The following is a 60,948-nucleotide window of genomic DNA, read 5'->3' as shown; positions in this document are numbered from 1 at the left end:
CCCCTCGGTCCTGGATTCCCGGAGGCTGGGGCCGGGAAGGCCGGCCGAGACGCCCCACTTAAAAAATCTAGAGGAAAAGCTCCTTTCTTTTTAAATCGTATGCTCGCGCGACCCCCTCCAGAAGACCCCAGAGTCCTCAGCTTCCCTTTGTCTGTCTCGGCCGTCCCCCGCCTGTCAGTAGCTCGCAATTAACCAGGGTGGGGTGGGCACACTCCCCCCACGCCTGAGTAAAATATAACCGTACGTTTTACCCAGAAAGAGGTGGGAGATTCTGGGCCCGACCACCCTCCCCCGAGCTAGGGCCGGGGTTGGGGGATGGGTGGGGGCGGGGCGCCTCCCTAGGGGTCAGATTCTTGCAATGGGGGAGGGGGCAAGCAGGCTTCGGGACCCCCCACCATCCACCCAGTTTACCCCCCGGGTGGGTTGGTGTGCCCCCCACCCCCAGCGGGAGGTCGGTGGGATGGGCCCGGCCGGAGGGCCTAAGGGCCTAGAGGCGTCGGGGGGTCTTCCCTCGTTCGGTGGGTGGGGGCTTTCACCACGTGGCTTCGCCTTTTTTTTTTTCCGCTCCATTTTTTTTTCAAGTCGATTTTATTTAGAGGCGGCGCCAGGGCGGTCGCGGAGAAACGTGACACACCAGCCCGCTCGAAGGGGATTCGGACTTAAGGGAAGGAGCCGCGCTGCGTCGTCCGCCTCCCAGCGCGCCGCGGGCACTTTTCCCGGGCCTCGCCGAACTCTGCCGCGACCTCCGCGTGCCCTCCCCGCCCCGGGCTGCGGACAACTTCTGGGTGGGGTGCAAAGAAAGTTTGCGGCTGCCGCCGCCCTCCTCCCGCCTCTCGGCCTAGGAGGCTCGCCGCCTGCGCCCGCTCGCTCGGCCTTGCCAGGGATCGCGTCCTGCCCGGAGACCGCCACCATGAACAAGCTTTACATCGGCAACCTCAACGAGAGCGTGACCCCCGCGGACTTGGAGAAAGTGTTTGCGGAGCACAAGATCTCTTACAGCGGCCAGTTCTTGGTCAAGTCCGGCTATGCCTTCGTGGACTGCCCCGACGAGCACTGGGCGATGAAGGCCATCGAAACTTTCTCTGGTAAGAATGCACCCAGCTCCCCGGAAAACCACAACGAAACCCCTGAACAACGGAGACGTGCTCCTCCTCTTTTCCTCGCCCGCCAACTCTCTCCCCGCGGCCTGCGGGGCTCGGCCTCAGTGCCGACCCTCCACCCACCTCCTTCGAGGCCCCCTCCACCCCCCCCCACTCCCCCTTCGCACGGAAATATTCGGCATTGCCTCGCCCCTTCCTTCCAGCCCGAGAAGAGGCTGGGGGCATTCGTGAGGTGACCCCCCCCAAGCCCCACGCCGACGGGGCGGGCGGTCCCCACCGAGGCGACCCCCGTCTGGGCGTTAGTTCCACGTCTGCCGCTCCCTCTCCGAGGCTGGACCCCCGCCCCAGCGCCAACACCCCCAGCCTCCCTTCCTCCGCCCTAGGCCTTTCCAGGCGGGGAAGGGGGTCCCAGCTCCGTTTCCCAGCTCTCGGGTTTCCGCCGGCACTGCCGCCTTCGGGCAGACCTGAGAGGAAGCCTCCCGCCCAGGGCCCGGGGCTTGAGCCATTTTGATTTGAAAGTGGGGCGTGAGCGGGGTGGCGCGGCGGCGGCGCCGGGTCGCCATGCTGCTTCCCGAGACGCCGAGGCTGGGCCGAGAGGCGCGCGCCGCGGCTGCCGGGGACCCTCCCTGCGGGGCCTCTCCTCCCGACCGGCCCCGACAGGTGACCGCCCCGCTGCCCGAAGCGCTTCTCCTCGGCTGGACGGAAAAATAAAGTTTCATTCCACACCTCCCCCCCGCCCCGACACTTTGGGAGAACCGGGGAGTCCATTCTCTCGGCGCATTCTCCTCGCTGCTGGGAGGGGTAGGGGCAGGCCGCCCACATAAACGCCCTCGGACCTCTCCCAAATTGGGGTCCCAGAGCGATCCGCTGCCCTACTAGCTTCTGTGCTAACGAAACAAAAATTAAGAAAACAGTAATAATTTTATAGATTCCACCATTCCTTAAGCGACCTTTTCGCTTCCGGCTGCGGAACCCACTGCCTGGATTCCTAGGAAGATCTAAAATCCCAGTAACTCTTGAATTGCTCTAATGTGTCCTCCTTTTCCCGCCCCCCACCCCTTAACTCTTACTGTTAAAGCTTTCATACTGCCTTTTTTTTTTTTTTTAATCTTTAGGGAAAGTAGAATTGCAAGGAAAACGCCTAGAGATTGAACACTCGGTCCCCAAAAAACAAAGGTAGGAAAGAGCTCATCTGTGGATGTGGGGTGGGGGGAAGCCTGGGGTCGCTAAGAGACTGTGTTCAGGGGTCTATGGTGTCTCCAGTGGAAGAAACCCATTACTGGCCTTCCACCCCCAACTCCGGATGTTGGGGGCAGGGAGGGAAGATTGGCTAAGATCTTGTAATGGGTAGTTTACAGCTTGTAAAAAAAAAAATGCTGAGGCTGGGGTGGGCTTAGAGATGTTACTTGGAGAAGTAAAAGGAAAAAAATCAATAGGGGGGAAACCCTGCAGAGTTTGTTTCAGGTGTGTGGGGAAGCTAACAAATCTTTGGAGTTCTGAGGCATGGACATTTCTGCAACTTCCTAGCAGGCCTCATTTTCTCTTTCCCACTCTTCCCTCACCATAACTCATTAGTGGAATTGGGGAGAAGGGGATCCTGCCCACTCTCTAAGGAGTGGAATGAGTTTCTGCCTCCAAAGTAATTTTTTTGTGCTTTATATTTCTGCAACAGGCAAGGACGTTGTTTTTTTTCACCGACCTCTACCCCTAGTCCCTCACATCACACGTCCTCTGCTCTTAACTGGCTTTTGCTAAGAATATGCTTTGGTTGTACTGTCCTTTCTGAGCCCCCCCACCCCCTTCAACCCATTGTTGCAAGGGGACCATCTGGGGTGAGATCTTTGTGTTCAGACTGAACTGGGACTCTTTGGAGGGTCTAGAACTCCCTGGATGAATGGTGTGTGTGTATGTGTGAGAGAGACACAGTCTGTTTCAATACCTTTCTATCCTCACTTCAGCAAAGTGGATTTATCTCTATCATGTTATCCCCAAATCTATGGTGGATTTCAAATCTTTCATTGAACTCTGGCTGGGAAGTTAAGGACAGAGTCTTCAGCTTTTTGTGACTTTTAAAAACATGTTGGCAGTGCAGAGTTTTTTCATATTGCAGCCCCCAGTAGATCTTTGATCCTCTTGCTTCCCTCCCTTCACTTCACATGGAAACTTGCTACATTTCAGAATAGTCTCTGGCTTTCTGGGTGGGAAGGTGGAGGTGGGTGGGTATACTTTGGAGGCTTTGAAGAGAGAGGTTCTGGAAAGTTTAACCTCAGATAACTGTTGAGAGAGGTTTATTTCGTTTGAGGTATTTTAAGTAACTTGGAACTATTGTATCCATAGATGATCAATATGGCTTGTAACTATGTTTATAGAGCTTGTGATTTAACCTCCAGTGCTTGAAATACTCTTATTGGAAAGGCAATTAGAGTTAGGAGTAGAGGTAATCGGAAGTAGAGGGTCTTATCATTTTGAAACATTTCCTGGAGATGGGAATAAGAAAAAAATGCACACTGACACGAATGGATTTATTGAGAAGATATTTGAACTGAAAGCTGAGTATATGAAACATGTTGATGAGAAATACCTGGAATAGTTGGAATTCTGAAATAAATGGAAATTTTTCTTTTGCCTTCAAGAAGGTTTAAATTTTAAAGGGTAAGAAATGAAAAGCAAAAAACAGCAAAATGTGATGAAATGGAATCCCAAACATTTGTATTTAAATTTTCATGGTCCTCATATTTATGGATCTTTTTCCCTAAGCCATCTGCTTGCTTTCAAGCCATTTTTAGGCTCCTCCTTTTTTCCTTGCAAATGTGTAACTGAGGGCTTTCTTGAGTTGGGAAGGGGTGGGGTTTGTGAGAAGAGTGGGTATAAAATCTTCCACACCCATATTAAATTTGATTTTGTGTGCATTCTCCCCCTTCCTGAAACAATTTTTGAGGACAAACATTGAGTCAGTTATGTGTTTGTGTGGGGTGGCGGTGGTAAGAAGGCACTTACTTTTTCTAGAATGAATCAATTTTTGAAGTTTTAGGATTGAAAAAATTTGTTTTCATGAGGTCAGTTTGCTCTATCATTTTGTGTTCTTTGAAGGGAGCATTTTGTGGTATGTGTTTTTAATCTGAAAAGTATTTCTTTAGTTGGTTTGTTACTGGCTTTTCAGTCTTCTGAATGTATAGAACAGGAACTAGTTAAGTAACTGTGACTAATACATAAGGAAAATGAACAACTGTGCATATATGCTTTGTGTTTTCAGTGGTTAGAAAATAGAACTCTTATTAATTTACACAGTTCCAAATGAATTATGACTTGAAGTGTTTCTAAAAGATTCATAAAAACCTAACCTAAATGGTCCTGTTTTTTTTGGTTTGGTTTTTTTAGAGGGGGAATCAAATAAAAGAGAGCAATTACCTCTGAGCAACCCTGATTTTGAAATATTAATACATTCTATTCTAACTTTGTAACTATTTGATAAATACAATTTGTACCTTTTTAAGAACCCCAGAGACTGAACACTATGCATTTAAACTGGAATCATACTAACCTGAATTTTTAAAATGGATAACATTAAATTTCCTTGCGAGTACCTTCACATACCTACCTCCTCTTAGTGTTGGAATTTTGGTCAACAATTACATCTTTTTGCTGAGAATTTGTAATATATTCACTGTGAAATACTAAAACGAAGGAGAAAAACCAAAAGCATTTTTAAAACAGTTGTGGAAAGGGATTTGTAATTGTTTTATTTTGAGAGACTTAAGAATAGTTAAGGTAAAGAGGTACCATTTTAGTGAGACTTGTTTATTTCGGGAGATGACTTGCTTTTTAATGGAATTAAACTTTGGTTCATTTACCCACTGTGTGCCTTTTTCTAGAGGAATGTGACCTAAAGATTGCATGCCTACTGTCAACTGGTATCATCAAAATAAAAGGTGTTGCTGTTAAGAAAGAAATGAAAGAGATGTCTTGCATTTCTCTGTATGAAATGTGTTCAAGACTTTGATTTCCTTAGGTTAATGGTTTTTCTTTTCTCTAAGCTGACATTAAATGAAGTAGGCTTATATTTACAGTTTCCCTTATATTTCCAACTGTTAAACAACAAATAAAAATTGGTCTCAGTCGTGTGTGAGAACTCTCAAAGAAGGAAGTGTTCAAACTTTTTTCTGATTTTACAGTTTAATTTCCTAAAGTTAGCTTTAAAAATCTCTGAGGAGTATCCTGTAAATGGCAAAAATGTTATTATTTTTAAGAGACTTGCAGAGGCTCTAAAGAAATAATTGGATCACTAAATGTTTTCAAAACAAGCAAGAAAAAAGTTGCCTTCAGATATGGATTTGCCTTTAATGAAAATTGTTCTTAGGAACTAAAAATGAATTAGGGGGGTTAAGGAACCAGGGAAGTCTTTTTAAAAAACAAAAGGTGTAAAAAGTACTGGAGGGGGGAGGATTTTCAAGTGCTTTTACTTGAGTGGTTGCAGTTGAAAGGTACATTAGATAGATCTGTGTTCAACAAGTAATTTTAAAGTAGAAATAGTTTGACACTTTCAATAAAGTTTTCTTATTAATATTAGGTTAGGCTTTTTTTGCCTTTAAGTACATTTAGAAAAATGATTGATAAAATTTTCTGCACTGTTTGGAAGAAAGGTGGAAATCAGTTTACTCTCCCCATTTTGATTTCTACCTAGAAAGTAAATTTTACAAATTCATAAATTTTGTATTCTTCACTGCTAGAGAAATCCTTAACTCGTTATCACTTAGTGCTCAGTATTTCAAGATGACTTTTGTAAGGGCAGTGTATTGGCTATCCTGTGGAAGAGCTGTAGAATTCCAGAAGCCTTTAATTTCTGACCTAAAGTACAAAGATGAAAATTTACTCTAATGATTTCCCAGATGGGGAACTCTTGAATAAAGAATTGTAATTCTTATCACTAATTTATTCAAAGTATAGTTAACTTCCAAATGTAAAGTTTTAATGGCACAGCTTATGGTGGAAAAAGCAAAATATTCTTATAATTATATTTCAGAGATGGAAGTGCATGACATTAGCAATTGGAAGATTCTTGATTTAAAGGTTCTGAGCTTCTGATCTTTTTAAAAAAAAATTACAGATCTGGTTTAGTTGAGTGAAAAGGGGGAAACCAGCAAGTGTTATTTGTTGAAGTTAGGGATTTTGTGTTGAAGAGATATGTATAGGTTATACCTGTGTTGGTTTTTGGGTGAGGGGTAGTAGTGGTGGTGATGTCGTTAGGATAAATGTATGAACCAAAGGCGTCTGAAGAACAGACATTTTGCCAGCTGTTAGAATTTAAATTCAGTCGTGTTCGGCCCCCACTCTCTTAAAAGATTCTTAAAATGTGGCTAATGCTTTCCAGAAAGTGCAGCTTAGATTTTGGGATGGGAGTGTTAGGGTAAGAGAAAAGGGAAGGAAAAAAAAACAGCAGGGGAGACTGGAGAAATCAGAGGAGTTAGTCTTGTGCTGGAAATTCCAGACAGGGAAAAAAAGAGAGGTGGGGGTTGGGTGAGTTTCCCGCTTCCCTTTTAAAGAGAAGCGGCCGGAGGCGCACTGCGACCCGCGCGCGCGAGGGGGGCGATGCAGACACCGGGTTGGGAAGACGGGTGTGGTAGATTCGGCGAAGGGCAAGGCAGTTTTTACTTTCGGAGTTGCCTGCCTTCCCTTCCCTTTTTCAAAAAGCAGAGAAAGTCACGGCGGCGCTGGAGGCGCTTCCTGGAGAGTCCGCGCCGGCCCGGCTGCCCTAACGCTTCCCCGCCCAGCACCATCCTCAGCCCCGCATCCCTGCCCTCCCGGCTTGGGCCCCCGCCTTCTCCTTAGAAAGAGCCCCAGCCAAGGAGCATCCGCAGGCCCGGGCTCCGAGAAGGGCTTCCTTCCCTAGGGTCCCTGAGACCCTTAGTTCGAAGAGCCTCCAGGTCCCAAACATCGCCCACGTGGAGAGTTTCTCCTGCTGCACGGGGCAGACCTTCCCATTGGAAGGCAAAAACAGAACCAGTGGGTAAATCTGAAGATGAGAGAGAGGAGTGTGGGTGGCGAGAAAATGGAGGTGCATGTAGTTATTGCCCTCTCCAAGTAGCTGAGGCCCCTTGGCTATGGAGCGTAGAACTTGAGAGTGAGCAGTGTCAAATAATCTGTGATCCTTAGAAAAATGGACTGTCTCCATGTCCCAAAAGCTGAAACAATAACAAAGGTAGTAATAGTAACCATAGAGTCTGTGATAGATTTTATTCATGTTGTGAAGTAAAGACAGCAGGTCCAACAGTTGACCACTGGATAGCCTTTGAAGATTCTTCTCAGGGTCTCAGCCAGTGTTTGACTCCACATCAGTATAAAACTTGCACACCATTTCCACCTGTGCCCAGCACATTTCTTCTCCTTGCCTACTCCATTTTAATTGCCTGTCGAAAGAAAAGCAAGGTAAAGGTCTTTCAAAAGACATTTCACTCAAGAAAGTGTGTGCTCATCTGTTTATTGATCAAAGTTTGATTTGGCTAGAAAACGTGATAATCTAGGGGGAGCACCTGTTGTAACACAAACCCCTGCGAGGAGGCACTGCCAGCAGTGAGACTGGGAATGCCAGCAGCATTCCCCCTAATTTATTCTAGTAGCAGAACTTGGATATCCCCTCAGATTTTGTTCCAAGGAGGCTGTATAGCATTCAGTGGGTAGAAGGGGTTGTCCTAGTGTTGAACAAGCTGTTGTGAGACCTGCTTCTTACCTTGCAGTGAAATAGCTGAGGAATGAAGGAACAACAGGCTTGAATAAGCTTTCACCCTAAACACAGACACCTGAAATAAAACATGTGTTGATTATGTGTAAATTACAGGAGAAAAGTAGGTCGAGACCTCATTTTAATAATAGTTGGAGAAAACCTTATAGCAAAACACTGAAATGTGACTGTATACAGAGCAAACACCTCCGGAAATGCTGTCCTGTTGCCGAAGTCCACACGTCCAGGATTTGATGTTCTGGTATTGTGATAGAGTGTAGAGCATGACTAACTATCAGTACACTTGTGAATGAAAGAGCAAAAGGCTGGATGATTTTTAAAATGTTTGACCGGGTTGAGCAGGTATTTTCAAGACACCTGACAACACGTTTGGTTATTTACGCAAGTGGCATTTTGGTAGCCAAGGGCATTTAAGAGACCTGTCTGGATGGGTAGGAATTTTGCTCCTAGTTTAGGGGAAGAAAAAATCTAGAGAGGAGATAGCAGAAGTGGAGGTCCTCTCTTCATTTTCTCTTTTCCTCTCATGTCTGTTTCGTGGAGTCTAGTTGAAACTCTCAACATTTCTTTAGGAAAACAGGGTTAAGGGAAACTTCATTTTTGGTTCACTTTTAGTTAGTTTAAGTTAAACTAGACCTTCATCCAGATGTATTATTTATTATTGGCCATAGAAAATGGAAAATGTTAAGTTTGAGTGAAATTTGATAGGATAGTTTAGTTGATTGGATCAAATTAGAATCCTTAATAAAATAAGAGAAGTCAGAAATTAAAAAAAAACCCTTTTGTGTAAAGGCTGTCGGTGGGGTCTCAGTTCTTTCGCGGCAGCTAAGGGAGAACAGGACTCAGTCAGATTTCTTGAAGCTCAAGAAGAGGGAGGAATCTCTATTGGGCCAGAATCTCCTGACCCACCTTAGAATCCCCCTCAGCCCTCCATCCCAGTGTGGAGGAAAGGTGTCCGCAGGACAGCGCAGGGTTTAAAACCAACAGCTTGGGAGTGAGGCATCGACTGGGAAACTGGAAAGGTTATTTAACCCCCTGAAGCATCCATTTCTGTAACTAAACTGGTACTATTCCACATTCGCCATTGTTATTAATACTATTTGTTTCAGGAATACACCTCTCTGCCTTCTGTCTTTGGACAGTATGAGGTGGCTTGGGGCATGTCTAAGGCAGTAGGTAGGTAGGGTGTCTTAGTACATCTGTGAATATGGCATGTAGTTTATGTGGAACAGTGATGAATATTGAAGAGGATTATGTGTAGGGTGTCTGATAACCTGTATGCTGAAAGGAATAGTCACCTTTGGGAGAAGGAGGTGAAGCTCACCAAGGCAGGCCTCCAGATGGGTTAGATTTTGGACTCTACAACTATGTCTCCTGCCCAACCTCTCAGACAAAAGGCTTGGAGAGGTGTTGGAAGCACAGTGGAGAATGCTACTTGTCATTACCTCTTAGCGGGGAGTGTGCATGTATCTTATTATTGTTGATGCCCTGAACCTGGGCCAGGTTCCTAGCTGAAATTTCACTTTGGTGCTGCCATCAAAGGGGCATGTAGGGTTAGGGGCATTGGTGAGAGGGGAACCAGTCTAATTCTGCAAATGGGATAGGTGTAAAGGAATCAGGGTGAGTCCTTCCTCTCGGGAGTCTGAGGACGGTAGAGAGCTGCTTCTCCCATCTGGTGGGAGGGAGATAGGTATGTTTTTTGTCTTAATATTCTGCTCTAGGTTAAGCTAACAAAGTAGGCATTCAGGAACTGGGGATCCCCAGGTGCCCAGGAAGTGGCTGCATACATTGTTCTTCCTGTGCCCTTGAAGAGGGCAAAGCCACAGTGGCCTCACTCCTCCCCTGGACTGGAAACAGTTCCCAAAGATGGGCTCACAACTCCTGTCATGTCCACCCCTCTCTTCATCTCTTTTTGCTCAAAGGGTGCATACACATGCACACACCTACAGCCCCCTTTTGACTTCTTAGTCCAGGCAATGAGGCTTGAACCTTTTCTTAGTGGGGTTGGCTGGGCGTGAGGGGAAGCAGGGGGAAGGGCTTCCATCCTGATGTGGTTTTTGGCCATTTAATAGGCTTGTGACTTTAATAAGTTACTATAAAGGGTTTTACAATTAGTTTATGCAGAATAATGTGTGTGGTGTCTTTTCTGGAGTGGCATCTGGGATTGCTTGGGGCTTGTCAACTTTCCATTAGGTAGTCTGAGGAGGAGAAAATGAGGAGAGACGTCTGTTGGGTGGAGTAAACTTTTCGAGGATATCCAGTGTTAGAAATATTTACTCTGCTTCCTTCTCCAGGTCTGTAAGTTGCTTGGGAGGAGAAGTCCACCTGTAATAGAGATCAGTTGCTTTGGCAGGGTTTGGAGACAGAACCCAAAATTAAAGGGCAAAAATGATCCTTCATAGAGGCTGTTGGTGGCTGTGGCCAGTGTGCTCTGAGCAAGGGTGAGACGAAGGAAGAGATAGCAGGGTTCAGAATATTTTCTGCACTCTTTGAGACAGGGTCCACTCCGGCAACTTTATTCAGTGTAAAAGAAGGGGAAATGTAGCTGACTGAAGTTTTTACCTAGAGGGTTTTCCTCCCCATGTTAATACCATAGGATTCAGAGCTGCCCCCTCCACCTTTTTAGAATAGGGAATAGTGATACCTGTCCAGAATAAGCTGGGGGTAGGCAGGGGTGGAATACTATGATCTTCACAAACCTCATGTATCTCTTGAGATAATCTTTCTTTTACTTTCCTACCCTCACCATTCGCTGAATGAGTAGTTTCCTTTATGAACTTCTAACCTGAGGACGAATGCCGCCTTCTAGCTCAGGCTCCTTTGCTCTCTTCAAACATCTCTGGTCAGCAACTTTAGCCTGGGTGTGTGTGTGTGTCTGTGTTTTTCTGTGTCTTTGCCACTCATTCATTCATCATTTCTTTTGTGGGTAAAAGGAAATTTAAAAAATTTACAACTCATTCCATGTAAGAAAATACTTTAACAATACGGGGTGGATTTTTGTGCATACTCCTGTATTGCTGCAGAGATTGGTACCTCGAATAGTGTATTCATTCCTTCTTGCACATGTGTGCATGCATGCACTTAAATTTATGCAGAGTCTGCTATTGCATGGCTTACTGTCTGTCAGGTACTAGAAATAGAATGAACAAATGAAAGACTGGTTTTAGAGTGGAGGTGGAATGAAATATAATTCATCAAATAATTTTTCTCCAGGAGCGTTTAGATTTTTCACTTTACCCTTGGTATTAAAAAAAATGAAATAAGGAACTTAAATTCTAATTAAAAATTAAAATAATTTAAAACTAACACTTTAAAATTTATGTGGTAAAGTACACATAAAATTTGCCATCACAGCCATTTTTAAGTGCGTTTCAGTGGCGTTCAGAATATTCACATTGTTGTGCAACCTTCCATTCATCTCTAGAACTCTTTTACTCTTGCAGGACTGAAACTGTACCCGGTAAATAACCCTGATCCCCCATTTCCATTCCGTCCAGTCATATTTAAACCATTGTCAGGATTGCTTTTCTCTTCATAGTGGTCACCTCGTCATCCTATGTAACATGGGAGTCTTTGCCTGATTCCACTCCTGAATTAAATATGTACTTATTGGGTTTTTATCATTATGGGGTCTGGGTCAGGGTGGGGAAGGGAGACAGGTTGAGAAAGGGAGCCACCCACACAAAGGAGGTACAAACCTGTGTCCTCCAGCATTTTCACTTTAGATCCAGAGAAAGCTGTGGGATGGCAGAGGCTGAGATTGTACTCAAATGGGAGGCACATGGCCTTAATAACTAAAATAGAAGAGGGAGGCTTTGAGTGAGCTAAACTGTGTTTTGGAGGATAGGCAGAAAAAATGGGAGTGGATTAAGGAGAGTGACAGGAAGAGGTTTGGACACTTCATGCAGACATGGCGGATGGCATTCCAGTGGGGAGAGGCCCTCAGGTAGGTAGGGCAGATAACCCTTATTTCCCTTTTTGGGCATCTTTACCTCACAGCTCTGTGCAAAGAGTTGTGGGACAAAAGATGAGTTCCATCTACAATTACAGGGAGCATTTATTGAGTGTCTGCTAAGCTAGGCATTGTTTTTTTTTATTTTTAACTTTTTTTTATTAAAGTAACATTGATATACAATCTTACAAAGGTTTCATATGAACAATATTGTGGTTTCAACATTCACCCATATTATCAAGTCCTCACCCCCCCTCCCCACTGCAGTCACTATCAGAGTAGTAAGACGCTATAGTCATTACTTCTCAGTTAAGCTAGGCATTATTACTTCACCAAATCCTTCTGAAAACCCTGCAGGTAGTATTATTTCCATTCTACAGAAGCTGAAGCACTGAGCCAGGGTCACATCTTGAATTAAGTAGTAGTTGGGGATTCAAACCTCTTCCTACTTCCCAGGCTTAGCTCTCTTTAAAGGTGGGAACAGGTGATCCTTTAACACTCAGGGAAGTTGAGTCTTGAGCTTTTCTAGGGGGAAAAGCATAGGGATAACAAAAACATGCCCAACATGAATTCCTCCCTGCTCTGAGCCACCTCCTCCCCTAGGCGTCATGCACTGAGCTGCGCTCTTATCCTTGGGATCTTCAGGCAATCCTGAGTGGTTGAGAAAAGTGAGGAAATTCTCCCCTTGCCTAGGGACCTAAGACAGGAAATGGGAATGCTGCTCCTGTGCTGAAAAACCCATGGAGAGAAGGAACTGAACCAAGTGGAGAATTTGAGTGGGATTAGAAATATCAGTTTCAGTTTGCCCTTTGCCTCAGAAGTCTCGCCTGTGGGACCAGAGGTCAGTATATTTTCTTGGGGCTCGTTTCCTCATCTAAAACCTCTCCATCTCCAGAAACTCCATGAAATAAGCTGGGGGTTAGGTATTTTGAGTTCCTAAGAGCCTACATCTGGCATTCTGGTAACACTAGGGCAGGAGGAGCCTTTGGTTGATTCTGCCTCCCCACTCCCTTCCTTTTGTTGGGTTCAACCCTGGGGGAAAATAGAGGGGGAAGGGCAGGGATTGAGATGCTTCCCCTCCCACTCCCCTCCTCCTAGCAGGAAGGGACAAAGAGTTGACCTTTGTTACATGCCTACTGAATCACAATTCATAGTTCATATCTGTTTTTGAGCAAGAACCCAGTTCCCTTTTCTTCCCTGACAAGCAGGAGCAGGTTTCGTAGTGTAGTGACACTTGCTGGCCAGTGTCACCTTGGGCTAGTCACTTAACCTCTGAGCCTGTTTTTGTGAACTGCAGAATGGAAATAAAGACGTTCTCAATCTCCTGTGGTTGCTTGGAGGCTCAAATCAATGTCTTGCCCCAGTGTTCTAGGTTCATAGCAGAGTGTGGGTGTAAAGTACCTTCTAAAGTGCCATGCAAATATGAGTTATTAAGTTTATCATTAATTAACACCCCAAGAGAGCAGACTAAGAAGGCCGTTCTCACCCACTGACAAACGCCCTGCTCTGTATGGGGCGGGGAGTGGTGACTCCTCTAACTTTTATGTAGTGGCTCCCAGAACGCCCTGGGAAGAAGGTCTTTTCTCCCCCGCCCGGAAGGCCCCTTCCCACCGGGTCCCCATCCCGGCCCATCCCACCCCACTTCAGGCCTCAGTTCCTGCCTTCTCAGTGGGAGGCCTCCCTGCCGGTCCTGCCTCCTCCCGCAGCCCAGCCGAGGTCTCTAAGGAATGCCGCCTCCCGGGCCATTTTCTCCCCTCCAGCTTCTGCGGCCCCACTTCCAGCCCCTTCCCCCAGCCGCTTCCCACTTAAATGCTTGCAGGCGGGAAGCCCCTCCCCCACAGGACCACCTCAGTCACAGCCCTGACCACAGGGAGGTCGGGTCTGGACTTAGTAAAGGACTCCAGAGGGGGAGCCTGCCCCTCGCTGGCTGCCTGGCTCGCTGATGGGGTCGGGTTTCGGCCGGTCGCTCTGGAGAGAGAGAGAGACAAAGGGCAAAGTCCCGTCCCCACCCCCACCCGACAGTCCCCGGCGCGTGTCCCCTCCCCCTCCGGGCCCTGCGCTGGTAGCCGAGGGCCGCCTGGGTCGGACCGGCGTGGAGCGAGTCGGGGTCCCTAGGGGGTTCTGGCGGCCGCGCGTGCTAGACTGCCTAGATCCGCTAGAGAGGGAGCCCCGCCCCGGGGGACATCCTGTCCCCCTCCTCGTGCTCTGCTCGGCCCACCCAGCGACCGGGGTGGGACGGTGAGTGCCCAGCTTTCCCTGGGTTAGGTGAGAGCGGCTGGGGGAAGGGGCCGGCTCACGTGGGGCACAGGCGTTGGCCTCTCAGCTGCTCAGACCTCCTCAGTTGCCGGTTCATCAGGACTCCCCGCCTCCCCCCCAGCTGCTGCCAGCCCTCTCCCCACCCTCAGCTGCTGCCGCCCTTCCCAAGCACCTCTTTCTCCTCAGTTGCCCTGCTTGCTCCGGCTTTCCACGTCCTCCGCAGTGAAAAGCTGTGCACGACACCCTTGGTCTCCTCAGCCAATAGTAGAGACCTTGCCCCGTGCAGAATTCTGGCCAAGGGTGGCTGAGAATCGAGGCTGAGCTCCAGGGCAGAATACCTGCACTGGGGAGAAAGACCTGTACAGAGAGGGCATTTTGCTACCCGCCCAAGCCAGGGCAGAACTCAAGCTGTATATCCCTGTCAGAGGAGAGTTGTTCTGGTTAAGAACCACCCGCTAGGAAGAAACAAACAGCAGTTTCCTGAACTTTCTGACCACCAACAGGTTCTTTGTTGGCAAGGTGGGAGAGAGTGCATCTCTAGAGTTTATTACTTTCATGTTGGAGGGACACAATTAGAGCTCCTTTCTACTAAGAGAATAAATTATTTAAAAAATGTATACTGGGGTACATTCTTAACCCTCGCTGGGGGGACACTAACAATTCCAAGCAGTAGTCTAATTCCTGTAGGGTCTTTTTTATCAGTGTGGCATTGTGAATGGCAGGAGACTGATTTCTCTTGAGCCTGGTCTAGATTCCTTTTCCTTTATCGTGAGTGTTCCCGCTCAAAGTCCCAGTCTTGATCTGGTCTTTCCAAGCTCATCATTCCTTCCTGAGGGACTCAGCTTTGTGTTTCTGAGGCATGTCCCCTGATACTTTCACTGAGCAACAGGTCCATCCTCAGCCAGTTTTCTGGGCCCCAGAGGACCAGACCTTTTGGCTCTGAGCATCAGTCTTCTGCAGCTCACAACTTCCTGGAGAGATGCTAACATCTCCACTGTGGGGGGTAAGGGCTAAACTAGCATCTCTGGTGAGGGTGGAGCAGGAAAAGGTTTTTCTAGCCTTCCTCCCCCTCTTCTTCTGTCAGAGCATGTGAGCCTTCCCCACACCTAGACAAGATCCTGAAAGCACTTCTTACTGCCAGCCGGAGAAGGATGGTGAGCAACATGCCCCATGGTTAACTGCTTACCCACCCCATCACTGCTGCCACCAGGAAGGACACACCGCGCACACTGGGTCACCTCTTTATCATTTGTCCCTGCACGTGAGCTTTATTCTCATGGTTTCTTCTCCACTACACCCTATACCCACATTCTCCTCCCACTTCCCATTGTGGGAACTCCTGCTCCAGGAACCACCCAGGTAAAAGCAGGTTTCTAGGCAGAGAGCAAGGTGAGGGGGAGAGGCAGTTGGCCCAGGCTGACTTGGAATGTGTATGGGAAGAGCTCTGCTGTCTCAGCTTCTGTTTTGGCTTCATCTAGCACTGTCCAAATGGGCAAGAAAAAAATGTGGGCTCTCTTGTCAAACCGTTTATTTCAAATATGAGGGAATTGAATGAAATATTCCTCCTAAGGCTTGCTTGCTAACATCAGTTAGCACCTTCCCACTCCTGCCACACCTTTGCTTCTTGCATACCCCTGGACCTCAGTGGAATTTTGTGAGAGGAGGATTCCTGGTGACTATCCTTTTACCCTGTTAACAAATTCTGACAGTCATCCAGCCATATTGTAGTTAGCTCTCCTGCAAGTTAATTCCTGTGCCCAAATTAGAGCTGCATTCAGTAAAAGCCAGTTGGCACTCACTTAGCCATACAGAATATGGGCATTTTTCCTGCTGCTGACATCAGGGCTATACAAGCTTCTGCTGTGTTAACACTTGTCAGAAAGAAAGCATCTAGGGAGGAGAGCTGAGTTCTAGTCTTACCTCAAAGTTGCTAACTCCTTTTAAGGAGCTTCAATTTCTCCATCCATAAAATAAGGGTAACTCTTCAAGCACCCTGTCAGGCTTTTGAGAGGCCTACTTACCCCTTTTCCACCTCATTGTGTGAATCTGATTTCGTTAATGTGTGAATTTCCTTCAGCTGGAACTTTGTGTATGTGTGTTTGGTATGTGTGTGTCTGTCTGTCCTTGATCACGTAAGAAACCTAGTGAACCCTCCTTCCCTGACATCATGTAGGTCAGGAGCATAATAAACCCAGGGTATAAGTGTCTTTCAAAGAAGGGATAGGGTTCATTCCAAGTCTATCCTGGAGACTGGCTTTTCCTTTCTGTTTGTCTCCAACATTAGCATAGGAGTCAGAGCACATGTGGCACAGTGCATGTGTGCCACCTACGTTTAAAATTTTGACCATGTAGGGGAGTACAGATAAACTCCAGTGGTGTCTCTGCCTTCCAGGCCCTCCATACAACCTGGCATTCTTTATGTTGTGGTCACTGCTCTGTCTGGTCCTGCACCTTGCAGTAGGTCAGTGTTTTCCTTTCCAGCTTCTGCCCTGCCCATCAGCCTGCCTGCCCGCCTGCCCTGCCTCTGAATCGGCCTGGCACAGAGCCCTGGGCATTGGGCCAGCTTCTCCTCCCCTCTCCAGCCCCACCTCCTTTCTCAGCTACTGCCATGCCTGGAGCGTGCCGGGTCCGCCCCTTTTCAGAAGAGTTCCTGGACAATTTTTTTATTGTCCACCCTGTAGGGATAAGGAGGCAGGGTGGGGAGGAAGGACTAGGTCAGTGGTGATCTTACGGGAAAGGAAGAGGTTGACACTTGAGGACGTCTTTATGCGTGCCTTCCAGCTGGGCAAGACAACTGGGAGGAGAGCCAGCTTTGGCAGGGCACTGCTCCTATGTCAGCTGCATGGGATTCTCTTGTTGAGGAGTCAGCAGGACCACCCACTCCTGAAGGGATCCAGTGGACAGCCCTCTTCTACCTTCAGTTACTCATTTGTTCTCTTCTCCCATCCCAAACCAAAACTAGAGTCCCCACTGGACTATTAACTCCATGAGCGCAAACCTCCTGTCTTTACTCCTTGCCCTGTGCTCTCACAGCGCTATCTGATAGAAATGCAGTGGCAGCCACGTATGTAAGTGTAAAGTTTTACACTTAGAGCCCATCTCAATTCAGATGCAGAATTTTTATTGGAAACATTTGTCTGTTTATACTTCGTAAAATCTGCAGAAGAAAAAGTTTATATAATAAACACTTCAGTAAAAAATTGAGTTCCTCAGTAGCATTTCAAGTGTTCGATAGCTGCACATGAAGTGGCTATTGTAGTGTGGGGAGCACATGCCAGTGCAGAGCGGGTACCAAGACACTGAAACGAATGGCCCCAGCTGGACCACAGGAACCTTGAGGAGAGATGGGGTGGTGAGCTTCTTGATCGCTATTAACATTTTAAGTGAGCTCGGTGTCTGCAGGTTTGAACATCTTTGCTTACCCCTTTCCAACATCTGATAACTTGAATGCCATCCCCAGTCAAGCTTAGCTTCTGATTTCTTTGCCCTAGTTTCTTCCCAGCTTTTTGAGGAGATGCCTGCAGACTTGAGTCAAGACCTGCATATCACTGGGGGGTAGTTAAATGTGTGGATTTGTGGAGAGGTGTTAACTTTGGGTATGGATGGATTCCAGATTTGGAGTTGTGGACGGATTCCAAAGTCTAACTCCTGAAATCTTGAAATTGTGTGCAAAGTATTTATATTTGTTGTCTCCATTCTTAATGGGAACCAAGTCTCCAAAAAAAGGTTAAGATCATTTAGACCATGAGGGCACATAAAATCCCTCAAATTAAAGTGTTTCCCTATAGGTAGACAGGACTGATGCCTGTCCAGGGACACCTGACCCTGTAAAATAACTAATCCTAGTCCTTGTTTCCCAGATGAGAGAAACTGAGGTCCGACGAGCCTAAGGCCAGATTGCCCAAGACCACATGGCCCCCTAGTCAGAGAAGCACAGCCTGGGGGGGAGGGGAGGGGAAGAGGGGAAGGATCCTAGTAAGGTCAGGCTTTAATCAGAGTTGTCTGTGCAGATGAAAGTTCAGGTTTGATACATGGTAGGGGCCTCTGGGGATTGGGGTTCCAAACTTGAAGATTGCCCTAACCTGGCTGTTTCCCTCCTCACTTCCTCCCTCCCTACCTTCCACTGGCTTGCCCCACCCTGGTGTAAAGGAACTCCTCCCTCTAGCAGTGGTGAAGTCATCTACCTGGTGGAAGATGGGACCTTCCCCTCTGGGCATGGGGGTGAAAGGGAAGGAGCACGTTTGCAGAGGATTAGAGGCACTCCCTGGACTGGGCAGTTTCTGTCCCCCTCCAGGGAAGCCCCATTCTGAGAAAAGGGTCCCATTTATGCACCTCTCCACTGGACCCCAGACGTATACTCCCTGCCCTCCAGCAGGGTCCTCACCAAGGCCTGCATTTTTGCCTTTAAAACATTTGGAAAGCATTATTAGTTTAGACCGATTAATTTGGAAGTTGCAGTGACTTCAAAACTGGATGAGCTAGAATAACATTTTTTTTTTCTTTTTTGAAAAAGAACCTTTTTGTTACAGGAAAAAAAAGAGAATTGTGTAATAAATCCATGTACCCATCACCTCCTAGTTTTAAAAATTACCAACTCATCATTACTCTGTTTTCTCAACCCTGATTATTTTGAAAGAAAGCTTACATACATCATTTATCTGTAGTTATTTCAGTATCTACTTCTAAAATATAAGAACTTAAAAAATGACTTCTTAAAAATTAACATTTATTTTACCGAATATCTAGTCAATGTTCAATATGCCATAGATTCGCTTTGCAACTAGGTTTGGAAATCTGTGCTGGAGAGAGAAGTTACTAGCCTAAGGAATTACAGGTGGGGTGTTTTGAATTACTGATGAGCAGCGCCCACTCATCAGGCCCACTGTTCGCTATGTCGTATAAAGTGAATGTATTTGTCCTCTAGCCTAAATGGACTGTACTTTGGCAAAGGCTGTTTGTCACCTTTCTGCCATCAAAAGGCAGCCTGTGGGACAGTGCAAAGAGGCTGGAGTCACGGGCTTTACATTGAACTCCTGGCTCTGGCCCATAGTCGCCAGTTGTCGTGTGACTTGGCAGGGATACTTAATCTCCCAAACTCAGGGCCCTGGTATGTAACACAGAGCCTTCGATATCCTCGTGTGTAGTGGGAGACATATAGGAGGTCCTGATCTCAGAGCCTGGCATCTGGTATGCATACCTCAAATGTCATTCCCTTTCCTAATTGACCTCTTTTCCTTCTCATGAGGTCTAAGTCAGTGATGCTCTTCTGAAAAGGTGAAATTAGGATGAGTACTTACTGCCCAGGGAGAACTCCCAACTATGTCCCCTTCCTGTACTTCCTTCTCTTTGTTTCCTACCTAACTCCTTGTGCTGTAGTATTGACCTCTCCACCGGAATCTCCCAGGGGTTTGAGAAGAGTAGTCATTGTGGTTTTGTGGCCTGCATGACCCCTATGTGTCCCTTGCAGCTTTGGAGAGATAGGTGGTTGCTCTGTATTTGGGGAGCTTCCCCAGGGCCTGGTTACTGCCCTGCAGGCTGGGGCAGGCAGAGGTCAGAAGCCACAGGATGTTGGCACCCAGGGAAATAAGTAGGCTGGGGTCATCATTGCCTTTGTTGCCAGAGGCTAGTGGCTTCCTTCTTTCACTCAACAGGTGTATCAGCTGTGGGGTAAGTAGGTGATTGTTTATGAACCTCTGGGAGTTCTCTTGCCTTTGGGAACAAAGGATGTTGAGGTTTAGGCATGGCAGGCTCTGCTCAGACTATAGTGCCCTATTACCTGTATGGTAAAGGAACTACTCAACCCTAGAGGAGGCTGATCCGCTGGAGTGCTGGAGTGGGTTCCTGGGCCAGACCAGGACCCTTTATTTGTCATGGGAAGGTTGGGGGGGAAGGGAGTGGACCTCTAATCAGTGCTATTTCCTACTGTTTTCCCTGGCAGTGCAAGAGTAAGCGTTTTCAAGACTGTTACCATCTTATGGAGTGCTCCTTGTCAGTGCTGCTGCCTGGTTCTTCCTGTGCTTGTCTGCACACCTGCAGGCTCCTAAGGACTGGGGCAGGGATTGAGTGCTTACTGCTTACTCCAAGGCAGGCACCCTGACTCACGTGCCTTACCTGTTGAGCGCCTCACAAAAGCCATATCAATTTTCCACAGGAGGAAACTAAGGCACAGAGCAAGTAACCAGCCAGGGTGCTCTTAGCTTCCATCTGGACTTCCCAAGCCCTCAGCACACTGCCCTAGGCCAGCCTGTGCTGGCCTTCCATAGTGCGTGGCATGAGTGAGTTCCCCAGGGGTTTCTGGGGAAGGGAGTACTGTGTATAGTTTCCAGCATTGCCCCTTGTGCTTTGACTTGACAGACATTAGCACCGTATTTAATAAAAACCCAGCCAAGGGCTTAAAAGAGAAAGGTTCTTCGAGGCCCAATGTGTCTTTTTTACGTGGTTTTGGGGCTTTGCTGAAAGGTTTAGAGGGGCCTGAAGTGGGCTGGCCTGGGTTCCCAAGGTTGGGTGTGCCCTAGAGGGGTGAGTGTCTCTGCCTGTTGGGGGTTGGGGAGATCTGCCAGGATGTCTTTTATTTCATTGGTTTTGTGGCCCTGCCTTCCTCCCCCCCCCTCCTCCTGAAACATTCCAGACATTCCAGACGGTCATTGCTTTCAGGATATGGATTAACCTCCCAAACTGAGATTTGATTTCACCACCCCATCTCCTTCCCAACTCCTCCTTGCCCTAAAAAAAAGCCTCTAAAACAGAGTTGGAAGAAGGAGGGTATTTTTGATCTTTGACCTGAGATTATACCAAGGGACCACCTTGAAAGATCAAGGGCTTTTCAAACTGACCACCTGCACAGAAATTGCTGTAGGTCTTTCTTGTCTGAACTCCAAGGCAGCAGCAGCCCCCAGCATTCTCCACCTGCCCTCCATCCGGGAGAGCTGGATTGAGGGAGCCCCACCCTCAGCTTGGGTGACCGAGTTACTGGCTTCTAGCTAGTGTTCTCAACTTTCCAGTGCTGTGATAGTCTTGTTTCTCCAACAGTTACTCTGATTGTGAGGGTTCCTGCATTTTCTCTGCTTATTTGTCATAAAGTGAGCTGTGTGGGAAATCCCTCCCAAAGGCAGATGACATGGGGCTCCCTTTTGGCCAGTGATTTCACCACAAGGTGGCGCCTGGTATCGGATCCATGGCTCCTGGAACGAGACTCGTTTCTGATCCTTTAGTCTTTTGTCCTGTAATAATATGACATCCTTAGTTCAGGTTCATGAACCAGTCGGAGTAGAAAGCCATACACTGGTTCTTTAACACTCCTTTCCCCCTCAGTTATTTCATCCCAGGAGGAGATTTCCTTAATGTATATCACTGATGAAGACTCAAAGTCCCAGACCTAGAAGGGGGATCATGGAGTTCATTTTACAGCCGAAGACATTTGAGGTCACGGGATGAAGTGAGTGAGCTGGCTCAGGGCAGAGCCAGGATGGATGTGTTTGCACTTAGAACTCAGTTACCATCCCTTCTCATGCTCCCATGTGTATTCAGCACCCCTTCCCCTCTAGCTTGGCAAGAGCTGTCATGGGGCTCATTGTATAACATAAAGCAATAGAGGCCTGAAACTTTAAGTGTTTTAGTAAGACAGAACACCCAACCAGGGGCAGTTTAAGAGCTAGAATTTAATTTTCTTGCTTCTTAGCTCAGTTTTCCCTCTTGCCAGTAGAAATACCACATCCCTAAACTAAGAGTTTGTGATCAAGGGTATGCAAAAACATAAATGACAATTGACCAACATGGATCAAGTCAGTTGCAGTGTTTTAAGCCTAGGGATTGGGGTATTGATTGGGGTGGTGAGCAGTTAATTGCCTTGGGAGCCTTGCTTAGGGAAAATTACATTTTTAAGAGGCATTTGAAGCATGGTAGGAGAGGGTGTAGTAAACTGGGAGGAGGGAAGGTGGCAGCCCTGATGCTGGTTTGTGTGTGTGAAGTACTTCCACCTTATTCACATAGGCGTCTATTATTACACTTTAAGTACTTACTCCAAAGCCTTTTGCTAAGCTCTTTATATTATTATCTAACACACCTTATACCACCGTTGAGTAGGTATTATCCCTGATTTACAAAGGAGGAAACTGAACCTCAAAGAAGTTAAATAACCTTTGTAAGATCAGTGTTATTAAGTGGAGCACAGATTTAAATCCATATCTGTACAAAGCACTTAACTGCTGTGCCATTATCCTGCTGTAAATTGTTTGCACATATGTCCTCCTGTAATAAATTGTGAGCACCTTGAGGCCAGGTACTTTGTTTTGTTTATTGCTGTGTGACCCCAGCGTGTAGAATAAAGTTCAGTATGAAGTAGGCACCAATTCAGTAGGTATTAGGTTAATGAAACAAAGTATGTAGCTTTGTTTCCTAGTGTATGAAACACAGTGAGTGGTAATTAAGATAGTTACTGAATAAAAGAACTAGCGAAAAGAAACCCCAGTAGGGAGATGTGATTTTTAGGGAATTATGTTACCCTTGGGCTCAGGGCATCTAAGGTTCAGATATTTTTTGCTCTCTAAAGTGAGGCATACTTACACTAGACCTCCATACCCAGTAGATATCATTCTTAGACTCCAAGACTTTGCTGTTGAGCAAAAGGTGGGAAGATCAAGACTGGGACAAGAATTAAAAACTGCAAGGTCATAGGCCCCTAAGATATCCAGAGCTGCCACTAATCCTGTTCCCTTTCATTTCAGGAGTCGGAAAATTCAGATCCGAAATATTCCACCTCAGCTTCGATGGGAAGTAAGTGACTGGGGGAAACTCAGTGGTACAGGGTAGTGGAGACTGCAAAGGAAGTCTGGATCACTTGAGTTGGCAGAAATGACTAGGAAGGTCCCCTGGTGGTTAGGGTCGGCCAGTGCTGAGGGGAGGCTGGTGGGTCCTCATTCTTAACCCATGACAACTAGTGTTAGGCTTTTGGACTCCTCCTCTGGTGAGAGGCAATAGGGAGGTGGGAAGGGTGTTCCCTGAGCCTCAAGTGATGGCAGAAGTTGATTTAGTGACCCAGGTGGTCCAGTTCTACTTGCAAAAAGGCCCTTAAATAAATGTCTTTTTGAGCTCAAGTACATTTCTGCAAAGATACCCTAACATTTTACCACTAGCATTTGCCCTTTCTGGGTCACTAACTAAACCACGAATAATGCTCAGTCCCCACCAAAGGCTCTACCTGTGGCTCTGTGCCTTGGGGTGAGGGGAGTCCAGTGGCTGGCTGGCTTTGTGACAGTTTCTGGGGTGCTCAGAGTAGCCTTCCTCCCTTCTCCCTGCTCCTAGGTACTAGACAGCCTACTTGCTCAGTACGGTACAGTGGAGAACTGCGAGCAAGGTAAGTGGGCAGAGACGGTGGGGTGGGAGTTGGGGAGGGGGTTGTAGGGGATCTGTTTTGGCTCGCTTTCTATTACCAAATCTCTCTGGCATAGCAAGAGAAGACAATGTGGTCTGACGGAAGAAACACTGGTCTGGGGACCTGGACGTGTGCTACCAGCTTTGGCTGTGCTGCCCATCTCTGGAAAAGGTTTCTCCTATTTAATGAGAGACTCAAAGTCACTCATTCCTAACCTGGGGAGCCCAGGCTCCTAGGTGTTCAGCCAAGGTAGAGGTAAAGGTTCCAAGATTTTAGAAATAGTTTAAAATTGGAAATTGAGTATTCAGCCTGAGTAACTCTGTAGCCCTTTTACTTTAAAAAGCTTCATGATTCTTTGTTATTGGATGGAATAATCAACTGGTTGCCTCGTTTTTTGTTAGAAGATCTGATTGTCAGTTACATGACTTTGTTTTGTTCTTTTAATTGAAGAATAGTTGACATACAATATTATTTGGTTTAAAGTGTACTGTATAGTGATTCAACAATTATCTGTCTACATTATTAAATGCTTATCACAGTAAGTAAGTTACCATCTCAGCTACATATCTTTGGTCAGTTAAAAAGCAGCGGATTTATTATTTCGTACATATTGATGGGCAGGTAAAACTTTTCAAGAGTGGGGTCCGCAGGAGGAGAAATAATAAATTTCTAGATTAGAAAACATTTGCTGTTATTTTTGAGGTTTCTCTACTGCTTATGATTATAAATTATTTTTCAGAGGAAATGAGCTGAAATGAAATAGAGAGCCTTTGGTTGGACATTAGGTAGACAAAATACAATTTGAGTTTGTAGATTTTTAGGAATACTCGATAATTACTTGGTCAAGATCTGAAATACTTATCTCCATGGTCTTTGTGGAAAGGGGCAATGTGTAACTCATTATAAATGATTAAAGTTTGCACAAAAGTAAAGTGCTGAATTAAACAGGTTCTTTCCTGCTCTAATCTGGTAGCTTGCCTTTTACCATAAGTTCAGGATATAGCTGGACGCACTGATAACCATTGCTCAGTACTGCTCACAGCTCAAACTAATGACTGAGGGTACTTCAGGACAAACAGCAAGAGTGAGCAGTGGCTTTGGGAGAACATGGTGAGCCTCATTAGGAGGCTCAGCAGGAGTCAACAGCAGTTGAAATCTATGCAGGGCTTACCAGGGAGCTGTAACATACCATATCAGGAGGGGGATACCTGTTACCCAGAGAGAACAGAATGGGAAACGTTTGATTTTGCTGGACAACAACAATCTTTAGTCTGCTCAAATGTCCCTTTCTAAGTGAGGTCCTTTTCTGTCTACCTATTTAAAGTTGCATCCCTTAGCACCAGTGATTCACCCAATTCATATTTCTCCACAGCATTCATCACCTAATTCTATAGAATTTGTATTTATAGTATCTATTGTGTCCTTCTAGAATGTAAGCTTCACAGAGGCAGAGGTTTTGTTGTTTTCGTTCACTACTGTATTTCCATTTAACTGGAAGATGATTCCTGCAGAATCTTCCTTGCCAGTGGAGTTCTCCTGCTGAAGACCAGAAGGGTGAAGAGTGGCCAGCCTTGAGGTTTTATGGCCAAGTGCCTTATCCTCAGTGTGGTGGGGGTAGAGACTTGATTCCTGCACTCGAGGGCTGAGTGGGCCAAGGGGACCCCAGATCACAAGATGATGCATAAGACAGAGGCTAATTGCATTAATTTGGAATGAGAAGTAAATGCCCAGATGGCCTGGAATTTTAATAGCCGGCCCAGTCTCCTCCCATAGGAAAGAGTATGTATGTATGATAATCAAAACAGAAAAGGTTGCTCATGATTAGAGCCAAGGACGTTGATGAGAATTAATGGCTGGTGTCATGAATCTGGGATGGCCTGAATGTGTGCATTTCCACTGCCAGATTGTTTAGAATACTCAGTCAGGAAATATTTTCCCCCTGGACTCCACAGCAGCCACTTCTGTCAGCCCATTGAGCTAAGTCACAATACACTTAACATTTGATGAGTGTATCCTTGTGGATTCTGTGTCCCCAAGTCATTTGGCCATATCCTAACAGACCATTTCTTGGGGTGTGTACTTCTAGAAATTGCTAATCTTACTCAGTGTGTGTTGATTTTTAACTAGTTTAACTTCCCAAGAGTAAATTTACCTCTCAGGGCAGTGTGTGTGCACTGCCTGTGTGTGTTCTCCTTGCTGCGTAACTCCTGAAGGTGACTACACCCTTTTGCTGCCCAGCTTGCTTGGAGGCTGCTTAGGGAAAATCTAAGGAAGACAGAAAAATGCAAGGAAGAGTGGTGGAATTTTCTAGTTCTGGTGAAAGGGTCCTAAAGGAGCATAAGGGGGAATATTTTGTCTGTCATTCAAGTATTTCCTAAGTTCATTTAAGTATTTCCCCCATCCTCATAAGCTGGAAGGACGAGCTTTTAGCACTGGGATTCATCCATGGCATCTCGAGATGTCTGCTCTAACTGTGGCCTCTGTTTTGCTTCCCCAGTGAACACTGAGAGTGAAACTGCCGTGGTGAACGTCACCTATTCCAACCGGGAACAGACCAGGCAGTGAGTGGGTTGGAATGTGGGGTAGGGAGGGTCTTTTTGGGGTATTGGGATGCTGAACCCCCTGCTTCTAAAGGGTTGAGGTCCAGGCAGGCAGGAGTTCCCACCTGGGCTGATACTGTGTAAGACAATCTCAGGTCAACTTGTGCTTTGGTTCAGGGATCTCAAAGGATAGCAAATTAGGGGGAGGGTCCCTAAGACTTCCCGGGAAACATGGGAAGTCCTTTAGGAGCAAAAGGTCGGTTTATGATAGGTCTCTAGTTGCGTTAGAATTGCAAGGTCTTTTGCTGTGTTGATGGCGCCATCTAGTGATAGTGAGGGGAACTGTGAGACCTGAGTGGGTATTAACATTAGGATGTGGCTGGGGCAGACATTTTACTGCGGGATTGCCATGAGCCCAGTTTATGCTTTCATAGTGTCCTCTTAGCCCCACTGCAGCCACATGTTCTACCTCCGTAGCCCTTTGGTTGAGCAGTTACACTTCTCACCCACTGGTACTGGCAGACCTGTGCAATTTATGCATTTCCTTGTTTACATCCACATCCTGCACTATTAGAACTTTTGCCACAGTTTGCTGTTAATGGCTGGCTGTCTTGTTTTTTCAGTGTGCTGCCTCTATCTCTTGTTGCCTCCAACGTAGTGACAACGTTGTAAAATCCCACCACGTTCACTAATACCGTTTTCTTTTAGGTGCCTCCTGGGTTCAGAAAATTCTGGAGGTCCTTGCTGTCCCCTGTGACCAATCTTTTGTCCTTAGCCTGGCTTTAAACATCATATCCACACCTGCTTAATCCCCACTGCCTGTTGTTGCCTTGTTGACATTTCTAGTGAGTGTCAGCCTCGGGGTCAGCCTTGAGAATGGACCATGCTTACCCCGTCCCTTCACTGCCAGTCAGTCATGTTTTGCAGACACCACAGATGTAAGCTCATGCTTTCAAGTAGTAAGCCCACTGTTTTGTCTCCAACTCTTAACTTCTTTTTCCATGGAGTTTCCTTAAACATGGAGGGCACTAGACTGAATAGGTGCAGAACCAACCAGTCTCTTTTCTTATCATGTTCTGTTTATTGTATTTACTCATTTATCATGAATCACATGGGATTCTTACATGAATAGTGATAGGTAGTTCTGGCTAAACTTAACAAGCAAATCCCAAAATTCAGTGGAAATAACTTAATGTTTCCCTTCTATGGCTTATGCCATTTAGAGTGGAACCTTCTGTAAGGCAGAGGGCGGGACAGGTTGCAGGGGATCATCTCCTTTTCTCTTAGTGTGTTCACATTGCAATGCAGTAGAATGCTTTCACATGGAAGGCATTTGGTGTGGTTGTCCTGGAATGACCAGTAGGTTCTTCTTCTGTCCTCAGAGCTATCATGAAGCTAAACGGCCACCAGCTGGAGAACCACGCCTTGAAGGTCTCCTACATTCCTGACGAGCAGATAGCACAGGGTCCTGAGAATGGGCGCCGAGGAGGCTTTGGCTCTCGGGGTCAGCCCCGCCAGGGTTCCCCTGTGGCAGCGGGAGCCCCAGCCAAGCAGCAACAAGTGGACATTCCCCTGCGGCTCCTGGTCCCCACCCAGTATGTGGGCGCCATCATTGGCAAAGAGGGTGCCACCATCCGCAACATCACAAAACAGACCCAGTCCAAGTGAGTCTTGGCTGCTGGGGGATGGGGGCAGGTGCCATGAAACACAGGCTGGTACCTGGGGAGGCCAGTACCTCCTGGAACACACTAAAGAGCTTCAACATTTACTTTGAGAAATGCTGCCTGGAATGTGTTCCCTTCTCTTCATTCAGGGGTCACTGCTTCCAGCTGCAGCCTCCTAGGAAGGTGGAATGAGCCTGAGGTGCACCATTTGGTCGTAGTGACTGGGCTGTGCACCTTGATTAGTAAGAAGGATTCTGTGATTTCTTGTAGAAAGTTTTATCAAGCAAACCTATCTTGGTGAGTCAGCCACTCTTTAGTGCTCTTTGAATTCAGCACCACTTACTGGTAACAACAGCGCTGTCCAGCCTGACCAAAGTCAGGTCCTTAGTGAGAGGTCAGGATTTCTCCCATTCATCACAACAGGCTTCTTTGCTAATCTTTACAGCTGATCAGGGTATTCTGTGGGAAAGAACTGGTCACATTATGTCCTTGTTCATAATACATCCTTATATTATTTCAATTTGGGCTAATGTGCCTTTCTTTTATAGTTGTTTCAAGGGTGAGATCCAGAATTCCTGGGGAAATGAAGCTGTAGAGCTGTGTGGGCTGTTCCCAACCCTACAGTCTTGTGATAGACACCATCATTCTCAACCACCACTTCCTGATTGAGACAGTTCAGTATAACAGGCTGGCCATATTTCCCTGTCCTTTCTCTGCCCTTCCCAATTCGATACTCGGCCTTGCTCCAAGAAGAGTAGGTTCTATGTCTGGCTGAGGAGTCGAGTTGTGCGGGCAGTGTGAAGTAGAGCATCCTGGTCTCATCAGGGACAGCTCACCTTCCTCGTCCTGTGGTCCCCAGGATAGACGTGCACAGGAAGGAGAATGCAGGCGCTGCAGAGAAGGCCATCAGCGTCCACTCAACCCCCGAGGGCTGCTCCTCTGCTTGTAAGATGATCTTGGAGATCATGCATAAGGAGGCAAAGGACACCAAAACGTAAGACTTCGGTTTTTCTTGGGACTTGGGGACTGCCGCCTTCCTCACCCTAACACAAACTTTTATTAGCAAGAAAACAAGATTAATAGGAGACATAGTTAAAAATTGTACAAAAGGATATAAACTGAGAAACAAAGTCCTCCTTCCTCCAAGTAGCACCTTGTATGTCCTGGCAATTCTGTGCACTCCCGGTGTGTGTATATATGTACACTGTGTATGTTTTAGCACAAGCAGGATCATGAACCTGCTGCCAGGACATACTGAGCTGACTTGTTTTTAGAGCTGAATCAAATAATATAGTATGTCCATTTTAAAGTATTCAAGTGGGATGAGTTTTACTATGCATATACCTTTAAAATAATCACAGTTAAGATAAGAACATACCCATCATCATTGTTCTTCGGTCCCTAAGCAGCCACTGAGCTGCTGATTTTTGCAATCTTGTAAAATGTAATGTTTTCCTGTGCTTTGTCCTGGGAGCCCCATGTCTGCGGTGGCATGAGGACCGAGTTGCAATGTGGTCCACTGTTTAAGGAGCTCTTGTTCCCGCTTCTTTCTAAGGGCTGACGAAGTTCCCCTGAAGATCCTGGCCCATAATAACTTTGTGGGGCGTCTCATTGGCAAGGAAGGGCGCAACCTGAAGAAAGTGGAGCAGGACACAGAGACCAAAATCACCATCTCCTCGTAAGACTCGCTCACACTTCCCTCTTGATGTGTGGGCCTTCTGGGGGGTCCAGGTTGGCAGTATTTCATTATTAAGCCTTAGTACTTGCCCCTTAAATTGGATGCAGTTTCTGTCTGAGAAGAAAAATCACAGAAGCTGCAGAGCATTTATCTCTTTAAGGGCTAGAGAGCTGCTGTTGAGGGTGCTGCCCTGAGCATCCTTCCCTGCTGGGCATCTACAGGAGAGGGTCTGCAGCAAGGAGCTGGGGTTTCGGGGCTTCAGGCATATGTACCAGGCTGTGAGAAGTGGACCAACCTAAGTCCTTACTGAGGGTAGAGCAAATATGCCTGATGTGGTAGCCTTGCTTCTCTGGGAGGGACTGAAGCTAAGGAGGTGGATTAACTCTTCTGCAGTTGCCATGCCTCCTCGTTTCATCAGAGATGGGCCTGTGAGCTAAGTAGCTGCTCTGTTCCAAAGAGGCGCAGAAAGTGCATTGCCTAGACCACTGGGGAAACTTCTGGTCCTGAGTGTCCTTGCTTCACCCCGTTGATGAAAACCAGTCTTGATTAGTTGCATTACAAATAGAGGGGTTTTGGTTGCATATTCTCATCTCCCTGCACCTTGTTCCCTGCCCTGGTCACAAACAAAAAGCCAGAGACCAAGAGCTATTGGCCAAAAGTTAAATAATTTGGAGAAAAGGTGTTGGTTCATCCTGGTGCTCCTCTGTCAGTGAAAGGTTGACTGCTTTTCTCCCCCAGGCTGCAGGACCTTACCCTCTACAACCCCGAGAGGACCATCACTGTGAAGGGGGCCATTGAGAACTGCTGCAGGGCTGAGCAGGAGATCATGAAGAAAGTTCGGGAGGCCTATGAGAATGATGTGGCTGCCATGAGTGTGAGTGCACAGCCTTCTCTGAGTCGGAGCCACAGCAGAAGTGGGTCTCCATGAGGGGCGGGCAAGCCACATCCTCTGTGGTCTGGTAGCACTTAACTTTGTTGTTGGATTTCTAGTCATCAAAATTTCTAAAATTTAACTAATGGGAGACTTCATCTGATTCTTGGGATGGGGATGGGGGTTTAATCTGGGGCTTCAGGGTCTGTGGTCTTCCTGTAAAATTTGTGTTTGTGTGCACGTTAGTGGAAAGGGAGGGGGTCTGCAATTTTCATCTGATTTTTAAACAGGAGTGAGGATGTGGGGTGTGAAACCAAAAAGGCGAGTCCAAGAAGTCAAACAGATCTGTCTCTGCCACTTCTCATAGCAATGTTCCAGTTCAGGGCCATGAGTCTGTCACCTCCTGTCTCTTACCAGTGGATAAACAACCAGACAGGAAGGACATTTGAGGCATAAAACTGTTGGCTTTTCTGGTTCGAGTTAGTTGCTAGTTCTTGGTCCAGTGAGAGTATAACATCACAACTCCACACCTGGAGCGTGTGTATGTGTGTGAGCGTGTGTATGTGTATGAGCGTGTTTGAAGACCAGAGGGCAGGTGGGTTTTACATAAAAGCATGTATTTCTGTCTTTGGCCCATCTCCCTGGGGGCGCTTGCCCTCTGGGTTTTTGCCTGGGGCCGCCCCAGGTCCCATCAGGATGAGCCAACCTCCCTCTTTCCTTTCTTCCCCAGCTGCAGTCTCATCTCATCCCTGGCCTAAACTTGGCAGCTGTAGGGCTTTTCCCAGCCTCATCTAGTGCAGTTCCGCCACCTCCCAGCAGCGTCACTGGAGCTGCTCCCTACAGCTCCTTTATGGTAGGTGCAAGGTCTCCCTACAGTGGACCCAGCCCGACAGTGCCGCCTTTTGCATCCAACTTCCTGTGGGAGCCTGATGCTGGGGAATTTGCAGGGAAAGGGAAGGGAGGGCTGGGGATGGCCCTTCAGTGCTCCCAGCCCCCGGCACCCACCCTTCAGAACGTTAGCCCCTGGATGGCAGCCTGTGCTGTCCAGTTTCTTTGCTTTATTCCTGCCGGGAACAGGGAGAGCTGGAGAGGTGTAGTCCAGGTCGGCTGCTGGCTGCCACACCTCTTTGTCCTGGAGGGGTTTGGGGCATGCCCGTTGGTAACACACCTGTCTTGGCAGCAGGCTCCAGAGCAGGAGATGGTGCAGGTGTTCATCCCCGCTCAGGCAGTGGGCGCCATCATCGGCAAGAAGGGACAGCACATCAAACAGCTTTCCCGCTTCGCCAGTGCCTCCATCAAGGTGACTTGCTCTGCCTTCTTCCAGTTTCTGGGGGAGGAAGGGTGCTCTGCTTCCATCACCCTCTGCATTTGTTCCCAGATGCTCCATCTGCAGGTGTTGGGACCTTTCCCCTGTGGGATGACAGTCTCTTAGTTTCTGGCCCCGTGTGGCCCTCTGTGGAATGCCTCCTGAATTCCTGGGCTGTCAGGCTAGGGAAGAGGTAGTGTTGTAGCATACAGACCATAGGTGCAGGCATAAACTCAACCTGGGGCCAGTCCCAGCCCCTCAGCTATAGGACCCAGGCCTCAGTTTCCTCCTTAGTACAATAGTCATCACAGTGCTATGAAGCCATGCAGCCAGAGCCCCTGCCCTGCCAATGCTTGGTGCATAGTGACTTTCACCTTTGCTGGCCAGGGTCCGGAGTGGGGAGAGAGGAGAGTCTGTTGTAGGGAACAAAGGTGCTACATTTCCCAGTGCTAAGTCTGTTTTTGTGCTCGTGAAGGGGCAGCGAGTGCTCTTTGGTGTGCTCACTGCCCCAGCCCCACGCCCCTCCCATAGCATGGCTTACCTGAGACCCCAGGAGATTGGGCAGGGAGATGGGCGGGGAGGCCCTCCTGAGAAAATGGCACTGGAACAAACCTGCAGGTGCCCTCATAGCCGTGTTGGTGCAGGAGCAGTGACCTGGGGTGTTCAGGGCGTCTGTTCTCCCTTCCCTAGCCCTCAGACGCGGTAGTGCAAGTAGGGGCGTGTGTGAGGGGTCTGGAGGGGGTGGAAGTAAAGGGCATCCCTTTGACCAGCTATTTGCTTTGTAGATTGCTCCTCCTGAAACTCCTGACTCCAAAGTTCGTATGGTCATCATCACTGGACCCCCAGAGGCCCAATTCAAGGTTCTGATTTTTATTTTCCCAGGCTGCAGAGGGGAATTGAGGTTGGGTGGGATCGCAAATCTCCATCACATTTTTAAGCTTCCCTGCAAGATACAGGGCTGCAAGGTTGCTTTCAAATTGGCATCAAAGTTAATTTCTGTTGACTGAGACTTACTCCTTCTTTCCTGGCAGTGAGCAGGAATATGGTGGAGAAGCAAGTCTGAGGGCTTCTTCCTTCCTCTATTATGAGTTACTAATGAAGGCCTTTGCCAAATTCCCTTCTCTCCTTTATGCTCCCACTACATCCTTAGGTTCTTAAACTTGTAGTCAGAAAGCCACAGGGGTAACAGTTTATCTGACAGAAGCAGGGATGGAGAACGGACAGCTCCCTAGGCTCTGCAGTGTCCAACAGCCTGCCTCTGAGTGACTCAGTCAGCTGCCTGCTCCTTAGCTTTATTGCTTGAATTGCTAGTCACTTCTGTGTCTGAATAAACGCAATCATCCCAGTCCCATAGGTCAGGTTTGTAGCTTATGAATTATGTTCCTCTGGAAAGTAGTGTTCAGTTAGCCCACCCAGGTTCTTTAGTTATTATACGTAAGCAGACTGAGCACTGACAGGGCAACACTGTTGACCTAGTCATACCCCCCGGTGTAGATGATTGATCCACCCTGGGGTGGGCCTGTGAGCTAGATGAGGACGGGGTGGAGCTTGGGGGCCATGTTCCCCCTTTGGCAGACATGCCTGGCCTGCCGATTAACAATGACCTTTTCTTCTCAGGCTCAGGGAAGAATTTATGGAAAACTCAAGGAGGAGAACTTCTTTGGTCCCAAGGAGGAAGTAAAGCTGGAGACCCATATCCGGGTCCCAGCATCAGCAGCTGGCCGGGTCATTGGCAAGGGCGGCAAAACGGTGAGCTGTGAGGGCCAGACTGGGAGCTCTGGACGTTAGTCCCAAGGCCAGCAGCTTTGACCTGACCTTCCGCTCTCCCACCGTGCTCACTCTTAGGGCTGAACCTTAGGACTCCTAATTTGCCCATTTACTTTATTCTACTCCTGATCTAGTGACCCACCTCTTTTCCCTCCTTCCAATCCCATCCATGCTTTCTTGATGGCACAGTGAGCTCCTCTTTGCCCCATCTCCCACCTCCCCAGGTGAATGAGTTGCAGAATTTAACAGCAGCTGAGGTGGTGGTGCCAAGAGACCAGACACCAGATGAGAATGACCAGGTCATCGTCAAGATCATCGGGCATTTTTATGCCAGCCAGGTACATACGGTGCTCCCCAGTCCTGGGAGGGCAATAGGAGCCCAGGGTCAGAGAAGCAAGCCTCCCGAGGTTGTCCCACCTGACCACGACAAGGCACTCTTCTTGAGGGTGTTAGGAGCATGGTGTGTACATGTTCAGTTGTCTTCTGAGACTGTAGGAATGGTTTGATAACTTTGATGCATAGTATATTTTACATATAGTAACTGATTTATTATATATTAATAGTGTTATCTATTGTCTACCCGTAGTCTTTCCGTAACACCTTTTGCACTGAATAAGAAAGGAAATTGGTATTATTCACCACCCAAGCCAGTCATGTTCATGGAATAATTATAACAGTAATAATTTTTTATAATCTTTTTCCAAAGCCAGAATGACTGCTCTGTCCCGGCTCCAGCTCTTCTCTCTGCCCCCACCCCCTTCTCATTCCAGAACCCACCTTCCATGCACTGCTTCCAGCAAGCCTGGCAGCACTGCCTTGCTTTGGGACTGACCCCAGAGTCTGGTAGGAAAGGCAGATGCCAGGTCAAATGTCTGAGCCTCAAGAAGTTTAAGAAAGTATTATGATTGAAAGCTATTCTTAAAACACCCTAGTGTTGGAATTAGAAGGGATGTGAGACATAACCTCTTCCATTCACAGAGGATAAGAATGTCACAGCTCACCTGTGGCCCACCTGATGCTGCTCAAGCAGTCAAGGGCAAAGCAGGACCCCAGAACCTGGGCTGTTGGCTTTCAGTGGACTGTGACTGTGTAGTGCCAGGAACATGGGTTTTAGAGTCCAAGGGCTCCCCGGGTGGCCTTTCTGCTGCATGACCTTGGATATAAAGCAACTTTCCTTACAACCCTTTGAGAAGCATTAATAAGAGGCACAGTAACAGCTAAGATTTATGGATGCTGCTTCTGATACACACCAAGCACTGTTCTATGTAGTTTACCTATATTTAACCGTCTGATCCCACAACGACCTCATTTTACAAATGAGAAGTATGAGATTTAAGAGGGTAGATGATACATCCAAGGAGGCACAGAGCCAGGATGTGTTAAATACTGAAGTGGGAACATTGTTAGAATGAAAATTAAGTGAAAACAGAACATGTAGTGGAGTTGTGATTTGTGATGATGCCCCTTCATTTATGGCCCCCTGGTGGCACTGTCTCTGGAAACTCTAGTAGGAGGTCCATTTTGGGACCTCAAATCAGTGATAGGTGTGCCAACTTTGTCAGGTTTTAAATTATGATGAAGGAGTTTATATAATTTCTCCTTCCTTCCCAACTCCCCTACTTCTATTGTCCATTAGGTGCTCAGACTCCGGAGGCAGACAAACAAGATCAGGCTAACCCACAGTCTTACTCTTTCTTCTCAATCAATCCCTTCTGACCTACTGTGTTTGTTGCTGTGTCGAGATCTCGATGGCCTCTTCCCACGTAAGGCTGTCTCCTCACCTTTGGAGGTCCTCATTCTTGCCTCTTAATTCTGCAGATGGCTCAGCGGAAGATTCGAGACATCCTGGCCCAAGTTAAACAGCTGCACCAAAAGGGACAGAGTAACCAAGCCCAGGCTCGGAGGAAGTGACCAACCCCTTCCTCCTATGTCAATGCAAGGGCAACGGGCTGAAATTGAGAGCGCGTTCTCCCCAGCAGGCCTGAGAATGTGGGAATCAGGGACACTTGGGCTGGGATATAGATCAGGTTTTCCCACTTGCTTGAGAAAGATGCTCCAGTGAGGAACCCTGATCTCTTGGCCCCAAACACCCAACCAATTGGCCAAACACTGCCCAGTCCTCAGGGTGTCACCATGGAAATTCTAGCTCAGGGTGCTTTTAAATGTGGATTGTGTAGTTCTCCAGGTCCCACTGAGAAGGGTGGGTCAGGTCCCAGTGAGAAGAGGAATTTCCTTCAGGTTTTTAAAACATGCAGAGGGGTGTTTTAATCATCCTCAAAGGATGAATGGTTTACTACTTGAGCCTAAAGTCCTAGCCTTTTCCTGCTTGGTTTATTGATTAAAACACCTACCTCCGTTCTCGTGTCCTGATACAGCCTCTTCCTATATTCACACTAACTGCTTTATCTTTACTGCTACCAGAAAAAGTGGGGACCAGTGCATTCCTCTGCTTACATTGATTTAAAGGGAGAAGACAAGTCAACCTCTGAGTTTTATTCTAATCCCTCCCTAACCAGACAGTAGGAATAGCAAGGAGTAAAGAATGAGGGAGAAATATTAAAATACATAGTAATCCACGTTTAAAAGGAGTGCCCTTGTGGCTGATCTATTCCACCATCTTGAAAAATTGGCAAAATTAAAAATTTCCCCAGTCTGTTGGGGCTTCCCCACCATGATTCTGAGCTCCATTCATGTCCCTCTAACCATATGGGTCCCACGTCATATCCAGGTGTACATGAGGGGCTGACCACTGTACTGTCCCTGATTCCCATCATTCTCAGGCAGATTTTATATTTTTTTAAAGTCTATTTTAATGATTGGATATGAGCACTGGGAAGGGGACACTAACTCCCCTTGATAAAGTCTCAGTTCCATGGAGGACTTGAGTGGCCCCAAAGGCTGCCACTGTGCCCTCCCCCCAGCCCATGTGCTCCTGTCAGGGCTGGTTCCCAGAGGCGGGTTGCGGGGCACTCCCCCCCCACGGCACTGTTCCCTTGGTGGTGGTGGGATGTGGAACCCAACCCTGAGCTCCCGATAAAGCTTAAGTCCATCATCTGGCATATATTAATGAGTATTCAGTAAATTGGAGAGTATCTTCTTCTGTTTTATTCTAGTGTCATATATAACTGATGGCTTCTGCCTCCACGAATCATTGGCATGATGAAAGGTGTGCCTAGAAAACAATTCAAAATGTCAGCAACATTATGCACAAAGGGTAAATAAGCTTAATTTATTAATTCACCAGGCTCATGGAGATTCTGTTTGAAGTGCAGCAGCCATCAGTTAAATGAGGTTAGGCCTCCCCTCCTAATCTCCTGATTGTCAGTACATATTGGCCAGGCGGTGCACTTTAGCTACCGTGGACAATGCTTTCAAGTGTGCTGGGAAGGGAGGAAGGCCTCTCTGCATGTGGAGAAGCCCATGCATGGGGTCCCCTCCTTCAGACATTGCAACAGTAAGGACTAGACAACAGTGACCCGTGGGCGGAGTCAGTCAGGTGATGCTGTGCGCCAAACAAACTACCTCAAGGTATGAAGTTACCTCAGCAATTACTTTCCTTTTTGTTCCCCCAACCTCATATTTTTTTTAATCTTTTTTTTTCTTTGCGGCTTGCTGATATTTTATATAAAAAGAAAAGCAAAGCTAAAGAGAAGCTGATAGTCTTGAATATTTTATTTTTTTAATGAAAAGTAAAAAAATGAGAAAGTTATGTTTCATAATTTCTTACAACGTGAGCCAGCATAACCCTTGAGGAACTCTCTATGGAGAACAGGCCCTGTGTGTGGGAAAGGCAGCGGGGGCCGGCTCCTTGGGAGGAGGCTGGGCTGGGAGGGAAGGCCGCGGCCCGGGAGAGCTCAGTGGGGCCCTCATCTCTGACTTGCAGGTTCCCAAGCTGCCGGCCTCCTTCTGGAAATCCTGCCTGATGGGATTAAGAGGCCTAGCAAAGCAGAGGGCCCCGTGGTTAAAGACAGTCTGAACAACGGGCCCGTGGGCTTCCCTCTCCCTTTGGTTAAAAGGGCATCCCGGCTGGTTTTTTCCACCAGTGGTGCTGTTGAGTATTTTAATCTATTGCCTCCGTTTTATCGAGGAGAGAAATGATAACTAAAGAACATATCCCTTTAAAAAGCTCTATTTCTCTGTCAAAAAAAATGGGAGTCAAGATACCCTTGGTGGGAGAGACAGCCACCCTGTCACCTTTAGAGAGGCCCACCTGGTTTGTCATTGCAATGCCTTTTTTTGTGTTGCTTCATTTCAACCCCAGCTTGCTATTCTCAGTCTGTATCATAGACCAAGGAACAGACAGATAACTGTCCCCTCTGTCTCCCATGTTCTGGAGGTTGAGCTGATTGATTGTAAGGGAGGACCCATGGTAAAGGAATTCTTGACTTAAAAGTGGTGGGTGGCAAGGAGGGAGAAGTAGGGAATGTGGGGGTGTGACCGGGGACAGGTTCCTGTCTTACTCCTCCCTCCCTATGACAGTCCTCTCTAGGCCCCAGAGCTGTCTTATACCCAGAGAGAGGTGGAAGCAGGAAATCTTTGAGGGACAATAGCAGGCCAGTATAATTGAGCTTCCCATCTGTTCTAACCACAAAAAAGGGTAGGCTCTCTCAACTTCCAACTCTGGCTCTATATGCTTTATCCCAAAACAAAGCAGATAATGTTCAGACATCGGCCATTTAGTGATTTAAAGCAAATTTCCAGCAGCAAGCATGCTTTGATATCTGGTTGAAACTCTACCATCAAAGGAAAAATACCCACACAGTACCTGAAATGTGATTGTTGCAGTGTCCGCTTTCCTTGGGGTCCTGCTCCCTTCACACTGTCAGCCCACATCCTTTTCTTTGGCTGATTGAGCTCCCCAAAGAGACCAGGAAGTGTGGCAGAGAGGTGGTCACACACAACATGGATTAGGCACGGCTGCCTTCCCTGCTCACATTAGCCCGGCAGGAAAATTGTGAAAGTTAAAACTAGCAGAAAGCAAAAGGAATATGGTTTGGTGGTTAAGGGTTAGCAGGATAAAGGGCCAGTTCTGGTGGGTTCACCTTTGACCCGTAGGCTAGGTCTAGGCAGCGTTTCCTTGCTCTCCTGCATATCACCTCCACTTCCCATCCTCGGTGAGATAACAAGCTAACGTGAAAGGCACTTGGGAGATTCGGATAATCTGAGAAAAGCGACTTTTAAAAGACTGCTTCTGTACTCTAAGATATATATGTGTGTGTGTGTGCTACATATATATTTTTAAGAAAGGACCATCTTTAGGATATATTTTTTAACTCTGTGGAACACAAAAACCAAAATGGTTTGATCCACTGACTTTGAAGCTGCATCTGACAGTTACACCCCGATGGCTTTAATCCCTTCTAGGGGCGTTTCCGTTTGCAGTTTGGGTTGTGGACTGGGCTCCTGGGAGGGGTGTGGGTGGGAGAGAGCCACGTGTAGGGACAGGGAGTCTGTCACCTTCTACCCTTTCTTCCCCTCCTCACGGTCCTTCTCAGTCTTTTTTCCTTTCCCCTGAGCTCTCCACTTCTGGGGGCAGTTGGGAGCTATGCTATTAGTTATGCCTCCCTATTGGCAGTAAAGACCCCATGTAAAACCCAGAGAACACTGGAGGGGAATACTCCAGGAGGTTCTACGTGTCCGTTTTCCTCTGTGCCAAAGACAGACAGAGGCTGAGAGAGGCCATTTCTGAATCAAAGCAGCAGCCATCTTCTGACACACACCTGGGCTGTCTGAGAGGAGGAGGGCTCCCGGAAACCGTGCGAGCCGAGGACAAGGTCCTTCCCTTCTGAGGCTCCTGGGGGATGTGGGGGCAGTACTTGCCAGGGGGTCAGGAGCTGAGAAAAGGGGTCTGTTGGCTCCTGGTTGCACTTTGGGGAAGGAGGGGAAGTTGGGGCTTCTCCGTGTGGGACCGCTCTCTGTCCCCTGCCCCCACTGCAGAGATAGCACGCAAGTTCCCTTCAGGCCTGGCAGACTGGCAGTGAGGAGGGGCCTCAGTTAGCTCTCAAGGGTGCCTTCCCCTCCTCCCACCCCAGACATACTCTGCCAAACTGGGAACCAGCAGTGCTGTAACTACCTCAGAGCCCCGAGGCACCGCCTGAGCTTTCCAAGCCAGCGCCCCTCCCGGTCCCCCTCCTCCCACCCCTCCTCCAGGGGTGGGGGGTCTCCTCCTCCTCTCATTCTCCTGAAGTGTTTGCGGGGAGATCCAAGTGGCTCTAACATTCAAACTATTCAACTGTTTTGCCTGTTTGTTGAAAACTGGTGGAAGGAAAACAGCACAGCCTGACAACAGTGATGGCAGGAAAATGGAAGAAAAATCCTCAGTGCCTGGGGACAGAAAGCCGTTTCCCTTCCAAACAGTTGATGACTTAGATGCAGAACATTTCTCCTGTATTCAGACTTAGAGTAACACCAGCTGAAAACTTCAGTTCCCTTCCTTTGAGTACATAAGGCTTCTGTATGGGGGTACAGGATGGGGACGAGGCCTCATGACCGAAGGTGGGTTTAAAGGGCCCTGTGCACCTCCTGGGGGCACAGCCTGATGGCACCGCTATGGGTGCCTTAGTGTGGTTGAATCTGGACTGACAAGACAAAAGAAATTGTTTTTCTTAAATGGAATAGCAGGAAGCTCCTTGGGAGCACGAGTTTGGAGTAACTACAGGTAATACATGTTACGAGTGTAAATGGAGTAACTACCTCAATCCTTACAGTAAGATTGGACGCAAGGGCAGGGACTCGCACGAGGGTGAGAATCCCAGCCAGGAGACGTGCGTGGAGGCTTGTGCCACAGCAGGCCATTCTTGAGGAACAGGCCTGCCAGAGCCCCGGCCGAGAGGGCTGGCCCTTAGGTCCCTCTTTCTGCCTTCCTTGCCCTGGAGTTCCATGCTTCACCCCTTTTCCCCTCCAGCTTGTCCCCCGTCTCGCCAGCTATATCTTGTTGGACCAGAGGGTAAGGAGAGGAATTGCCTCCTTTTCCTCCCAGAGGGGACTGGCTGGAGGTGGTGTCCTGGGGCTTGGCCATGACCCGTCACTCAGCCCCTAAGTTAGGAAGCCTGGGGAAGCCAGAGCCCAGACCTCTTCAACAGGGTTTCTTTGAGATGCTCCACCTCCACTCTGCCCCCCTGTCAGCCTTCATGGGGACAGCTGGCTCCAGGAGAAGAGGTGGTGCCGACTCCTTTGTCCTGAGAGTCTGAGGCCCAGGCTGCTCAGGCGTCTTTGTAGTCGGGAGCTCCACCGAGCATCCCGGCCCCTCCCCGCCCTCTAAAGGACCTCCTCATAGAAGCCCCATTTCACTTTTGTTTTATCTACCTCTTAGCAAGACAATAGAGATAAATTAGGTAGTGGCAGCTCCACTTGTTTAGGTTAGGGGGGGGAAAAGATTTCTTTTTCCAAAGGAAAAAAAAAATATTACCTTAAAAATGCTTTCCAAAAAATTTAAAAAACCAAAAAAAATTTTTAAAAAAAGGCATTTTCCAGTGATCACTGGATTGTTTTAATTCCCCAGACTTTTCTCTTTTTTTTCCCCCGTAAATAAGTTTCACTCTTTGGTGAGTCCACTAAGAGACAGTGCTGTTCTGACAGGTACAGCTTGCAAGCCCCCCCCCTGCTCACCCTTCCCCCGCACCTCCTGCCAGTGTCCTGCCTGTGCATCCTTCCCTGTTCCCCCGTCAGCCAGGTGACCGGCTGCCACCCCAACCAAGAACAAAGGCTTTGTGTGGGTTGGGTGCTTAAGTCTTGACTCACCATTTTACCCTGGGGAATGGGGCTTGGGAGGGGGGGCGCTTTTCACACTTGATGTAAATTTTATGGAATCCCCTGCAATGTTGTGAAAGTGTTCAAAATGAATTTCAGCAGATACAAGTGAGTTAGCATAAGGAAGAAACATCCTCTACCACCATTTGGATTCTCCCCATTCTCCAGCATCTTGAACTTGGTCTCAAGAACCAGAGTAAGAAGAGCCCCTCGCCTGAGGCAAAATGAAGCGGTATTCTGAGATACAATGAGACGTGTATTGTTATGAGTGTGAATCCTGGTGGGGTCTGGAGCTCCTGCTTGTGAATGCGCTACCCTATTCTGTAATTGCAGCCACTTTGAAAATTGTACTTTGCTGGAAATCTGCCAGCCATCATCACCCAGATTTCGATTGTACCCTCTCTCCCACCTTTAATCTGTTCTTTCCTTTGCCTGGGTGGGTGAGCCAGCTGGCTCAGACTTTTGGAGTTTGCTCTTCTGGTGGGTGAGCACTCTAGTTTTCCTTCCCATGAAGGCTTTTTCAGCCACAAACCACTTCATTTCGTTCGCTGTTTGATTTTCAAAATAAAAGGAAACTTATATTGAAAGCTGAGTGTGTCTGTGTCTCAGGGTTTCTGGGGGTCTGGTAGCTGAGATACTCAGACCTTCAGGGGTTAACCTCCCATGTGACAGCCCTCGTTACCAGGGGCCAGTCACTCAAGTGCAAAGGGAGGCATTTTTCTTATATTTACAGGACAGCTAACGGAGTGCTTTTAAATGGTGCCTTGGTCTTAATTTCCTCTGCATATTGGAATAAGGCCTCCACCACTAAAGATGTTGCAAATCACTGCAGCAGTCACAATTGCCCTGGAAGTTGCTCTTCCTGACACCTACCCTGAGAAACGCTACACAAACATCTTTTTCTTTCTGGGTTTCCTAGAAAGGTAGCTTAGGTCACCAGCTACTGTGGCCCTGTTGTGTCCTATTTTTTTCCTTTTTGAAGGCCAGATTGGTGGAGCAACAGCCTCAGGACATCCTGGACTTCTAGCCTGGCTCTCCTGATTCTTGGTCCAGCCCTTGGCACTGTATCAGATATCTGTCTTTCAAAGATGATATGATAGTACTGGGCAACATCATGTGTAAAAGAATGTTCCAGGTTATCTTTCAAGTGAATAGATGTACCTAGCATCAGTTGTCATGTTCTGAAGTCTGGTGTAAAAGGAACTGAGAATGGGCTCTCCCTCCATTTTCTGGTTGCCCTGAGTATCGAGCAGATCAGTGAAATCTTAACTTCCACAGGGGACAGTGGGGAATATTTGCCAAGTATGGTTACACTAGTCTCTCTTCCCTTCCTACCCTTTCCCTCTGCATCACTTTTTTTCCCTGTTTAACCCAGTCTTGTTTGAAAAAGTTTTGAAGTGAATCTGGGTAGGTTGAGGTCATTAGGCTAGATTTAGTATTGCTGTTAATTGTATCTCTCAAATAGGTGGATAATTATTGGGACATGATTTTTCAAGTCCAGTGGAAGCTTTATAGAGGAGATGAATATTTATTTGTTCCCTGCTTTGTTTCAGAAATAAAGGTGGCTTCACATGGGAATGAAACCCTGTGGATACCTTCCTAATAATTGCCAATATTTGTTGAGATACTGTGCTGCTTACACGCATGTAAGGCGTTAAATAAGGCCTTACATGATGGAGTATTTAGCCCTCATACCAATCCTAGAGTGAATATTACTCCCATTTTGTAGATGGAGGAACTGATGACCAGAGGTTGTGTTAATAAAGTAACACGTTGAATTCTAGAACCTGTATGTTTACCAAATAGCTAACCAATGTCTGCAAGACCAGGCTTCATTGGTGCATGTGAGACAAGAGGAAAAAACTCCCATTGCAGCTGAAGGTTTACTAGAACACCTTACTTTTCATCATCTATGTAAGTAAGAAACTAAGTCTGGAAGTAGCTTTTTGTATATTTACTGGTCAGATCAGCCAGGCCATGGCCTTGCCCTTGTCAAGGTGTGGGTGAGCTTCACAAATTTGGCACCTACTGTCGGGCTTGTAAAGTTACAGAGTCCTCAGAAGACCAGGCTATCTGGGCCCCAGGATCAGCCCTCACTTGAGTGGTGGATGTGAGGGGAGGTCTACCTATTCAGGAGCTATGTCTTAGGTTAGGGGGATTGGACTGTGGGATTTGATAAAAAGTGAATTTGGGGCTGAGTTGATGGCCACTTAAACCAAGTGCGAAGTAGTGCTTACTGTTTCGTGCAGTTGCTTCCTTGGCTTCGAGCTACTGCATAGCTCTTGTGGTGCCTATGTTAGACTCCTTCGTCTGTGTTTCTATAAAAAAGCATCACAGTTTGGGCAAAATACTTGAAGTAAAGAGGAGAAAAAAAGTGACTTTGTAAGTGAAGGATTTAGCCCATTGTATGAACTGCTGTAAAGATGTGTAATTGGTACTGCGATGTGTCCCATGTTTGAACTGTGAACATGCAAGAATTGTTAGAAAATCCCTCTGGTGTCCCAAATTTTCACTCTAGAATGATCTTCCCAAAGAAATTGCTACATGGGAAGATTTTTATTTTTTTCATTATGCACTTTATGTGTTCCAGTTGTCTACAATAAACATGAATACTTTTTTAATCTTTATTTTTCAAATTGTTTATTGTGATAAAATTGGTATGTAACATTAGTTTCAGGTGTACAACTTAATAATTTGGCATTTGTATACATATGTTAAAAAAGATCACAGTAAGTCTAGTTACCATCTGTCACCATACAGTTGACCCCCTTTTTGCCCACTACACCAACGTCCTTCTCCGGTAACACCAATCTCTCTTCTGTATGAGTTTTATTTTGGGTTGCTTGTTCATCTGTTTTGTTTTTTAGATTCCACGTACAAGTAGAAATACTTTATTTTTCTGTGACTAATTTCACTTAGCCTAATACCCTCAAGGATCCACCATATTGTCACAAATGGCAAGGTTTCCTTTTTATGGCTGAGTAGTAGTCCATTGTGTGTGTGTATGTATACCAACAGGCATTCATATTTTGTTTCTATATTTTGGCTATTGTAAATGATGCTGCAGTGAACATGGGAGTACAGAAATCTTCAGATTACTGGTTTCATTTTCTTTGGGTAAATAGCCAGAAGTGGAATAGCTGGATCATAGGGTTCTATTTTTAATTTTTGAGAAACCACCATACTGCTTTCTGTAGTGGCTGTACTAGTTGACATTCCCACCAACATGGATTCCATTTCCTCCACATTCTTGTCAGCACTTAATACATCTTGTCTTCATAGTGCTGTCTAGTTGCTTGGCAAAGTAAGGATCTAATTCTTCGTGGCCCTGGCTGCCTGCGAGAGGAGTGACCACAACCAGTAAGCCCCAGTAAAACTCTCACCATGCTTGTGAAATAAAGTGTCTTAAAACAATGAAATTCTCTTGACAGTTGAGGAAAAACTGCTATTTTTTACAAAGTAAGAAACTATGTTCCTAATTCAAACTTGAAATTCTGACTTGCTATAAAAAGAGGTTTTATTAGTTTCCTAGGGCTCCTTGGAACAAAGTACCCCAAAGTTGGTAGCTTAAAGCAATTCTGTAGGCCAGAAGTCTAAAATCAGTGTCAGTAGCTTGGCTTCTTCTGGGAGCCCTTAGGGACATCCATTCCCTGCTTCTGCTCACTTCTGGGGGTTAATGGCAATCCTTGGCTAGTAGATAAGTCACTTCAATCTCTTCCTGTATGTTCACAAGGCCTTCCTATGTGGCTGTTTCTCTGTCTCCTATAAACGCAGTCATCTTTGGATTTAGGGCCCACCCTTGCCCAGGATCTCATCTTGAGATGCTTACATCTGCGAAGGCCCTTATTCCAAATAAGGTCACATTCTAAGATTCAGGGTGGGCATATTTTTTGGGGGGGACACCGACCCACTGTGGAGACCATACTCTTGGGGTTTGGGCCTTCCTTCCCAAGAGGTTGGCTACATTGGAGTTAGCCCTCCTCCTGGAGGGTTGTTAGGATCACAATACCCTTTTGGAAAAAGGTGAGACACTGCAGCTATTCTATCCAGCTACAGATTAGGATGCTTGCATGGCAGTGACTGGTTGCTGAAGCATTTGGTGACAAGGGGGACAAGTGGTACTTAACAGTTGCTGCAAGATCTCTATTGGTTTGGATTGATGATTAGAGATAAAGGGGAGAGGACTCCTAAAGCTAAGAAAACTAGCATGGCTTGTTTACTGTTTTGCACTACTGGGAAAGCAAACTGGTTCTCTCCAACCAGTGGCCATGACCACAGAAAAAATACCTCCTGGTGGCCAAGGACAGTCATTTATGCAGAGATGTACCAAGGTCTCTGAATAATTACCAGGGAAGGAGGATCATCAGAGATGGTGTCTTGCCTATGGGTTTCATTATGGATTCAGTGAGACCTAGGAATGACAATGGAATGGTCTGGGGGTGAAAGGGTTTATTACCCAGCTTGTTCTCCCAGTGATAGGTCGAGTACTGGAATTGCATATGCATACAATGGTCTGCAGGTCTTTAATCCTCCATCTCTGCCTCTGCCCAGAATACTGGGCAGAGCTCTTATATAGTGATTTAGTCAATAATAGCTTATTGCTTACAGGTGTGAAAGCAGTAGCCTAGCAGCAGGCCAGTTACATAATCAAGTAGTTTAGGGTCAGGTGAGGATCCTGGCTGTAGGAACTGTCACTTTATCCACACTCCACCCCTCCAGGATTCTTGCCTCATAATCTATACACTCTCAATCTTCTGCAATGTTCCCTGTGTGAGAAAGCTGGAGCACTGTAACCAGATTCTATAACAGCAAGAGAAAATAGTAACAACATAGAGATAATAGCAAAGTTAAGATACAACAAAATTTTGATACAGGTGTGAGGACATTGGGGTTCCTATGGCCAGGATTTTTACTGAACTTAAATCACCTGATGATGTAACTGGCCTGTTGCTAGGCTACCACTTTCACGCCTTTAGACAATAAGCTATTACTGTGCTATATAGTGAGCTTGGCCCAGTGCTCTGAGTGGAGGCAGAGAGGCTAGTGCTCGACCTACTGCCGGGAGAACAAGCAAGGTAATAAACCGTTTCACCCCAAAGAATGTTTTGCTGTCAATTTCTTTGGTCACATTGATCCGTAGCGAACTTGCCTGGGGCTGAAACCCATTGGCAAGATAATTGGCGAAAGTCGGCAGGGTTCATTGCTGACCAAGGAAAAGGACAGGCTGCCCTTATGGGAGGGGTGCTTCAGCAAGCTGCCCCTGTGAATGGGAAAACAGTGGATCATCCCCCAATGGGTATGTGATCTGAGGTGGCTTTCCTCCTAGAGGATTGGGCCCCACCCCAGGACTGGAGGCAAGTGGAGGTGACACCTGAGACAGTAGGGGTGGCCCTTAGTATAATAAGTAGATCCTTTGAGCAGCAGAGTGCCTGTGAGGCAGTGGGGACTGTGGGTTGGCTGCTTCTCACAGTACTAAAAAAGTCTACAGAGTAGACCCAAGAAATGGCATGAGAATGCGAGCTGCAAACTTCTGTGGATTCCTGAAGAAGGAAATGGCCTTGATGCGAGAGGAGGCGGCATGAGGCCGGCAGCAAGGTGCCACTGGAGAGGTAAACAATTCCTTACCGGATGAGAGGGCAGCACTGCCAGGTGGTCTGAAGGAGAAAGAGGCCATCAAGGAAAAAGACGAACTCCTGAGGGAAGCCCAGGCAGAGGTGGCACAAGAACATCAGCTGTGAAGCATTGAGGTGAAGGTAAGAGAGCTTCTGAGGACTGAGCTAGCATTGCTGTGAGGCACAGTAGAAAAGGTAAAGATTGTAGCAGAGGAGGCACTTGGGGGAGGGGAGAGAAAGGTGCCATCAGCCCCAGAAATGGGGGAGCAGGGGAAGGATGAAGGTGTGGTGCTGGAGGCACTGGCACCTCCTGTATTGAAAGCACACCCAGTGGTTGTAAAGAAAATAAAGACCCAGCAGCTGAAACTTCCCCAAGGAGAGGAGCAGCCCCCTCCCCAGGTCGTGGCGCACCATATGGTCTGCCCCTATACTCAGCCTGAGCTGGTGGATTTGGGCTCCTGGTTTAGGCAGAAGCCCTCAGAGTCTATCTCAGCTTGGCTCCTGCGTCTGTGGGACTTAGGGGTGGATGGAATTGTTCTGTCATGATCAGAGATGGGAAAGCTGTCTTCCCTGACAGTGCAGCCTGCCTTGAGGCAGCAATTACAAAATGCACGTCAGACCCCAGGGAGTCACTCCCTCCTTGATTGGCTTATGGCTGCACTTCGTGCTATGTGGCCCAATCCGGGTGATCTACCATCCTCTCCTGTTAGATTGCAGACATATGCTGAACTCCCAACAGGTGCTATGAGAGCTAGGCATAAGAAATGCCATCTATAGTCCAGAGAATTATGGCCCAGATGAAGAGACTTTCACTACTGGGATGAGAAATACTGTACTTCAAATGGCTGCTACATCCCTCTTTAGGTCTCTTGTGGCCATTCTTTCCCCTCACTTAGGGCAGCCCGTAAACGAGGTGACATGTACAGTAGCAGACTTAGGAGAGGCTGAGGCAATGAGATCCCAGAAAGAAATAAGACTTGTTACTCACAAGAAGAATTTACAGGGCCCCATGAAGGTTACAAGGACCCAGATGTGGGTTGATCTAATACGGGCAAGAGCAGATGGAAGGAAATTAGATGGGAAGTCAAATAGGATCTTACTAGAGGCATGGCAACAACTGAAACCAGAGCAGCAGTTCCAGCCATTAAGACCAAAGAGGCAGAGGTCAGAGACAGAGTCACGAGTCTGGCCTGTGTATTTGCAAGACTTCTAGCTGGAGAGCGAGCCAACCTCACTTGAGCCCACACAGGAAGGTGATTAGGGAACATGGTTTGATTGAGAGGAAGGTCAAGGTATCTGCCCTGAGGGACCAGGGGAAGACTGGAGGCCACATGTTGAAATAGCTATCCATTGGTCCCCAGTGAACATACAACGTGTCCTGGCTCTGGTGGACACAGGGGCTGAATGTTCACTGATTCATGGTAACCCTGAGTGGTTCACTGGGATCCCTACTATCATAGATGAATATGGGGGTAGGGCTATCAGAGAGAAAAGAGCCCAAATCCCTTTGGGAATAGGGCATCTACCCCCAAAAGAGTATACTGTGTATGTATATCCTGTTCCTGTGTATATTTTGGGGATTGATATCCTGCAGGGTCTATGGCTGCAGACCACTGCAGGTGAGTTCAGACTGAGTACATGTGCTGAAGGCCGTTCTGAGGGGACCTGCTAGGCACCCGCCCATAGCTTTGCCTGTGCCTCAGCAGGTGACTAATACCAAACAATACAAACTGCCTGGAGGGCATAAAGAGATTGGAGAAATTCTCCAGGAGCTGGAAAAGGTGGGTATTATAAAGCCCACCCTTAGTCCTTTCAATTCCCCAGTGTGGCCAGTAAAAAAGCCAGATGGCTCCTGGCGTATGACTGGATTACAGAGAACTGAATAAAGTCATACTCTCTATGCATGCTGCTGTCCCCTCTATTGCAAGCTTGATGGATACCCTCAGCTATGAACTAGGAACATATCATGTGGTAGATCTTGCTAATGCCTTCTTTTCCATTGACATTGAACAGGAAAGTCAGGAACAGTTTGCCTTCACGTGGGAAGGACAGCAATGGACTTTCACTGTCCTTCCACAGGGATACCTCCACAGCCCCACCATCTGTCATGGACTGGTTGCCCAGCACTTGGCTACATGGGAGAAACTGCCAATGGTGCGGCTGTACCATTATATTGAATTCATGCTCACGTCCAATTCTCTTTCAGATCTAGAAGATGCAGCACCTAGACTGCTGCAACATCTACAGGAGAAAGGATGGGCTGTGAACAGCACCAAGTTTCAGGGACCTGGTTTGTCTGTCAAATTCTTGGGGGTCGTCTGGTTGGGTAAGACCAAAGTTATACCAGAAGCATTTATAGATAAAGTTCAGGCCTTTCCTACCCCCACAACTGTAGCATTGCTACAGGAGTTTCTGGGTCTTCTAGGCTACTGGAGAGTGTTTATCCTGCACTTGGCACAAATTCTGAAGCCCTTATACTGGTTGGTATGAAAGGGCATCAGTGGGACTGGGATGAGACATGTGCATCTGCCTTTACTACAGCAAAATGGGCAGTGAAGGCCGTGCAGTCTTTGAGTGTGACAGACCTATCAAGGCCCTGTGAGCTGGATGTTCATGTGACCGAAGACAATTATGACTGGGATCTCTGGCAGCAGCTTGAATGAACTCGCCAACCCGTTGGATTCTGGTCACAACTCTGGAAAGGGGCAGAGGTACAATACCCTTTGGTAGAAAAACAACTGACTGCCTTGTATCACACCTTGCTGTCTACAGAACCCATCACTGGAATGGCCCCAATAAAGGTAATAATCACCTATTCCATCTTGGGGTGGGTACAAGACTGGACCCAAAAGCCAAGGAGTGGTGTGGCACAAACACCCACACTAGCCAAGTGGGGTGCTTACCTACAGCAGCGTAGTGCCCTCTCTAGTAGCCCCTTGAGTGAACAAGTCCAATGCTTATTGGGGCCGGTGACATATACTAGTGAAAAGCAGGAAGAACTTGCTTTTGAACCATTAGTAGCAGAGAGTTCCTATCGGGAGGGAAGAGCCCCTATACTCGAAGAAGCATGGTACACAGATGGCTCCAGCCATGGCAGCCCCCCAAAAAATGGAGGGCCATAGCTTTCCATCCTAAGACTGAGACAATATGGATGGAAGATGGTGAGGGGAAGAGCAGCCAATGGGCTGTGTGGCTTGTGATCAGCCAGGAGCCCTCCCCTATAGTTGTCTGCACTGACAGCTGGGCTGTCTATTGGGGCTTGACCCTGGAGTAACAGCAGAGTGGTCCCCAAAGATCACAGTACCCCAACCTGGTACCATGCCAATGGGCTGGTTGGTCACCGACCCCTTTGGGGACAAGAACTGTGGCAAGACTTATGGGCCTATGATCAGACTAAAATAATTACAGTATACCATGTGACAGGTCATTTGCCACTGGCATCCCCAGGAAATGATGAAACAGATAAATTGGCCCAGATATGTTGGTTAGAAGGAAAGCCTGCCTCTGATGTAGCCCAATGGTTACATCAGTGTTTGTTGCATGTGGGGCAAAAGACAATGTGGGCTGTAGCCCATTGGTGGGGCTTACTTTTGACCTTTGAAGAAGTTAGTAGAGCCCAGCAGGAGTGAGTCATGTGCTCCAAAAGGGACTTACACCAAGTTCCACAGCAACATGGGACAATAGTTAAGGGCTTATACCCCTTGTCAGGTGGCAGATAAACTATATTGGGCCTCTCCCTGTGTCAGAAGGATATCAGTATGCGATGACTTGTATGGACACACCTACTGGACTTCAGTTGCTTTTCCTACCTGTTGTGCAGACGAACAGATGACCAAAAGAGGCCTGGAGCATCTCTTTGCTGCCTATGGCTGACCACAGGTAATTGAGAGTGATCAGGGCACCCATTTTACTGGACATACACTGCAAGAATGGGTGAGAAAGCTGGGAATCAAATGGAAGTTTCATGTGCCATTCAATCCTACCACAGCAGGCATGATAGAGAGGCACAATGGCTTGTTAAAATCTGGACTGAAGTCAGACACCAATGGTCTGCAGGGATGGTCAGTCCGCTTATGGACCGTGCTACAATGTTTGAACGAGAGACCCTGAAGGGAGCCCTGAGCCCCATAGACATGCTAACACACATGGCTGCCTCCCCTATACAACTGCAAGTACAAACCAAGGAAGAATCACTGAAGCCAAGGTTCAGCCACCAGAATAACATCTTGCTGTCAGCACCAACTGCACTGAACCCTGGAGACTCCATTGAGTGGATGTGGCCTTGGACCTTTCAACACATGGACCAATGATGGCTGGCTCTCCTGGAACTTTGGGGACAAGGCCTGGAAGCTGGCCTGTATATTCCTGGAATAACAGCACAGTGGCCGCCAAAGATCACAGTAGTATATCCTGAACGGCCAGAAGGTAGGAGCATCTTACTGGGGAGTTTTGTTTTATCGTTATGGCCAGTGCATGCACCTCCAGTAGCACTATATATAGACCCTTCAGTAACCTCCATGGGGAAAGGAGTAAAAGTATGGTATGCTAGACCTGGAAGGGACCCCTTCCTGCTACAGTCCTATCACAGGACCACTCTCTTGCATGAATCCTACCTGATGGACAGTATCTGCCTATGCTGGTGTCATTAAAACATGTCTTATCACCCCTAAAGTCTTTGAGGATTGGGAACTTCCTCTGGCTTAAGAATTATTATAAATTTTTTGTTATTAGGAACCTCCTCTGGCTTGAGGATTATAATTTTTGTTACTTATATCAAAATCTTGCTGTCTCTTAATTTTTATTATCTCCAAGTTGTTGTTATCCTCTGTTGCGATTGTGGAATCTGGTTACAGTGCTCCAGCTTTCTCACACTGGGACCATTGTGGAAGATTGAAAGCATATAGATTGTAAGGTGAGAATCCTGGATGGGTGGAGTGTGGGGATGTTAGGGTTCCTATGGCCAGGATCCTCACTGAACTTAAACCACCTGATGATGTAACTGGCCTGTTGCTAGGCTACTGCTTCCACACCTTTAGGCAATAAGCTATTATTGCGCTATATAGAGAGCTCGGCCCAGTGCTCTGGGCAGAGGCAGACACGCTAGTGCTTGACCTACCACCGGGAGAACAAGCCAGGTAATAAACCCTTTCACCCCAAAGAGCATTTTGCTGTCAATTTCTTTGGTCACATTGAAGCCATAGTGAACTTTCCAGGGGCTGAAACCCATTGGCAAAACAGGTAACAAAAATTATAAGAATCCTCTAGCTTGAGGAGGTTATTTCAGCTATATTCAGAAGCAGTTATACTCAGATGAGTTCATGACTCAGTAGTGGTACTGATAGGGAGCTCCATGCACCCCAGGGAGTAGCACCTTTTTGCTAGGGTGTGTTCCCAATCCACAGAGGCCATAAGAGTGATAAGACATGTTTTAATGACACCAACATAGGCAGATCTTGTCCATCAGGTAGGATGTATGCAATAGAGTGGTCCTCAGATAGGACTGTAGCAGGAAGGGGGTCCCTTCCAGGTCTAGTATACCATGCCTTTATCCCTCTGTGGGAGCTATGGAGCAGTCTATATATAGTGCTATTGGAGTACTGGAGGTGCATGCACTGGCCATAATGATAGAACTCCCCAGTAAGATGCTCCTACATTATGGCCATTCAGGATATACTACTGTGATCTTTGGGGGCCACTCTGCTGTTACTCCAGGAATTCATAGGAGGCCAGCTTCCAGACCTTGTCCCCAAGGTCCCCAGCCATCATTGGTCCATGTATAGAAATGTCCAAGGCCACATCCACTCAATGGAGTCTCCAGGGTTCAGTGCAGTTAGTCCTGGTAGATAGATATTCTGGTGGCCAAACCTTGGCTACAACGATTCTTCCTTGGTTTGTGCTTGCAGTTTTATAGGGGAGGCAGCAATATGTGTTAACATGTCTATGGTGTTCAAGACTCCCTTTAGGGGTTTCTTGTTCAAATGCTGTAGGACTGTCCATAAGCAGACTGACCATCCTTGCAGACCATTGGTGTCTGACTTCAGTCCAGATTTTAACAAGCCATTGTGCCTCTCTATCATGCCTGCTGTGGTAGGATTGAATGGCACATGAAACTTCCATTTGATTCCCAACTGTTGCACCCATTCTTGTAGTGCATGTCCAGTAAAGTGGGTGTCTTGATCACTCTCAATTACCTGTGGTCAGCCACAGGCTGCAAAAAGATGCTCCAGGCCTCTTTTGGTCATCTGCTGGTTCTGCACAATATGTAGGAAAAGTAACTAGAAGTCCAGTAGCTGTGTCCACACAAGTCATGGCATATTGGTACCCTTCTGACATGGACAGAGGCCCAGTATAGTCTGTGTGCCTGATGAGAGGTATCAGCCCCTTAGGAATTGTCCCATGTTTCTGTGAAACTCAGTGTAAGTCCCTTTTAGAGTATATGGTGTACTCCTGCTGGGCTCTGCTGACTTCTTCAAAGGTCAAAAGCAAGTCCCACCAACAGGCTACAGTCCTCATTGTCTTTTGTCCTGCATGCAACAAATGCTGATGTAACCATTGGGCCACATTATAGGCAGGCTTTCCTTCTAGCCAACATACCTGGGCCAATGTGTCTGCTTCATCATTCCCTGGGGATGCCAAAGGCAAATGACCAGTCATGATATATGGTAATTGTCTTAGTCTGACCAGAGGCCTATAGGTCTTGCCACAGTTCTTGTCCCCAAAGGGGTTAGTGACTGACCAACCGGTTGGCATGATACCATGTCAGTAACCACAGGGTCAAGCCCTGATAGACAGCCCAGCTGTCAGTGCAGACAACTATAGGGGAGGGCTCCTGGCTGATCACAGACGACACTGCCCACAACTCTGCCCTTGACTGCTCTTCTCCTCACCATCTTCCATCCATATTGTCTCAGTCTTAGGATGGAAAGCTATGGCCCTCCATTTTGGGGGCTGCCCATGGCTGGAGCTGTCTGTGTACCATGCATCTTCGGGTATAGGGGCTCTTCCTTCCTGATAAGGACTCTCTGCTACTAATGGATCTAAAGTAAATTCTTCCTGCTTCTCACTAGTATATGTCACTGGCCTGAAAATGTGTTGCAGTTCTTCACTCAAGGGGCTACTAGAGAGGGCACTACACTGCTGTAGGTATACACCTCACTTGGCCAGTGTAGGCGTTTGTGCTACACCACTCCTTAGCTTTTGGGTGCGGTCTCATACCCACTCCATGATGGGATAGGTGGTTATTACCTTTATAGGGCCCATTCCAGTGAATGGGTTCTTGTAGCCAGCAAGGCATGACACCCCTGAGCCAACTGTTTTTCTATCAAGGTGTATCATACCTCTGCTCCTTTCCAGAATTGCAACCAGAAGCCAGTAGGTTGGTGAGTTTGTTCAAGCTGCTTCCAGAGAACGCACCCATAACCATCTTCAGTCACATGAACATCCAGCTCACAGGGCCTTGATGGGTCTATCACACTCAAGGCCAGCATGGCCTTGACTGCCAGTTTTGCTATAGTAAAGGCAGATGGACATGTCTCATCCCAGTCCCACCTGACTCCGTTTCATACCAACCAGTAGAAGCTCTAGAATTTGTGCCAAGTGTGGGATAAACACTCATCAGTAGCCTAGAAGTCCCCAAAACTCTTGTAACAATACTACAGTTACAGGGGTAGGAAGGCCTGGACTTTATGACTGTTTCTGGTATATAGCTTTAGTTTTACCCAACCAGATGACCCCCTAGAATTTGACAAACCAGGTCTCTGAACCTTGGTGCTGTTCACAGCCCATCCTTTCTCCTGTAGATGTTGCAGCAGTCTAGGTACTGTACCTTTTAGATCTGAAAGAGAATCAGATTGTGAGCACGATATCATCAATATAATGGTACAGCCACACCGTTGGCAGTTTCTCCCATTTCTCCCATGCTGCCAAGTCCTGAGCTACCAGCCCATGACAGATAGTGGGGTTGTGAAGGTATATCCCTGTGGAAGGATGGTAAAAGTCCATTGCCATCCTTCCTGTGTGAAGGCAAACTGTTCCTGACTTTCCTGTTCAATGTCAGTGAAAAAGAAGGCAGTAGCCAGATCTGCAACATAATGGTGTGTTCCTAGTTTGTGACTGAGAGTATACATCATATCTGCCATAGAGGGGACAGCAGCATGCATAGGGGGTATGACTTAATTCAATTCTCTGTAATCCATGGTCATATGCCGGGAGCCATCTGGCTTTTTTACTGGCCACACCAGGGAATTGAAAAGGCTTTATAATACCCACCTTATCCAATTCCTGGAGGGTTTCTCCAATTTCTTTATGCCCTCCAGGCAATTTGTATTGTTTAGTATTAGTCACCTGCCAATGCACAGGCAAAGGTATGGGCGGGTGCTTAGCATGTCCCCTCAGAACTGCGTTCACCACACGTATCCTCAGTCTGAACTCACCTGCAGTAGTCTGCAACCATAGACCCTGCAGGATATCTATCCCCAAAATATATTTGGGGATGGGAGAGATATATACACAGTATATCTTTGGGGGCAGACACCCTATTCCCAAAGAGATTGGGGCTTGTTTCACTCTGATAACCTTACCCTTGTATCCATCTATAATAGCAGGGGTCCCAGGAAAGCACTCAGGGTTGCCATAAATCAGTGAACATTCAGCCCTTGTGTCCACGACAGCCAGGACATATTGTATGTTCACTGGGGACCAATGGATAGCTATTTCAACATGTGGCCTCTGGTCACCCCCAGTCCCTCAGGGCAGGTACCTCGACCTTCCCCTCAAACTGTGGTACTCGATCATCTTTCTGAGTGGGTTTAAGTGAGGTTGGCTCATTCTCCACCAGGAAGTCTTGCAAGCACGTAGGCGAGACTTGTAGCTCTGTCTCTGGCCTCTGGATCTTTACTCTTAATGGCTGGAACTGTTGTTCTGTTTTCAGTTGCTACCACAGCTCCAATAAGATTCTATGTGACTTCCCATCTAAATTCCTTCTGTCTGCTCCTGCCCATATTAAATCAACCCACATCTGGGTCCAACCTTCAAGGGTCCCTTTAAATTATTCCTCTGAGTAGCAGACCTTATTTCTTTCCATGCTGTCATTGCTTCAGCCTCTCCTGAGTCTGCTATTGTATGGGTAACCTCACATATGGGATGTCCTAGTGAGGGGCAAGAATGGCCACTAGAGACCCAAAGAGGGATGTGGGAGCCATTTGAAGTACAACATTTCTCATCCCTGCAGTAAAAGGCTCCTCATCTGGGCCATAATTCTCTGGAGTATAGATGACATTTTTCATGCCTAGCTCCCATAACACCTGTTGGAGCTCAGCATACATCTGCCATCTAGCAGGGGAGGATGGTAAATCACCCTGATTGGGCCACACAGCACTAAGTGCAGCCACAAGCCAATCGAGGAGGAAGTGATTTCCTGGGGTCTGATGTGTGTTTTGTAATCGCTGCCTCAAGGCAGGCTGAACTGTCAGAGAAGCCAGCTTTCCCATCTCTGATCCAGACAGAACAATTCCATCTACCCCTAAATCCCACAGACACAGGAGCCAAGCTGATATTGACTCTGAGGGCTTCTGCTGAAACTGGGAGCCCAAATCCACCAGCTCAGCCTGAGTATAGGGTTGGAGCATAGAGTGCTCCACGACCTGGGGAGAGGACTGCACCTCTCCTGGAGGAAGCCTTGATTGTTGTGTCTCTTTTTCCTTACAACCACTGGGCATGCTTTCAATAGAGGCCATTTCAATGGGCAATAAATGACAGCTCCTCCATTTCTGGGGCTGATGGTACCTTTCTCTCCCCTTCCCCAAGTACCTCCTCTGCTACATCTTCTATGTTTTCTACGGTTCCTTGCAGCAATGCTAGCTCATTGATGATAAAGATCACAAATACAAGGTGACAACTTCTGAAGTGGTCCTGGCATAGCTTGTAGGGTGGCATAGCTCGTACAGGGGGTGGGAGATATCCTAGGATGGTACAAGGTATATAAGAAATTGCTAAGCCAGCTAGGCATGAGGCTGGGTATAGTGTGGGAAAGATGGGGAGGACCAGAGAAAGGGCAGAACGATCGCTCGAGAGACTGGCTCTACAATCATGAAGCTGTGGAAGAGGTGAAGATCTCTCGCTGGTGGGGAGAGAAAATCTTAGACCTGGAAGGTAGCTAATGAGGCTAAGTCAGGCAATATGACAAAGCAGAGTGATGTAAGCACTGGAGAGCAATTCGTGGGGCTGGGTAGGGCTCCCTATAATTTCTACCCCACCAAGTGGGGCTCATTCTGTTGTGACATGACAGAACTGCAGAGAAGGCTCCTTCAGGGTCCTGGGTGAGCATGTTCCAGGGCTGAGTCACTGCTCTCTTGGCAAGGAGTGGGAAGGTCCCCAGGCATGCAGATTCTATTACCCACCTTTCCACCTGGTAGCCTGACCCATGCAAGTATGTGAACTTAATCCAGGTGCTGTATTATTCATTCCAGTCCACCAAACCCTGTGTCTGTCCTTTCCTGACAGAGCCAAAGAGCCTCACCACTGCTCCACCCTGAAGGAGAATGCAGGAGGAAAGCCCGTGGCTGAGTCTTGACAGTTCAGCAGGGGCAGGGACAGGTGGGCAGGGAACTTTGAGCAGATGTATCTGCAGGAGGCTGGGAAGAACAAGAAGTGGCAACATTCCCAGTAGCAGTTGATTCCAGATCAATCTACTCATGTCCTCAAGGGCAAAACTGAGCCTCTGCAAGGTAAAACAAGATGATAGAGCAAATCTGAGGGGAGTTTTGGGTGGTGTTCCCAGAGAAGAACAACACAGACAAGAAAACTGGTCAGTGATAGAAATCTAACCAGGAGGAGGCAGGAAAGAGAGGAGACTCAGGGTCGGTCTATGTATTGTCATTCTCCAAGAATAAGGGTCTTGTTCAGAGGGTCCTTGTTTCCTGGACGACATCTGGGAATGAAACCATACATTCAGAGGCAGACTCCCAATTCATCTGCCTTCTTTTCTCTTCTGCTTGCCCAGACAGCTTTTGTGGCTGGTTTGCTACTTGTTAAATGAAGCCGAAATTTCAAACCCAGTTTCAAGTCATCGCTTGAAATAAGGATCCAGAAGGTGTCCAGACAGCTTTCTGTGCATCACTATGTGAGAGAGCATCTGCAGGCATCTCCCAGGGACACAACCAGGCCTTGCCTGAGGGAAAGAGCCCCAGCACCAAGAGATGAAAGAACCTCTCTGGCTGTGGTCTAACACAGGAGTGAAACTTTCCCGGAGAGAGTCAGAGCTGGTGGTGGTGTCCTGGGGGAAGAACTAAGAAGCTTAGAAAGTTCCTAGAAAGAGGAAGCAGTCAACTGTGTTAAAAGCACTTAAGACAACAGGAGTACACGAGAAGCGATCATTACCCTTGGCAACGTGACATTCTCAGTGGAATATTTACCACCTGAGTGTCCTTCCTGTTCTACCTCAGTGTTCACAGGTCCTTCCTTTCTCATCCTCTCCCTTGGTCACTTTGAAAGAGAGCATTGAAAATACGCCCTCTGTGTTGGCAGAGAAGCTCTGTTATCCTCCTGGCCTATAGAAATTTGGGGGCATAGAGGTCCTTTCACATGTCCAGTCTCTTTCAATCCAAGCTGGGTGTACTTTGCTAACATAGCTCTCTCAAAACCGAGTATTTTCTATGTATTTAATTTCAGTCAACTTTATGGGTCAAAAGCCATTGCCCACAATTTCTTTCCTGCTTTTCTTTAGATTTAATATCTGATATTTCAGAGCAGGTGTATCAGACTTCTGTGGGTTTACACAGTTCATCATTCTAGGAACCCTTTTGTCTAGCTAAGTGGATCTACAGGTACCACCTTAATCCTTTCAGAGGTCTTAAAAAAGAAGTATGATAGCCACACCCTTGGTTTAGTCTTAGTCCTAGATCTGTGGTAGATTGTGACAAAAATTCCCCTAGTTGCTGTATGCATATCCCTTTGCATTGTGACTGCCAATTTTCTCATCAAGAAATAGATTTTATTTTTCACCCTTTTAATCTGGGTTGAGTCAGATGCCTTGCTCTATGCAAAGGCACATTAACAAAAGTGATAAAAGCAGAGTCTTGGAAAAGGTTTGCCCTCTTGCTGAATTTTAGGAACTTTTCCTAAGATGGAATATACCCTGCAAACAGCTAACACTTTGCCGTTTGGTGTTCCAAGATGATGCTGGTGGCACAGGCCTCAGGAAGAAACCTGTTCAGACCGCAGAAGTGGCGAGGGAATTCCAGGAGCTTGGGTACCCAGAGAGTGGTCTGTGAATGTGTGGGGTCCAGGTTGGTACATCCCCTTAGTCCAGACTCCTCATCCCATGAGTGTGCCCTCACAGGAAAAACAAAGCAGGGCCTCTGAAGTGAAGGTCCAAAGTCAGGGGCCATTTTTGTCTGGGTTTAAAGAGCATATGCCTTACCTCACACCCATCAGAATGGCTATTATCAAAAAGACAAGAAATAACAAGTGTTAGTGAGGATGTGGAGAAAAGGGAACCCTCATGTGCTATTGGTGGGAATGAAAATTGGTGTAACCATTATGGAAACAGTATGGAGCATCCTCAGAAAATTAAAATGGAACTACTATAGGACCCAGCAATTACACTTCTTGGTATTTGCTCACAGAAAATTAAAACCCTAATTCAAAAAAATATATGTACTCCATTTTAATCGAAGATTATTTACAATGGCTAAAGTATGGAAGTAACTTAAGAGTCTATTGAGAAATCAGTGGATAAAGAAGTGGACATATATACAATGGAATATTACTCAGCCAGAAAAAAGAGTGAAATCTTGCCATTTGTGACAACATGGACCTAGAGGGTATTATGTTTAGTGAGATAAATTACACAGAGAAAGACAAATACTATAGGATTTCACTTAGATGTGGAATCTGAAAAGCAAAACAAATGAACAAATAAAACAAATAGACTCAGAGAGAGCAAACAGGTGGTTGCCAGAAGGAAGTGGGGTGGAGGGATGGAAATAGGTGAAGGGGATTGAGAAGTACAAACTTCCATTTATAAAATAAATAAGTCACAGGGATGTAATGTACAGCACAGGGAATATAGTCAATATTGTAATAACTTTGTATATTTATTGAATCACTACCTTGTACACCTGAAAATAATAAAATATTGTATGTTAATTATAATTCAATAAAAAAGAAACATGTAAAAATCATTAGAAAGAGCATATGCTTTAAACCAGTGATCAGTATATGCTGCTTTCTTCCCCTTAGCCTGGATGCCTGGATTGGGGAACCACAGGGTGAAGGGTGAAGTAGCCTCCTCACTATTACACATAATAGCCTGCTTGAATAGTTTTTGCTTTCTTCCCCAGTGTTGTTGGAGGAGGGGGTTCCCTGCCTGGGGCAAGGTTTCTATGAACTCGTTCAGCCTGAGCTAAGGCAAGGGCAAGAAGTTGGGGGTTTAATGGGGGGTTAATTCTCATGGCAGTAGGTCTGGGTCTCTACTCGCTCCCCCTTCTCTCCAGCTGGGCACAATTGGCTGGACTCTACTTCTCCACTCCTAGCCCAGGGAGGAACTCTGTGGGTGGGTTTCTGGTGACTCAATTATGTACCAGGAACTGAGGGGAGGAGACCTCCCCTGGGTTGGTACTCCTTTGACTGACCAGTGGCTCTGTAGCTGGTAAACATCCCATAAATGTGCAAGCAGGCTCTTACATACACAATGGGCACTACTAAGGCCAGGTGGGAATCCTGGTCAGAAAGTTCCATTTTCCCCACACCCAGGATCTTGTACTCAGGGATGTGAAGGTCCTAGTTTACAAGAAGGAATGTTCTCATTGAAATGTACAGTCATGGTTTCACTGAATTAGGTGCTGAAACTGCATCCTGGAGGTTTGGAAAGAGAAGTGGAGGGTGGTAGAGAAATGCATATCCAAGTTGGTTGACCCCCTTGTTTTTCTTAGCCTCTCACTTGTACCTGTGCTGCCCTGATTTTACTCCTGAGGACACCCGGACCAGCTCTGAGTCACCATAAGGTGTGGGGCAGGCACTATTTGTCCCAAGGCAATGGCATAACACAATATCTCCTCTCTGTGTATATGCACTCGCAGTTTGCTGGCCTCAAGCCAAAGCTGTTACCTATCCCTCAATCCCTCATCTTCTGGGGATTTCCACAATCTTCCCATCTCATGGTATTTTCACTCTATAATTAGGTCAGCATATTGGTAAAAACTAGAACCTCACTATAATTCATTTCTAAATATTTAGCAATTTCCACTGAGATTTCCTCTTTAAGTCATAAATTATTTAGAAGGTATGTGTCTCAATTTCCAAGTCAGTAAGGGTTTCTGGCCTGCATGTATGTAATTCTAACTGCACTGTA

General features: G+C 47.0%; 1 protein-coding gene across 1 annotated transcript; it reads left to right on the top strand.

Moving 5' to 3' along the window:
- Nucleotides 1–506: 506 nt before the first annotated feature.
- IGF2BP1 (insulin like growth factor 2 mRNA binding protein 1) lies at nucleotides 507–41,556 on the top strand. The gene is made up of 15 exons (XM_036999120.2): nucleotides 507–1,085; nucleotides 2,216–2,276; nucleotides 22,765–22,813; nucleotides 23,342–23,393; nucleotides 25,909–25,972; nucleotides 27,334–27,615; nucleotides 28,475–28,609; nucleotides 29,171–29,293; nucleotides 30,032–30,167; nucleotides 30,895–31,017; nucleotides 31,345–31,464; nucleotides 32,256–32,330; nucleotides 33,088–33,219; nucleotides 33,462–33,575; nucleotides 35,056–41,556. The coding sequence occupies exons 1-15, from the start codon at nucleotides 911–913 to the stop codon at nucleotides 35,146–35,148; spliced, it is 1,734 nt and encodes a 577-aa protein (XP_036855015.1). The 5' UTR covers nucleotides 507–910; the 3' UTR covers nucleotides 35,149–41,556.
- Nucleotides 41,557–60,948: the final 19,392 nt, after the last annotated feature.

Source organism: Manis javanica, chromosome 4, assembly GCF_040802235.1.
Source record: "Manis javanica isolate MJ-LG chromosome 4, MJ_LKY, whole genome shotgun sequence".
Lineage (NCBI taxonomy): Eukaryota > Metazoa > Chordata > Mammalia > Pholidota > Manidae > Manis > Manis javanica.
This window is presented reverse-complemented; position numbering and strand designations above follow the sequence as displayed.

Bases quoted from the DNA above. Each gene is read 5' to 3' on its own strand.
- IGF2BP1 (XM_036999120.2), top strand. From the start codon at position 911: ATGAACAAGCTTTACATCGGCAACCTCAACGAGAGCGTGACCCCCGCG. The intron at 30,168-30,894 runs GTGAGTGCACAG...TTTCTTCCCCAG, and splicing joins ATGATGTGGCTGCCATGAGT to CTGCAGTCTCATCTCATCCC. The intron at 31,018-31,344 runs GTAGGTGCAAGG...CTGTCTTGGCAG, and splicing joins CTCCCTACAGCTCCTTTATG to CAGGCTCCAGAGCAGGAGAT.